This window comes from Callionymus lyra, chromosome 8 (genome assembly GCF_982586985.1).
Source record: "Callionymus lyra chromosome 8, fCalLyr1.hap1.1, whole genome shotgun sequence".
NCBI classification, from domain to species: domain Eukaryota; kingdom Metazoa; phylum Chordata; class Actinopteri; order Syngnathiformes; family Callionymidae; genus Callionymus; species Callionymus lyra.
The window spans coordinates 17914704-17975651 of NC_141825.1; the positions used below are offsets into that span (position 1 = coordinate 17914704).

The window sequence follows — 60948 nt, forward strand, 5'->3', positions numbered from 1 at the left end:
TTATTATGGATATCAACATTAAAAGTCAAACTGGAATTGGTTCGGTGAAGGAAAAAAATCGCAAAGATAATTAAGATTAATTGAGCCTCAATGAATGAAAAGACAATTTTCTCGCCTTCAGTTAATAGAAAACTCTGCAGCGAGAATTCTGACCTGCTCTATTAGGAGAACTCACATTTCCCCGATCCTTAAAACTCTTCACTGGCTGCCAGTTTCTTTTAGGATCAATTTAAAAATTCTGGTTCTTACTTTCAGATCTATTCATGGTCAGACTCCTCCTTACATCAGTGATCTGATCCAGCCTTACACCCCAGTCTGTACCAGATGTACCAACTAATCAGTTGCTTACCTCAGAATGAAGATACTTTTTTCTTGATCAACAATTTAAGTAGAACTGTTATGTATTTTTCCTGAATCATTATTCTAAATATATTTCTCTACATTCAAAAATGTTCATCATAATCAATATGATTTTCGTCTTGAAACTATTTTTCTATCCTAATATTTCTCACTGCAGCTTTACTGGATAAATGTCTACAAGCTGTGTGTTCCAGAGAGTCCTTGACTGATTTGAAAGGATTCTGTGGGTGATGATGATGCTCCGCATGAATATTGAATGCGACTGTCGGAGACATGAAAGGAATTTATTTACTATGCTGCGAAAGCAGTAATAGCATCTGTATAATGTATCGCGTCCAAACCTTCACCGGGCGCTGACTCGGAGCTCTGCGCCGCTTTTAAATATTATAGATACAGTAGATAATGGGACGTTTCCTATCTTTAATAGATGAGCTAGACTGTGCTGCACCTGTTGGTCCTCGCTCTCCTGGTCTGCAGCTCCATTAATAAATAAATCCACTACAATATGATGTCATTGTTCCTCGACAATTTGACCGACGGGCAGCTCCGCTCCATTCACTTGATGAAGCAAACAATGTAACGTGGCCGGTGATATATCTGGTGGGGTTCAGCCCAACTATTGACCGCTCTGTCCCCTCGGCCATCTGTCTGTGGATCGTCCAGCATCTCGGAGTGAGGCATTAAAGATGGATGAGCTGAGCTAAAACAGTCCAGCCATGGCCTAGGACACACTGCACTGTCGTCCTGTTCCATTTATTAATGATGGGATGCATGTCATGCTGATGTTGGGAGATGGACATGGGAATGCTAAAAGTGGGCGACGGGGGGAAAAATGTTGTGAACATTGCAAGACATGGTCTAATCGAGCGTAGTGTGTTATACCAATGGAACTTCAAATATGTATCTGCCCCTTGTTTTATCATTTAAACTACTCTTTTTAAGCATTTTTGTCACTGATTTTCCACTGTTATTTTTTTTTTGGTGGGATATCTGCTGGTAGCGCCATCTGGAACAGTTTGTCGATGAATAGTGATGTGTCGATGAAGCTTCATGAAGCGTTTTGATTTTGTAGAGACGATGGAAAATAGATTATAATATTTGTTCTACAGTATAATCGTATCTTTTCTGATTAAATGTAGGGCGCCATCTTCTGATCTCAAATCAAATTAGGACATAAATTAGGACAATTCGTGAAGCTTTATCAGCCCAATACTGCTAAACACCCCCTAAAACATAGTTGAAAAACTTTAAAATAAAGTTTGTTGCAACTGCATTGAAAACAAAAGGACTTTTATAAAGGAATGAAATCCCTGCTAGCTGAGCTAGTCATTGACAGTTATGGCTATCTGCCTTACTGCCAACCTGACGGGAAATCTATCACCCCGTAAACTTCAAAAATGTTTTCCTATTGAGTAACAAACCTACTATTTCTTATACCTAACTGAAGACATTTTTACGACATTATATATATATTTATTTTCTTAAAATAAATGAGTATCTTGTCCGTTACGAGGGGGTCAAGATAAATTCATCAGAAAAAATTCTGAGATGAAAAAATCTCTATTTATAATGAATGATATTAAGAAAAGCCATCATCTATACCTAATTATATTGGGTCGGAAGTGTTTCACACATGTGTATTTCGACATCTCACAAATAACATAATGGTGATAATATCTAATGATACTGCACTGAAAGGATTACAGCAAGTCCCTGTTTTTTCCCCTTTTATGTCAGAGCCAGATGGCATCATAATCATCACCCGAAGGCGTATTCAGTTGAGCAGTAAATGACCAGACTCGCAGGCAAAACAGTGATCACAATAATAATGTTGACATTATGGAAATAAAATGCATTAAGGAAATGGCAGAGCCAGGTGTTAGCGGGATGAGGCCGTAGTCTCTTTGCCCGGGACAGTTGGACCCCGAGGCATGCGATGACAGCCTTCAGGCCTCAGGGACCAGATCAAACCGTGGATGAGCTTTTCTTCAGGGTCTGTATCAGCAGGAGGAAGAAAAGGATCAACCACATGATTTAACGCCAGCATGGTCTTTATGGACTGTTTTCAAAAGAAAGTTGTTGCAAAACCCATATTCTTTAAACTTTCCCGATCATTGGAAAAAAAATGTCAGTTCTCGGTAAAGCTCAACGGAGTTAACAGATCAAGTCAGTGCAGAAAACTTCACACCTTCTACCAAGAGAGTTGGGATTTTCTCTGCAGCTCGCAACATCGATTTGTTTTCATTTTTGTCTTCTCATCACTCCTGGAAAACTTTTCACTCGATGCACTTTCTTCTCTGGTTCTACTGGATCAACAAGAATCTGGTGAAGAGTTTTCCTACAAGAGAATAAACAAGATGCTTTTTAACACATTATGTCTTTAGCAAAGGGTGGTAGAGAATATCTGCATGGTGCCAGGCGTTCTGGCCTGTGGGCCAAACCTGGCCCGCAGAGTCACAATGTGCGGCCTACAAGCAATTGTTTTATACTGAATAGTTGAATCCGCTACTCCACACTATTCAGAAAAAACGTAAAGGAATAATAAGCTCGTTTTTATAATATAACGAACAAATGATCACTTCAAGTCTTTCTCTATGAGACTCACAGATGTTCTTGTGAAACAACATGATGTCAGTTTGATCAAAGGGAAGTATGAATGTTGCACAGCTGCTCCACACATTCATGTGAAGCACAGAAGATCAGACCATCTTCACAACATCATAAATACTCAGCGCTTTAAGTTATTGTTTTACAGTTTTATTTTTGTTAAACTCCATTTCAAAAAAGAGCTGATCGTCTCTGTATATAAAGTATTCACGTTAATAATCATGTATGTAAATTTACACCGGAGCTCGTCTGCACATTTAAATTTAACTATGTGATCCATGTCGGAAATGTTTTAAATGAACGGATATAAAATGTAAATCCAGTTTAAATTCATGTTTTCATTTGTTTTTTCACAGAGTCAGAATCCAGATCCAGTGGAGGCGCTACTCACGGCTCGTCCCAAACCACTGACGTTCCTCTCTCCTTGCTGGCGTTTTATTCCATAGCTCAGAGGATGACACACTTGAATACAAACAGTTTGTTCATTTGTTGCTGGACATAGCCAGAAAATACCTGTAAGAGTCAGTGAGCGCGGCATAACAGCCTGCACGGGCAGACCAACTCGCTTATCTTGGTGATGTCACTGTTTTTAATGCACAAACTGTCATTTCTCGAGAAACAAAACTCTAACTGGACACGTTCCTTCAAGCTCATTGTGAGCCGCAGCAAGCATGACTACATGTTTATTGTGATAAGACTATAAAAGCAACATAAATTCTTCAACAAAATATGAATTATATATATTTTTTTTGTGAACCAAGATCATTTAGATTAACCGTAGAACCTGAGAAAAAGTCGGTCCAAATTTATATTTATTTAATCAGGTCGCGGCGCATTTGAAAAAATTAACCACTAGAAGTAAAAGGGTTAACTGGAAAATGGCCATACATTCCTGGTAGGTCATTCAGATGTTTGTAGGGTTCCTCTTGTGTTTTGTATCTTAAATTGCATGTGTTCATGTTGTCATGTGTTACCTTGTAAGCAGGAGGCAGGTGTGCACAGCTGAGATGACTTTTGGCGGTTTCTTCCATTCTTAAGACAGTCCCAAACAGGAAAGAAATCAGCAGTTAATCAAGTCTCCCGAGTACCATGCTTCCTGGATAGTTTCCCGACATTGTCTGCGCTTTTTCACGTGAGTTTTTGTGTGTGTAAATTGCCGGTGTGTGTGTCCAGTCTCCAGCTCTGCTGCTATATACATTAAATGAGAATTTACTGTACTTGGAAAAAAAACACTACAACACGATTCTAACTACATAATGTAAATGAACTTGGTAGAAGGAATAAAACACCTGAAGAGTCGTTCTGAAGGTTATAGCAATAGTTCGAGGCGTCAGTGTCTGTGAGTCATTCTGCCGACGCGGCCCTGCTGCAGTACATGTCGGGTTCATCCGAGGCTCAGAGCCGCCGTCGAGGCACATTTCTTTCTCCCTGGCGGATAAACAAACGGAGCAACAGCAACCACTCTCCTGAGTGGAACATGTTCTCATTTGCTTTCTCTGTCCATCCTCCACTTGAGTCCACAGATGGCCTCCCAAATTGTTTGGCACATCCAAGAGCGTCATTCTTTTTTTTTTCAAGGTCTCTTAAAGTGGCGTGCTAATCGAGGTCCTCGCGTTAGCGTGTCCGCGACGGATCGCGCACCTGCCCATCGTGTTATCTTGAGCATAAGTTGGATATTATTTGTTGCTGTCGAATAAGGGCGGCGAAGCGCTGCTGGTGAAGTAACTCGCACTGACAAGCACTCGCCTGCAGGAGGAACAAGACGTCCAATTATGTCCAACACATCTTATTTGTTTTGTGTGCGGTGACAAAATGACAACAACAATATTAATACTCCTCCGGGTGTTTTGCAGGTAATGCCATGTGAGCCTGAACTGAAATACACACATTTGAGTTTATGTCACTGTCAGTTAAACCAGAGTAACTTATAAACCGTCATTAATATTCTTGAATGAAGCCATTAGCTTGATGATGCTATCACAATCGGGGAGGGGTTAGCTCTGGACATATATATACTGTATATTAAGGCCCCTTGAACTCGCCCACTCTGCTGTGATTAATCAACCATCAGGGTTTGTCACCGCGCGTCATCAATCCTGGAAGTCTCCAAGGGATTTGTTGTATAAATAAAATGAAACCATCATTACGTCATGATATACTGCTCTCGTAACCTGTTGTTCGCTGAGATTTCAGACGGGTCAGAACTTTATGAAGTAATACGTTCAAAACATGGTCATGATGAGAGACTTACTGCATCTTGGAGAGGAATACTTTTTGAAAACATTTGAAATATGGGAGGGAATTAGGAGAGTTGGGTTTTCACATTAGTTGCCCTTCAAATGATCCTAGGATCCAGATGGTAATTAAAAAACAACAACATCTTTGAGTCATTTATTGTGTTGTTAACATTTCCTAAAACTTGTCATTGAAACCTTCTTATTCGTTTTAACTTACACACAGAACATGCTAACAAGAGCGAAATGTCCTCGCTTTTGTCGAATTCCCACATTTGTATATTGTAGTTTCTCAATCTTAGATGGTTATAGAGCAGAAAATAAAATGAAATAACCGTCTGTATGTGTTTTCTTCTTTTTGACCTTGCATACCAGCGATAAATAATTACATAAGGGCAACGAAAGCAGCTTCTCAGGCAATCATGATGCAAAAGGGCTACTGAGTGTAACCAAATATACACACTCACTCACACACTCACCAGCTGTTTCCTCTGCAGTGAGACAAAGTGCTGCAGATCGTGCAGTTGACAGAGAAGCTTTATTAAAAAATCCCAGTTGCACATTTAACACGAACCATTGGTGGGGGTTTGGGGTTAGATTCTGCGTCTCTCTCACAGATAACCACACTTTTTTCCACACCAATTAACTTGATAAAAGATTAACTAAATCATTTCTCCCACTCCTTTCTCTTTGAAATTGTCTCTTATCTAGTGGTTGAAAAATGTGCATCTCATGTGATTCTGAGAGCAGAAGCCATTTTCTGTTCTCAGGTGAGGCCATTATGGAGTCGTTTTATACGATGTCAACTATACGACACAACGGGGACCATTAAAGCAAGGACACGTAAAAAATAGGCTGGTGATTGACGCTCGGAAACGTGGACTGACAGTGATGGAGGCGACGACACGGGTCATAACCCTCATCATCGTCGGCAGTATTAAAGGGATTTCTCCCTCTGTTAGCTCGAGCGTCGCAGTGAATTCACAGTCCAGCGGCTTTAAACACCTTTACGCTCTGTTGCTGATGGGTATTACACGCCGCCTCATTTGCATCTCATTGTGTTTCCCTGGTCGGCTCGCCAGGCGAAGGGCGTTTGACCAGCAACTGTCAAAGATGGTTCTGTCCCGGCTCCCTCTCAAGTTTCCTCCCACCGTCCAGAAACACACAGAAGTTAATTAATGACTCGAGTGACTCTATTTGTGAGCGGTTGTTTATCTTTATGTGTCCTCTATAAACTGGCAATCTGTCCAGGGTGTCCCCTATCTGTTTCCCAATGACACTGTGATGATAATTTTGAACCTGGTACAATGGCGGTAATAGAAATTGAATGAATGCTGGTATTACTACTAGAAGTAGTAGCTACTAAATGGATAATTTATTTAAAAAACTGCGTCATTAATTATTAAAATAACATTTCAAGTTTTGCTCAAATTTTTTCTGCTTTTTTGTAGTATTTTATGCGAGTGCAACATTTAAAAAGAAAAGAATGTTATGTCCATGGAAACATTTTTATCTTGTAATTAAATACATGTTCTTTTTGTCCTAACACTCATCACTACAGTAACACGACAAGAAAAAAACTGCCTTCCAAGCTCTGACCGTCTGCTTTTAAACTCTCTAAAAGCTTTTGACATATTCTATTCTTTACGCTGCCGTCTCCAACGTCTCAGCATTAATTGATCTTGTTAAACAGATCATGGCATCCCTTTTTTGGTGCAACCTGTTGTTACAGAAAATTGTGTTCTTCACCTGTTACATCATCACTTCTATTTCATTTTTGCTCTTCTTTCTAGAGCACCCCCTGGTGGCTGTTACCCCATAATGATCTATGGATCAGCCTCATCATTCTATAAGCTGCATGGTTCAAAGTGTGTGAAAAAAGTAGCCCCTTATAGTACACTGTTTACAAAAGTATACAGCCACAGGACGTATTTGTAACCCATCTATAAATACTTGAAATTAAGAGTTTTCTACGAGAAGAAAATACAAATATATACATTTAACACGTGTTATCAAATAATTTAAAGCTTGTTTTTAACTTTTTTTTTCAAAATTCAAAGTAAAACACAAAGTTATATTAATCAACTTTCTTTTATTTATTTTCTTTAATAATTTTCTTTTCTTTTTACCACTTTTGTAATCAGCGTGGTTTGCAATGAGGCATGAAATCCACACTGGGAGCACAAAGTGAGCAGCAGATGGAGGAAAACTCACACTGCGATCCTTTAAACAATATTAAGAAAGAAGAAGATCACAGCATCTGCTGCGTGTGATCGTTACATAATAAACTGATTTTCTTTTCCACCAAACTTAAACTGATGTCAAACATTCTTTTAGCAATCAGATTAGATTGACATTGAACGACAGCTAACAAATGTTTTTTGTTACTCTTTTATTTGATCCATTTATTTACTCTAAGAACAATTGTTTAAGTTGTTTTTAATCAGGATGTTAGTGAAGCCCCACTGATGTGTGACTGAATGAGGGGCGCATAATCCATATTTCCCAATAAACTTAAATACAAATTTTGATTCTTGGTTCTAGGACAGGGGTCACCAACACAGTGCCCGCAGGCACCAGGTTGCCCACAAGGACGATATGAGGCGCCCACAGGCCTGTTCTTAAAATAGCACAACTCACCACCAGTGAGCTGTGTCTAAAAAAGAAAAAAAAAATGTATATGTATATAAAAATGACAAGATCTTTAAAATAAAATAATTGAAAATATTTGTATAATACATGAAAGTTTAGATAATTTAGTAAAACTCTGACCTATTCTAGTTCAAAGGTGAGCGTGGGAACAGCAATGATGGGGATCAGAAGTATGGAGTGAGATTACTGCCACCGGTCAGAGCTGTGTCTTGGTTGTTGTACACTCAAAACGTTTTTTTTTTGTCCCAAATTACTCTGCTGCGCGCTCAACCAGTCATACTAACGCGCTCAACCAGTCATACACGTGCCTTCAACTAGTCATACACGCATCTTAAGCTAGTTTATTAAAATAAATTAAAATGTTTTTAAAAATAGTTTATTAAAATAGTGCAAGAAAACAACAAAGGAATACACCTCAAGTAAGTTATATTGCTTAAAGTTTTGTTCATATAGTGAGGTGTCTCCAAAACATTAAACTATGTTGAGATGTTTAAATATTAAATATAAATATAAATATAGCGCAAATGGCTGCACGCGGTCCGTTAAAATGTTTATATATGCTATAATGTAAGTCTAATCAATGACAGTTCACTGGAAATAATATTGTTTTTTTTCTGGACATTGTTTTAATCACTTAATGAAATGTAACGGATATAATTTTGTAAAAATGCACCAGACTTGGTCATTAGTTCAAAATGTGATTAGATGTATTTGAAAATATGTAAGTTGATTTTTCTTAAACATTACATAATTGATAACTTTTTCAAACAAGGTGCAATACATAGTTAATGATTTGTTTGTCACTGGCTAGTAAAGTTTTTTTTTTTTTTTAATGATCAGTGTCTTCACATAGATGATTATCATTTATAATTTATAAAAATATACAACTAAAGGCAAACTGAGCAAATTTGTTATTTAGAAGAGTGTATCAAACTGGGTGCCCTTCATATGACTCAGTACCCATGAAGTAGCCCTCAGGTTCAAAAAGGTTGGTGTTCTAGGACTAGTTTTCTGACCATTATTAATGTTTATTGCATTGATGTCTGGTCTGTTTATACGCTTTTAAAACAAGCCTTTTAACAATTTAGATTATTTTATTTTTTTCATTTTAAAGATCATTCTGCAGCACAGAGAATGATTGATCTTCAAATGATATCTGGGTCCAGATGGTAATTTAGGTAAACAAACGAAATACACTTTTTTTTTTTACTTGTTCTATTAATGACATTCCCTGGAATATTCATTTGATTTTGCGTTAGCATTCCGTCAGGATGACCCAGAGATAAGAGCTGGTTTACCATAAAACCTATTTGTTTTGGGCCTCCGGGTCACCTTGACCCTGATCTCCACTCAGATTTGTGATAATATGTGAATTCTCCGCATCAGAAGTGAAGATTAGAATGATTAAAGAAAATTGCCACTTTCAGTTACTGCACTACTACACTGGTACCAAACTTACAACCCTTGCAGGTCATAATGTCCATTATAAACTGTAGTTCTCGACCATAAAATCTCAATAACACAGTATATAATGGTAAAAGAAAAATAAAATAAAAAAAGCTTCTCATCTCTAAACACTAAAAAAGTTTTTCCCGATTTTGTATTTGTTCGCAGATATAGGTGCATACAACTTTTAGCAGGATACCGCAGATCACATTCTGTCCCTGACATGACCGTCAAAAGTGTAAAACTCAATTCAAAATGTTTTTTTTTATATTTCTATCTCATACAAAAACCTCAGAGACGTTTAGAGAAACTCCTGCGGCAAATTTACCTCGGTCTCACTTCGTACATCGTCGCTCTCGAAGGACAAGCACAGATGTCTGGCGCCGCTGTGAGATCCGAAGAAGTCCTCCCCCCTCCGTCCCCCGCCTCCGGGGTGATAACTGATGGCTGTGAGGGGAGAGGACATACAAGGTGCTGATGCGAAAGGATAAAGATGGGGGGACGTGGCAGAGACTGAAATGGTGGAGGGATGTTTGCAACAACAACAGAAATGTGTTGTTGAAGAAATAGTTTGCCGAGGCTCACTGAAAATTTCATGAAGATCTGTCTCCGGTGTAGTTTATTTATCCGGAGGATAGAATAACAAATTCTTCGTGAGCTGGCAACTGTTTTCGCACCTTCGTCTCCCTCAACCCGTGGTCAGTGGCGGCGAGGAGATGGCGTGTCTCCTCGGCAGCGCAGTGTTTTATCTTCGACACCAGACGTTCGTGTGAAAGTGCTTTTAAGGAGATGTTTCTGTTGACGGTATTCAACATCCGACCTTGAAACTGTCGCAGGAGGTCGACCCAACACGAGCGAGGAAATAAACTCAGTCAGAAATAATGAAGTACAACTCAAGGCTCATAATTATCACCAAATAAAAGTTGTTTTATATTAATGTGAAGGTTTAAAAACAACTATTCATAAACCTTTATGCTTTCTGTTAGCCTTCAATAAATACCATTCATTCATTAAAAAAAAATGTTTTATGTTACTTGATTTCCTAGATACATTCCTCCTTGAAAATCAAAGAGTTAAGAAAGCAGCTAAAGAAAAAGTATGGTCACTGTACGGACCTTTCACGGTGTCTGTGTGGCCCTCACGAGGTCAAAGATCATGTAGAAACTAACAAATGTATTTCTGACATTCATTTCAAGTCTCTCTATATAATGAATATAGTGTTTTTGTTTAAGTACTTTTGCCATTTGTGCGAGAATTTATCCTCTCTCGCCAATATTTAGTTTAATATGACAATAAATATTTGGAAAAAAAGGTTGTATGTGAGATTTAACATTTAAAAATGTATGTATGATCATTACTAGGATTTTTTGCATATTTAGCGAGATTATATTACTTCATTTTATACTTTTCCCCATTTTCGTTTTTTTGCTTGATGGCCCTTCACAAAAGCCACTGAATCAAATGTTGGCCCCTAAGGGAATTGTTTTGCCCACCACTAAGCTTAATTTATTTATTTTTTTACTGCCTGTTTAGATGTTAATATATTTCCTGCATTTATTTCCTTATATTTGCGGATATTTACAAAATATTATCATATTTTATTTTGAAAAATGAATGATTAACTTTTTAAATGTATTTATTTTATTATAAAAAAAAAATCATAATTAAAATCTTATAGCTCTACTATTTTAAATATATGTTTTTATCTTGCTCTTGTATAAAACCCTTCAATCTTTTTTTCAAGCATTTTTCTTCTTATTTTTCTAACAAAAACACAGAAACTTTCTGGCGTTTCATTTTGATCTAATTGCTCGCACGGCTCCTCACAACAGTCCCAGCAGAAACTGTAATTGCTCGACGGAGCTGCAGTGAGATTCAACTCTTACACAATAGCCTGAAACACCCAGAAGCATCTTTGTGCTGTTTGAGAGCAGTTTCCTAAATGTATTTACACCTGACAAAATCTGATGACATCCTTCTGCCGTGTTGCAGTCGGAAAGTGTAACTGAGGATATTTCTGCCGCAGGAGAGCTTCGACAAGATGAATCGGCAGCGAAATCTATCGTAATTCTGTAAATAAAGGCAGTGTGTTGTTGGAAATGAGGTATTAAGTGAAAATGTACATTTTACCCTGAGTGAAAAAGTTGCCGTAGGTGGAATAGAAATATATTTTTACTGGATTTCAAGTCTGAGGTGAACTTTATGCTGAGCTGTAACACTTTCCAGTAAATTGCATCAGATTTGTGAGATCTTTAGAGCTCGGACAGACTTGTCAGAGAACCAGCTCAAAACCAACCAAAGAACCAAAAGAAAAAGAATATGCCAAAAATAAACCTGGATTACAACCAAAGAAGGATAACCTCACAATACAACACAGAGTGTGACGGTTTCATCCCAACAACTCAAGCGCAAGAAGAAAAAAACAATAAAACTTTGATTCAAGTTTGGGATTAAAAAAGAAAGATATAAAATGGACGAAAAAAACAACACATTTTACTTTGATTAATTACTCGCAATGAATGTCAGAATTTGACAACCTAGTTAAAATAATTGAATTAAATAGAAAAAAAACTCCACTGTGATTAATTATTCACATGATCTGACAAACTAGTTAAATCTTGTGTAATGTGTTGCCCCTTGGCCACCTTGAAGGGTTAAGATAAATATTATAATACTATATATATATATAACTATAATAGAAAGAAAATGTAATAAATCCATCAAAATTAATCACATGATTTGACAACCAAGTAAACTTAATATAATAGAAACTATAATTAACAATTTTTAATTAAAAAAAAGTTACATTGTCAATAATTAATCAGGCAATTATAGAAGTTAGTTGAAATACATTTTATAACGATAAGATAAACTTTTTTTAATTGGAAAAAAATATTTTACTGCCGTTAATAAACCACATAATTTTAGTACCTAGTTCAAATAAAGACTTCTTTCATTGAATAGGAAAAATATTAAAGTATAAATAATTAATCTAAAATGTAATTGTAAATCTAAATACGGGTGGAAATGACCAGCGAGTTCATTTATTAATAATTTCAATTATGCTTCTTAATAGAGAAACGAGACAATAAGCGCTTTTAAACTTTACAAACTTATCAATATTTATTCAAATATAAATGCTCTTGAAACATGATAAATATTGATGAATATCAATTTCTCTGGTAGTTTTCATCTTCCTATATTCTAAATTAACAACAAAAAAAAGGAGCTATTTTAAGATTGTATTATACATTTAATTGTAAATCGAACTATGGGTTGAAATGATTAGCGAAGGAGTTCATTCATAAATTTCACTTGTGCTGCTAAATACAGAAACAAGACAAAATAACCACTTTAGACCCGAACAAACCATTGTAACCTTTTCCTGAAATTAATCATTTTATTTTGCACAGCAGGAACTAACTCTAGCAGCTTCAAAATACAGCAGGTCACAATCAAATATTCATACATTTGGTCTTTTGAATTCTGGAAGTTACCAATTTCTAGAAGGTTAATTCCTAACATGCACCTCGAAAAATACACTTTTTTTGTAAGTGACACCACATGATCCGAGTAATATATCTGCTCCAACTTTGCTCTGAGTAACATTTTCAACAAGTTCAGGAAGTTTATTTCAGAGTCGGCCAAAATGTCATTTGACCTGGAGGCAAAGCCAAGTCTGTGTTTGACCAGCGACGGCTCTTGTATCTCTTCCGGGACCTCTGGGAACTGTATCATGTTGCTGCATGTGCGTGGACACGCGTACACACACGCTCACACACACACACAGAAAATGAGAGTGTGTGTGTGAGCCTGAGCGCGTCAAGTCTTTTCCACCCACTCACAATGGGCTCCTCTTCTCGCCCCTGCCGTATCATCGCAGGCCTTTATGGACCTCTTGTTTCCAGCATGAATTATTAACTATCGCTTTACAAGTGCTCACAGGAGTTTGGAGAGAGGCAGCGTTTCTCGCTTCGCTTAAAAGAACTTTCCTTTTGTTCCCGTCCGCATTTCCGTTTCCATTCATCCACTTGAAAATCTTGTGGGGAAGAGGGGGGGAGGGGGAGGAGGGGGAGGCAAAGTGCTTCCATTTCTTTTTTAACATTATTTTTTGGCATTATTTTTCATTTATATTCCAATTACTCTCTAATGTAATTAAACATTTTTGTCACTTTTAGAAAACAAAATAAAATTGGCAAATTTTGTTTTTCATCTGTAAACAAGGAAATATAATCATACAGGAAATTAAATATTTATTAACATGTTTTTATTCTGTAGCCTGTTGTGATTTAAAGATGAAATTATTACTGTTATAATTGTATTATTTTATTATTATTTCAAATGAAACATTTACCATGAAACGGTGCTTAAAGGAAGATGTGGTTGTTGGGAAACTCACTGGTTAAGTCGGCTATATTGTTGGATGGATGAATGCGTGGACATGTGTATGGATGGATTTACAGTTAGATGGGTGGATGTGTGGATGGATGGATGGATGGATGGATGGATGGATGGATGGATGGATGGATGGATGGATGGATGGATGGATGGATGGATGGATGGATGGATGGGTTGATGGATGGATGGATGGATGGATGGATGATCAGACAAAAAGAAGGAATGTTGACAGATAGATGGATAAAAGGACTAGAGGATGGATGGATGGATGGATGGATACTATAGTTAGATGCATTAATGGATGGATTGATTGATAGATACTAGATGCATGGAAGGATGAATGGATGGATAGCTACTATAGTTAGATGCATTAATGGATGGTTGAATGGATTGATGGATATATACTTTAGTTAGATGCATTAACGGATGGATGGATGGATAGATACTATAGTTAGATCCATTAATTGATGATTGAATGGATTGATGGATATATACTTTAGTTAGATGCATTAATGGATGGATGGATGGATGGATAGATACTATAGTTAGATGCATTAATGGACAGATGGATGGATAGATACTATAGTTAGATCCATTAATTGATGGTTGAATGGATTGATGGATATATACTTTAGTTAGATGCATTAACGGATGGATGGATGGATGGATAGATACTATAGTTAGATGCATTAATGGATGGATGGATGGATGGATAGATACTATAGTTAGAAGCCTCGCCTCTCTGGTCGTGGAGGAGGTCTTGCTACTGTTTTTAGGGAGAGTTTTTCTTGCAAAGTGATTCAGACACAGGAATTCACTTCTTTTGAGTCTCAGATGATCTTGGTTGGTTCTACAAGACCTTTCTATTGTGTGTCAATCTACCGTCCGCCTGGTCCTGCGGCGATGTTCTTGAAAGACTTTAGTGACTTCTTATCTTCCATTATTCAGATGGAATCTGTTCTTATTCTTGGAGACTTTAATCTTCATGTTGATGACGTCACATCTTGTTCTGCTAAATAACTTTTAACTTTAACTGAAGCCTTTAATTTTGAGCAACATGTTTCTGAACCCACTCATCAAAAAGGCCACATTTTAGACTTAGTTTTTACTCTTGGCCTGAACATTTCTAATGTATCTGTACATGATGTCCATCTGAGTGATCATTCTCTTGTCTTGTTCAACCTGGACTTCATCCCTGAACCTAAGGATTTGAAAGTTAGGTCTCAGAGGCGTGTCATCTCAGCCGATACTACAGACAGTTTTTCTGCTATGTTTGACCGTCTTTCCTTTGATGACTGTCCAGATGTGGACAGTTTGATTCACTGTTTTACTGATCATTGTGTTGAAATACTAGATCAAGTGGCACCTGTTAAATCGAACTTGAAAATTCAGAAAAAACGGTGCCCTTGGACAAATGAAGATCTCCTGAGTCTGAAGAGACTTTGTCGAAAGACTGAGCGTCTCTGGAAGTCTACTAAACTTGAGGTGCACAGACTTCACCTCAGGGATCTGTTGACTTCTTACAATGAGATGGTAGAAACTGCTAGATCTGATTACATCAGAAAACTGGTAGCAGCAAATAGGAAAAACCCCAAAGTTTTGTTTGACACGATTAATTCTCTCGTGTCTCCTGCTCCTCAAATCACGCCGGTCTTCTGTGAAGCTGACAGCAATGCATTGTTGAGATTTTTCATTGACAAAATTAAATTGATCAAAGAGAAAATCTCTCCCCCTTTGTTGGGAACCCCTACTGTCTCTGAGCCCATCTCCTCCTCTTGGTCATCCTTCTCTGCTGTATCTTTGGGTGATATTTCAGCACTAGTGAACAAGATGAAACCCTCCTCTTGCTCAAATGACGTCCTTCCTTGTAGGCTTTTTATCAAAGTATTTGATGTAATTGGCCCCTGGGTTACCAATATGGTGAACCTCTCCCTTTCCTCAGGGGTTTTTCCCAATGCATTTAAACATGCCATTGTGGAGCCTCTGCTCAAAAAACCAGGCTTAGACCCAACTGACCTCAGTAATTTCAGGCCTATTTCTAAGCTCCCTTTCTTGTCCAAGATCTTGGAGAAGGTGGTGTCCGAGCAGCTGTCTTTGTTCTTGGATCAGAGCGACATCCATGAGAAGTTTCAGTCTGGCTTCCGTAAACATCACTCTACGGAGACAGCTTTACTGAAAGTGTCCAGTGACATCATGATGTCGGCTGACTCTGGTAAATTCACTGTTCTGGTTCTCTTGGATCTGTCGTCAGCCTTTGACACAGTTGATCACCAGATCCTGCTGAGAAGACTAAGGGATGAAGTGGGACTGTCTGGGTCTGTGTTAGAATGGTTCTCATCTTACCTTTCTGGACGCAGTTTTAGTGTATCTGCCAATCAAATGAGGTCTGAATCGGCAGATCTGTTGTGTGGAGTCCCTCAAGGTTCTGTTCTGGGTCCTTTATTGTTTTTGCTGTACTTGATTCCCCTTGGTAAAATCATTCAGAGATTTCCAGATGTTTCTTATCACATTTTTGCTGATGACATCCAGCTCTACTGCTCTTTTGACCCAACTGAGCCCCAAAGGCTGAACAGCTTAGTCAATTGTTTGCTAGAAATCAAACAATGGCTGAGTGAAAACACTTTACAGCTTAATGTGGACAAAACTGAAACTCTGGTGATTGCTCCTGATGATACGATTCCAGGGTTGAGTCAGTACTTGGGTGACTTAGGTCAGTCTGTCAAACTGAGCCTGAGAAACCTGGGTGTTGTATTTGATAAAGACATGTCTCTTGTTCAACACTGTAGAAAACTGACCAGAAACTGTTTCCTTCAACTGAGAAAAATCTCTAAACTTAGGAAAATGCTGTCACAACATGATCTGGAGCTTGTAATCCATGCGTTTGTTTCTTCTCGTCTGGACTATTGTAACAGTTTGTTTTCATGTCTTAACAAGAAGGAGCTGTCTCGCCTGCAGTTGATTCAGAACTCTGCAGCGAGAATTCTGACCCGCTCTAGTAGAAGAACTCACATTTCTCCGGTCCTTAAAACTCTTCACTGGCTTCCAGTTTCTTTCAGGATCAACTTTAAAATTCTGGTTCTTACTTTCAGATCTATTCATGGTCAGGCTCCTCCTTACATCACTGATCTGATCCAGCCTTACACCCCAGCTCGGGCTCTGAGGTCTGTGGATCAGAATCTACTTATGGTTCCACGCACACGGCTCAGGACCAGAGGAGAGAAATCTTTTCAGGCTGTTGCTCCTAAGCTTTGGAACAATCTTCCTCTCTCTTTGCGCTTGATGGAGTCTACTGATTCCTTTAAGAAACATCTTAAGACGTTTCTATTTGTGCAGGCTTTTCCTTGAATTTCTCGAACTCCTGTGTTGTTCTCGGTGTTGTCTTGATCTTTGAAGTATGTACTGTTTTGAGTATTGTTTTGATTGTTAAAGCGCTTTGTGACCCTGGTCTCGAAAAGCGCTATATAAATATATATTACTTACTTACTTACTTACTATAGTTAGATGCATTAATGGATGGATGGATGGATAGATACTATAGTTAGATGCATTAATGGATGGATGGATAGATAGATACTATAGTTAGATGCATTAATGGATGGATGGATGGATAGATACTATAGTTAGATGCATTAATTGATGGTTGAATGGATGGATGGATAGATACTATAGTTAGATGCATTAATGGATGGATGGATGGATTGATGGAAGTATTTCCAACTTGTGTCACAGCTGCAGGGATGTCATTGTTGGTTCAAGTGTTGCATCAACCATGGATTAAAGCTTGTTTTTTCTTTTCTTCTCTCCAGTAAAAGAAACTCTCGAGGGATTCATTACAACATTTATTGCTTTTGTTCCCAAAAACGAGTCATTTCCAGCCAATATTTCAAGCCCAGCAGGAGTGAGATGTTTAAACACTGCACTTTCTCTCCTGCGTTCACATCAGCCGTCAGCTGCAGGACGGATTATCTCTTCGCTGCTCTAATGCACCAGCCTGTAATTTCATTAAACCGTCCACGGGTTGAAGGAACTTCTCTCTCTCATCCTTCTCGACCTCTGACTACTCGCTCCGTCCGAAGACGGTTCATGCAAGTATCGGACGTTTTTTCTTTTTTTCCTGCCGAGTCGGTCACGGGTGTCCTGGTGCGAGGGTAAGAGGAGAAGACGCTCTTATCGGTCTCTCACGGTCTTTACTGTAAGTCTTGGTTCTCAAAGTGCAAACGCGGCACTTACTGAGATTCTCGGCCGACTCCGGACGCAGGGAGCGGAAATCATTCGATCATCCCGTTATATAAACGTCGTCCAACGTTCTCCGGCTCGTTCAAGGCGTGTGATGAACGAGGGAGGATGATGGTGAAAGTGAGGATCCTGTTTTTATATCTTTCAGAAAAAGCAAGAAAAATCATAGATTGTTTATTTTAAAAAAAATATATATATATTGTCATTATTATTATAAGTTCTTGTCATTTTTTTTACTTTGTACATAATGTTTAAAGAAAATTATTTGTTTACTAAAACATAAATCATTTTAATCTTATACAAAAGTTTTGAGGTGGCCCTAAAGGACAAAATATATTTTTTAAACCAAAACTAAAGTTTATTTTATGGCCCTGAAGGACAAAATATATTTTTTCAAACTTAAACTAAAGTTTATATGGTGGCTCTGAAGGACAAAATATATTGTTTAACTGTGAAAAAGGTTTGTACGGTTGCCATGAAGGAAAAAACTTCATTTTAAAACTGTGAATAAAATTCTGTTTGAAGGCGCTCAAGGACAAAACCAGATTTTTAAATTTAAATAAAAGTTTATATGGTGGCCCCGAGGGACAAAACCCGATTTTTAACTTGAACAAGGGTTTAAATGGTGGACCTGAAGGACAAAAACTAATTTTAAACCTGTGAAAAAAGTTTATACGGTGGCCCTGAAGGGAAAAAACTGATTTTAAAAATGTGAATAAAATTCTGTTTGAAGGCTCTTAAGGGAAAAAACAGATTTTTAAACAATGAACAGATGTCAATAGAGTCGAGTTAAGGACAGACCACAATAGTTTATATGGTATATTATTATTATATGGTGAATGGCCCTGAAGGAAAAAAAAGAAAAAATTAAACTGTGAAAGAAATTCATACGGTGGCACTGAAGGGCAAAAGATGATTTTATACTGTGAACACAAGTGTATTCTGTAGCTCTAAAGGGCAAAATTGTATATTTTTATGGTGACCCTGAAGACAAAACTGTATTATGAAACTGAGAATTAGGATTTATAAGGTGTCTTTGAAGGACAAAACCCAACTTGTAAATGTCTTTCCAGTCAATTCTGATTTTGTTCTGTTAACTATAAATGTGTTTTACCCTTGAAGGCCACCGTAGGCTTGACTTCTCATGGAAAGTTTGTTGCTTTAAATGTCTTCCTAACTTGTTCAAAACTTGATCACCTTAAGTTATCTTTCAATTGTTCTCAGCTCCAGCTTCAAACATGTTTGGGTTATTTTTGGAAAAGTCGTGGTGATTCACAAAATGGTGCAAAAGCCATGAAACAGTCATCGTGGTCTAGCATGACTCACAAAGTGTTGTTTTTTTTTCCCTTTTCTTTCTCAACTGTCTTTTGTTGTTGTTGTGCTGGCTTCATGCGCCTGAGGCGAGATGTGTGTTCAAAGCTTCAGCCGCCTGATAAGTGACAACGTCGGGTCAGAAATGTGTGTGAGGGGGAGAAGAGCTGCTTTAAATAAACAAGAGTGCAAATTGAGACCTGGATGTTCATCAACAACACATTTCTTCGGCAGATTCTCCCTCTTTTGTTTCCAACTAAGAATGCATTTATGAAGACAAATAACTTAAAAAATGTATAATCTTAATATGTATTTGACAATAAAGATCATTTTAAACTCAAATTCTCAAGTTCAATACAGAGAAAACATAGTTATGGCTTCAATATTGCCACATACTTTCTAACATTGTTTTCATTTAATGTTTTTTCATATCAAGATAAATGTTCCTTTCATAAGTTTTGTTTCTTTAAATGTATCCATTCGATTTTTATTGCCAAATAAACTTGTTTGACAAAATGTTGTGCATCAGAACTAATAAACCAAAAGGTTTTCTCATGGATGTTTTTCTCAGTAGTTTATATTATGTTTTTAAAAAGTTTTTCGCTATTCCATTATTTGTGTGTGTGTGTAAATAATCATTTTTTCTGGTTCCAATACCAAATAAATAGTATTAAACTACAAAGTCCAAAAATTATATTTGTTTTATTTTCCCAATCTTATGTTGCTGCTTTATTTATTTCAATACCTTATGCACCTCAGCTTTGGAACGATCTTCCTCTCTCTTTGCGCTTGATGGATCTACTGACTCCTTTAAGAAACACCTTAAGACGTTTCTATTTGTTCAGGCTTTTCCTTGAATTTCTCGAACTCCTGTGTTGTTCTCAGTATTATCTTGACCTTTAAAGTATGTACTTTTTTGAGTATTGTTTTGATTGTCTAAGCGCTTTGTGACCCTGGTCTCGAAAAGCACTATATAAATAAATATTACTTACTTACTTACTTACTTACCTAATGTTTGATCATTTGTTGCTCTTCTTTTAACACGTTTTTTCTAACAATCTTAACATACGATCATAGTTGTACCACAACCAGTGTATGTTCACACCATCCCCAAGAACTTTTACAGTCAAAATAAAAATCATACAAAAAATCTCAATTCACAGTATATGAGTCATTCAACTAGTTTTAAGTGTGTCATCACAAGTTATTTTAGTACAAAAATATTAAGGTACCCAAAACTACCCAGAGCTGCTAATCTGTTTTCAAACTATTATTTTCTGTAATCAAACAACAGAAAAAAAATGTTCAATTTTTTTTTTAGCTGAACAGACGTCATTTTGAGGGTGAAACAATCAGTAGTTCTCAATATTTCTGCTCCTTTTTCCACAATCTTGAGTTTTCCTGAACAGCTCTTTGACTTCCAATTTGATTTTATCTTCTGTGTTTATTCATTCATTATTTTCAATAAAACATGTATTCTTCTTTTTCTTCCTTACATCTGTAGACATAAACACAAACCTCACAGCAGATTGGATCAAAAACATAAATAACTAAGTTACAGCCTCGAGACCTTCATCGTTTCAAGTTTACTTCACGATGAGGAATGAAATCTGTCAGCAGAAACTGCTGCCTTCACTGTTTATAAAGCGTTTTAATAAAAAGGAGAAGGAAAAAAAGAAATCATGATTCTGAGCATGTTTTTTTTCTTCAGTTGTTTGTAACAACAAATTAAAGTAGTTTGTTGTTTTTTTGTTGACACAAACCTTGAGTGCGTTGTCCGTCTGTGAACGATAATTATTATCATTAGTTTTTTAATTAGCTTTCTTTGTGTAGTGCAATAACACTGAAATACACAACTAAGTAAACAGACACACGTGCACAGGAAATAAAGGAGGTTCTGGTGGATCATTTTTATTTCATTATCATTCGACAGGTAAGACCAGCAAAGCAGTTTTCCAAATGTGAACAAACATTTGAGGCTGTTTGTTGAAGACAAACTTTAATCAGGTTTCAATAGAAATGTTTTTATCCTGAGAGGACTGGGACTCTACTTTCTCTTGATATTAAGGCTAGAATTCCATCTGGAAATGCTCGGGAGGTTTTTGCACCGGGGACAATTGTAAAACCATTTAGCAATGTGACATTTCAGCAGTGCTGACATTCAGGTGGCAGAGCTGGAGCCTCGAGTGACTTCCAATTATTCATAGAAACGGAAGAAGAATCATGAAATTTAAATGTTGGGTTAACGTTTGTTACATCTTAAATCTTTCTCCACCTGTTTTACTACAGATTCCTCAGCCAGAGTGTTCCGATTAAAGATTTTTTATTAACAAGAGTCATCTTTAATCTCTGTGGTCTCGGTCTCTTTTGCTTTGAACGTTTTGTTCTTTCGGTCTTTTCGTTTCAGGAGCCTGAGGTCTGAGAGTCCACTTCTAACAGGAATAATGATCACGTCCTCAAACCGCAGAGATGCCGATAAACAATTGTTCCAGGAGTCTGACCACCTTTCAACAAACAAGCAATTAACGTCGATTTCTGCGGTAAGAAACAAAAAAATGTATGTTTCCTTTTGTTCAGTTGAAAGTGCTCACAGAGGAGGTTTTTAAAATGTAATCTTTTGTACATTTCATCCTTTTTTCTCATCTGCGTTCTGTATGGAAATGACAATTTTACTGTAATCAATCATCTAGATTTAACAGTCGTTTCAAATAATCACTTGATTAACTGGTTATGTTTCATATTTCATTTAAAATTTAATAATCATTGCCTTACATTAAAATCCACTCAGCTGTTCTTCAGGTCAAGCGTACACTCACACTGAGAGAGACAAAACAATCTGAAGATGTGCAGGGTCGTCTCTGCACAAGGACAGACATCTGCGTAAGTCAACTGATGAACAGATTCTCTCTAAAAGAAATCCACTGCGGTAAATTTCCACAAACACCACATGGCGCGACCATCTTAGAAGAGTCTTTTACCTGAATATTTATACTCTAAAAGTACTGCTATTTCATGAAAACTTTGCCTTTGGCATTGATCATGTAAGTGGTATCTTTGACTTTTGCATTTCACTAAATTAGCATTTTCTCATCAACTCATTCCTGTGTCCTTCTTTACCACCATCACGCATCGAGACTGGGGAGGGGTTGGTTCATCGTAACTAAAACTCTCACAGTTCTAAGACGAAGCGTACTGTCACTAAATATGACGGATGATTTTGATTGGATAATAGAAAGTTGACCAATCCGAATGATCCTTTTCAAGTCAAGTCAAAGTGGAGTTTTCTGTTTTTTGGAGATTGAGGGCAAATTTGACCAATGTCTATGTAAGCAGGGACCATCTCGGCAGAGTGATTAGAGGGGGAGATTTAAATGAGGGCGAGGTTGATGCAAGCTGGGTAACCTTTCGTGGTTAATCTGGAAATGAACAATAGACCAACTCAAGAATTAGAGACAAGACAAAAGTAATTTCAGGAGCACCAAAATTAACCACCTTATCTGTAGATGATAAGGTAACTAATAGACTGTGCAATTGGAGTTGTTTGCATTTCACCACTGACTAGGCATGCACAAGGGTCAGCGGTGGATTCATCAGGCCAAAATAAACCCCAAAAATGACCCACCACCGTCAGGGTTCTGTAGCACGTCTGCAAGTGATGCTCATTTTGATGATAGGAGACTATAGTTATTCCGAATCAGCTTTGTAGCCTAAATATGTTTTGCAGAGTAAAAATTGACTATCTAGTTGCGGAAAGTTTTATCGACGTTTGTTTTAGGCAGAGATGGGTAAAGGGCCGGCTCAGTTGTGGAGGTCACGGTTCACTTCTGAAAAAAGTAAATGTATGTGATGTCATATTATGTCCACATGCGGTTTTTAATGTCAAATATATTGTTGAGTTTTTGAGCAGAATCAAGGTAGCTGGCGTACGTGCGTAAATGGAGAAAATTGTTGCAGCCAGTCAGCTCTCGATTCAGTAATGAGGGGGGGAGCTAGAGGGGCTTTAAACGATACAGGATGTTTCTAAATATACAGCATGGTTGGAGAAGGAGAACCAATTGATTTGGTTGTGAATGTAGAAGAAAAATACAGTTTCATCTAAAGCACACAGATAAACTGTACAACCGAGACATTGAGGTCTTCTTGAGTTATGAGAAAATGTATTTATCTTCAAGTCAGCAGGCCAATTGTGTCATCAACCAATGATAACAAAATAAAATTCCAAAAATGCTACAAATTAAAAAGTAAACTCTGATCCATAGCACTTTATAATGTAAATAACGTGTTGCACACAACTACACGTTTGATTGTTTTGCTGTTGCATTTTCACCAAAACTAGTGCAAATAACATGTTTCAATGTTTGATTTACTTTTATAATTTTTGATTCATTTTTGATCTCGTTATCACCTTGTTGTCTTACATGAAATGGTGTTCATTTATCGGACAAACTTGTCGAAGCTCACATATACTTTTGGTGGAGTTGTTAAATCCTTGTTGACCAATTTTTTAAAATCAGCTTTTATGTTTTAGGATTCAGCAGATTTTTCCGTGATCTTACTTTCCTTTTCACTCAGCGAGAATTCTCAGCCACTCTAGTAGGAGAACTCACATTTCCCCGATCCTTCAAACTCATCACTAGCTGCAAGTTTCTTTAAGGATTAATCTTATCATGGTCTGATGGTTCCTGAAAATGCTTCCAGACCAGAGGAGAGAAATCCTTCCAGTGTTGCTCCTAAGCTTTGGAATGATCTTCTTCTCTCTTTGCGCTTGATGGATCTACTGACTCCTTCAAGAATTTTAAAATATCTTTTTTTGTGGCATTTGCAAACATTGGGTTGGTTCTGATCCGATTTCCAGTGTGTTTTCTTTTGTCTTTTGTTACCGAATCCTGAACCATCTGTCCTTCTGGAAGTGTAGGTGAAACTTTCAGAATTTTCAGAGACATTAGACAACAATAATATGTCTGGTGAAACAATAAGGAAGTACTAGCCTTAAGTTGCATGATCTATTTGACCACATTAGCACCAGTTTAAATCAAAAAGATGAGATTTATCTATGGAATCCGTTTATAGATGAAGCTGTCAGAACTATCATGTAACTGAATACAGTACATCCAGAACATGCGGACAACCTTGAGAGTAAATGTTGCTGCTTTGCACTATTCTCTCCGGATCTTTTGTCTGCTCCATTAATCTGAATCAATAGAGAAATAGAGCCATAAAAGTAAGGTATGGTGCATTATTTATTCATGGCTGGGTCATGTTGAGCCTTGTAATCGTATTCACTGTCAAAACCGGCCACAATAGTTCATCTCCGGGTTCCGGATTAAGACTTAAAGAAATGAGGAAGATCATGTACAGATTCTGCTCAGCTGGGCACATGCACGCACTTTTCTATACTTTGGTTTTTCCACCACTTATTATTCCGCTTGCGGCTGACAAGGCTCGGCTCGCTCCCTCGCTCTCGTGGCATGTTCTGGGCTGGGAATTAATTAGTGCTCCGGTTCTGAGCCCGGGACTGGAGCAGGAGGCTTGGCTGCAGAGAAGGATTTGAGGAGAATGTATGTATAGACCACAACACACATAGCGCCCCGGGGCAAACATTGTTATCGGTCAAATGAAATGCAAACAGTGTTTTCTTCCCATGCCTGCATCGTATGTAAAACTCTTTTTCTGTCAGATTAAAAGGGCGACATTTGGTTGTCGTTGAATCACTGCAGAAACCCTGTGATGATTCACTACAAAGGAATAATAAGTTTTGTAAGGTTGTTTATGTTTCACGAAACTTGAAAACAATGAATCGCGCTGAGTCGCCTTTTTTTTCTTCTCACATCCACACAAATATCTCCGAGCCAGACTTCCAACTGTTTCTGTTGTCATCCAAAACCTCATCTCTCTGATGGCACAGGCGCAGAAGAAAACAAACCCAGGAGAAAGACTGCAGCTGCGAGGATGCAAATGTTAAAAGATGAGGGTTTATCGTGGCTTTCATGTGTCATTACGGAAATGTAGAGTTCTTTTTTACTGGACGTCTTGTTTATCAACTCTCTGTTGCTTATTCCTGGTATATGTCAGAGTCGCAAGTGGATTGAGCTACATGGGGTGAGATTTGAGGAAGTATTTCCAAGATAATATATATACAGACACAAAATTAACTAAAAAAGAAAGAGAAAAAAATGATGCCATGACATTTGAGTATATAGAATTTCATTATATCTACATTTTAATAGATGATTCTCTTTTCAAATAGAAAACATAATGATATGCAAGTTATACTATTTTAAAGTGTGTAGGGCCATTCCAGCCAGGTGTAAAAAGAAGTGTGATTTATTATTAATAATAGATAGATAGATCGATTTTTTGAACCATTTTGTTTTATTACCAAAGTTGTTGTTTTTAACCATTTATTTTACCAATACCAATTCTATTCAACCTGTACTATTTATTTTCTTTACCCATTTTTGTTCACCTGGTGGGAATATGCTCCCTTAAAATAGTCATTATATAGATAATAGCAAAATTATGACAGGAAGATACTTTGGCTATTTACTATTTTAATTTTAAAAATTCAATTGCAAAAATGCATTCCTTACTACCTATTAGAAATAAGACAAATAAGGGGAGAATTAAGTAGGAAAGTTGCAAATCAGCAATGACTAGTAAAGAAATACAGTCTGCATTAATACAGTCAAAGGGCCTCATGTGGCCCCTGGGATAATTTAAAGCTAACAATTCTATACTTCAGGAAGAAACTGGATTCTCATAGGAACTTTATACAACATAGGTCTAACTGCGACCTCCGACCTGAGGGGAAAAAGTGTTATTTATTTTTATTTATCTAATTATCAACCCTGACATCAAAATGATAAATAGATAGCTAGTGAATAAAACTAAGTCAGTGTGTTTTTTATTTCCATGTTCATATTTTTACACACTGATAAAAATAGATCTAAGAAAATATGTGCCCCAGTATTTTTTCAAACTACTCGTTTTATTTAAGGAATTAAAAAAAAAAAAAAATCTGTTTTCCCAACAGGTACGTAAGAAGCCAACAGAAAATAATGAATACTATTTGCTTTGAATCTATGCCGTAACGTAAAACATGTTTTAAAATTAAGTAAAAACATTAATTAAAAAAATACATATATATGTATATAATGTGATGGTGTGGTTCATGTTGGAAGAAGAGGCAAATAGTAAGAAAAAAAACAGCAGGCGCTACAGGACACAATTATCAACATTGTTTTCACAGTGAGCTGACTAAATGGCCACTAATCTGTTTAACTGAAGAATTATATACGCGAGAGCTCATTTGTGACGCTCGCCATCACAGGCAGCCGTGGGCTGCAGACCCCAGAACAGTGATGGAGGTATTCAATAACCCCTTGCTATCTCCGTCCTCACCTCCTCTTAGCACTCTCTTCCTCTCTCTTCTATTTCTCCCTCTGTCATGGAGAGTGATTGCTGGCACTGATAGCATGAACGCATTTGCTCCGACAAAAACCCAGGGGCGCCGGAACGAAATAAATAAATAAATAAGTGAGCGCTGGACATGCGTTTTGCCATCCCCACATGTTTGGAGGGGACGCTCTGATTAACAATAAGGGCAGCTGGCCCTATCACACCAGGCTGCCCACATTATAAGGCAGCAGAGGAAGCTGTGACACGCACTGCAGCAAACGTCTTTGACTCATCAGTCAAGAAAACTTCCTGGAGCTCATGATACTAAAAGCAAAACTTCTTTTTTTTTTAACGGCCTTGAAGAGTCTTGTTCTTTTCCACTTTCGTCAGACAAAATATCATGCGCAATAAAATATTCTGAGCAGTGACTGGTTTACTAATCTCTTTATATTTTGGGGAAAAAAAGATCCAATCCTGATGTGTATTGTAATAAATGTCTTTATTACATACATGCAGATAGATGATGAACTCCAACTATTCTTAGTCCTGGTCAGCTGCCCCAGTGTAAAAGCCCCTGATATGAAAACCCTGTTTTGGAGCTTAGTGTCAAATACCCGCTGCCGAAACCACCCTATAAAGTCTTGTTTTGAAGTCATACGTTTGAAATCCGGTTTTGAAGGCCTGGGTTCAAAGTCCTGTTTGGATGGCATAGGTTCGAAGTACCGTATTGAAGACATAGGCTCGAAGTCCTGTTTTAAAGGCAAACAATCGAAGTCCTGTTTTGAAGTCATAGGTTTGAAGTCCTGTTTTAAAGGCCTAGGCTCGAAGTCCTGTTTTGAAGACATAGGCTTGAAGTCCTGTTTTAAAGGCAAACGATCAAAGTCCTGTTTGGAAGGCATAGGTTCGAAGTCCCGTATTTAAGACATAGGATTAAAGTCCTGTTTTAAAGGCATACAATTGAAGTCCTGTTTGAATTGCCGTTTTGAAGGCATGGATTTGAAGGCATAGGTTCAAAGTCCTCGTGAAAGTGTTAAATTCGAGAGCACAGGTGTCAAACTGGTCCAGAAAGGGGCAAAGATGGTGCAGGTTTCGGGTCCATCAAGTCAAGTACATATATTTGAACCAATCAGGTGTGTGAAGACAGTAACCAGTTGATAGTTAGTCAGGTGCTGCATGCCTATTGTCAAAGATCCGTTTTGAGGACCTGTCTCAAAGCCCAGTGTAAAAGCTCTGGTGCTGCCCAGGGTTCTAAGTCCAGACTTTTAATAGATCGATAATTTTTCACAGAACAGACCTAGTTAGCCTTAGCATTCACACCAATATCACCAAAGTTAAAAGCAAGTGATTATCCAACACAGTTAATGAATCAATTTCCTGTCTTCCTCTCTGCAACCAAGAGTTTCTGGCACATCTCAAATGTTCCCACAAGTGTCGTTTTGGCAAACTCGGCTTCTTACCATCCAAAATAAAATCATTCTTTTAAGTTTGTTGAGCTATTTTTTTTTCTTTCTCTAGGAAGGTAAAACTTTTACCAAATGTGTTTTTTCTCCACCGATCTGGCTCTCATGCTGCTCACTTCATTTTTAGAAGTCCCTGTAACTCTTTGTGCTGACGGGAAATAATAGTCTTTTATCTTATAGCTTTGGTTGTCATTAGTGGTGCGTCTTAGTTACAATACCATTGATCTGCTCCTGTCGCACACTTCGTATTAAGAGAGACATCCGTTCAATGAGCCGCAGTGAAGACGCGTGAATTAATTACAGCTTTCCCCAGAAGAGAATCATTCTCTGTTCAATGAATGTTGATTAATCAGCCACATCATTTGATCACCTAGTGAGATTAGTTCCCCCTCTTCTCGACAACAATGTTATCGGTCAATCATGGGCTCTATTTGGATCTGAGGACATGATACTGCAGGTTCTGTTTTGGATAATGAGATACTTGAGTGAGAACTTGAGAGTGTAATGAGTCTGTGCAGGAATCAGGTTTCCAGCTGCCAAGTTAATGTTTCTCTTGATGCCTTCCTGGACCGAGGCAGAGCTGAAGAGGGGAAACACCTCAGGTGACCTTGGAAGGCGAGATCCAGTGAGGATATTAATAGATTGAACGATGATATTACAGAGATTTATTTTAAACGCTACTATCGATTACCGTTGGTAATAGTGTGAAACTAAATTGGAATACCTTTATAATACAAATAATTCTGAGCAGTGTCAAAGCCATATGTCAAAACTAGAGGTTCGAGTCCCGATGTCTAAGACTAGTGTCAAAGTGCTAGTGTACTCGCCTCGGTGTCAAGTACCTGTTATTGAAGCCTAGTGTTGAATCCTGTTTTTCCAAGTCAAGTGTCCAAGCCCCCATGTCGAAGCCTAGTCTCAAAGTATTCGTATCGAAGTGTAATGTTTTCGTAACGGTGTCAAATACCCGGTATCGTAGCATCGGATCCATGTATCGTAGCCTAAGTCCCATGTCGAAGCCAAGGAGTCATGGAACCGTGTCAAATCCTAGTGTTCTCGCCTTAGTGTCGAAGACCCAGTATCATAGCTAAGTCACGGTTTCAAAACCCAGTTTCCAACTGCCCATGTCGAATACCTAGTGTCAAGGTATTGGTATTGAAGCCACCAGTCTCTAAGCCTAGTAGCCATAGAACTACCCTTTGAAGCCTAGTGTTCATGCCTCGATGTTGAATAGTGTCAAAGTATTGGTATTGAAGCCCCAGTGTTGAAGTCACCAAAGCCTCAGTGACAAATATTCTGTATTGAAGTACTATTATCAAAGCCCTGGTGTCTTAGCCATGTGTTTTAGTGTCAAAGCTCTAATGTCTACAGTTATAAAGTAGGAAATTCTAGCACATTAACCAATGTTGATGCAAAAAAGGCATATATTGTTAGCAAGTGCTTCAAGTGAAATGGAAACACTTTATCAACAGATATACTATAAAGTGTGTTGAGTAGGTAGTTATCATGAGATGAGTTAATGACCCCTTTAAATACATGCATCATCGGTTGAATTTTCTTCTGTTTTAAACTCTCCAGGGAACCAACATGGGCGTCATTATAATGCTACCAACCTCCATGACTCCTGTAGATACTCATACTGGATGAGAGTTTTTATTTAATATATTTACTTATCATACCATTTCAAAATGGCTTATTCTCTTTTAAATGTATAACACTGTGTATTTTCAATGTTTTTATTATTTATTGTGCTGCTTTTTTCCTTCGTAAGGCACCCTTGGGTTATTATTTATTATTTTATTCACATTACATTTAGAATATCCACAATGCATGATAAAGACACGTTTTTTTTGTTGTTGTTTTTTTTGGTCAACAAATTGTATTGATAATACAACAGTCATATCAATGTGGCTATATTTTTCTTTTCCTTCGAATAAAAAGAAAAAAATCAACCCCCTTCCACGCTTTTTTATTAATATGTTTTGATTATATTTTCAAGTCAGTGTTTTAAATGTTAATAAACAAATTCCAGGGTAACTATTGTTGACACACAACTCGGTCAATCTGAGACACAAGGTCGCGTGATTAAAGCGTGAACCGAATGTAAACTAGTCAAACAGATCAAAATCCCGACGATAACAAAGTGAATATTGCAAGAAAAACAACATCACAGAGTCTCATGAATAATCTGTTTAAAATAAATTCCAAAAGAAGGACGCGGCGAGAAGACTGAGGCGGCACTTGGTGATTTAAAAGACTCTCTGCTGTATAGGTTCCCCTTTCATGCTGCATGAGATTTTTTTTGAAGTCAGTCGGGAAGCGAGTGATAAGCTGGAACCTGTGTTGAATAAGAATGATTTCACTCGTCGTTGCTGCTTCATTTGGAGCGAGTTAGTCCAATCAAGTGCGTGCAGTTTGGAACATTCTTACATTATTCTTCCAAATGTGGATCCTGTCAATCATCCCTTTAAGTGTCATTTTGAAATTCAAATATTGATTCATGTTAGTGTGTTATTTTGTATTCTGTTTTTAAATGTATTAAAGATTTAGCTGAATTTATTTGACTTTGAATCCAGCTTTTTGGACTGAATCTTTTTTCCTTTCATGTTTTTTTATGTTTGCATGCTTAAAGTTGTCTGTAGATATGAGTGTAAAATACTTGATCTATAGTATGTGTCCCCTGCTTGTCATCCTAGGTAGCTGGGAAAATCTTGAATCACAGTACATCTGTCAAACTTGTGGCACGGGGGCTAAATTTGTGCGAGTTCCTTCTTTTTACTGCTCACCAAATGGTTGACTTTAATTGAGAGCGGTTAATATTCATCCTTATATCCTGACCCTAAAGATGCCACTGTTTTAAGGGAAACTATTGATTTAAGTGTGTCTTAAATAGATGTTGGACCTCTTATTTATTTTTACAAAAATATATTTTCATTTAAATATTTACATTAGAAAATGTCCTTAAGCCCCGCCCACTGAAAACACTGGAGCTAAAATCTTGTTTACCATAACCACACCAGCTGTGATTGGTCGTCAATCCCGGAAGTCTCAACCTCTAAGGTACTTTGTATAAACAAACCGGGGCGTGATGACAGCTGGCTGGAGGAGGAGTGAAGACCATTATTACATCATAATGGGCTCTCCTCTCATAACCTCTCATTGGCCCAGATTTTAGACGGGGGAGAACTTTATAAAGTAATAAGTTCAAAACATGGTCCTGATGAAGGACTTACCTCATCTTGGAGAAGAAGACTTCAACATTTAAAAGATGTGAGTGAGTCAAGAAAGATGGAAGTTGCTCTTTAAGATAAGATAAGGAACATCTATTATCGATGTCAACAATTATTGAGATTTCAAAAACAATTGAAACTGCATCAAAGAAAGGAATTTCATTTTTTGGTGAGTATTTGATCGTTGACAAATTAATACATATCGAGTCTCCAAGAATAAAAAAAAACAATATTGCAATCATACTTCTTGTCACTGACAGTTGGGTAAATATACATTTTGTTCAGCCTGTGACTTAGATGAATGAAAGTTATTGGCCCATTGTGTGATCGAGTTTGACACCCTGGGATTAGAGAATAAGCAGAAAATAATTACTAATTACAAGTGAATCCATTTTGCACGTCTGCTCCTTTTTTGAGGGTTAATGGCTTTTCTTTCTAAGTCGCCTGTTTTCTCTCTCTGAATCTCAAAACTGGTTTTATTATCTAAAAAGAGCAGCTGCTGGGAGTTTCTTCAAGTTAAAAAGGGCTCGAAGTAAGAAAAGAAGAAGGACTTCAGGTAGTATTAGCGCATTCAGACGTTCAATGAAGAGCCGAACGACTCGTTGTTGGAGCTTCAAATAGCTGGCTGTAGACATCTCAGCCACTCTCGCCGGTGAAGGATTAAACTCTTAATCCCCCAGACTGTGGCCTGCTATTAGTACCAGCAGGGCTGCGGCTCCATTTGTGATTTTCGGCTACAGTTTGCGCGACAATAAAAGAAAACAATCAGGCGATGAAACAAAGGGCTGCTCGTACATTTTCCGGTTTCATGTTTTTAAACCGCCTCCTCCAAAATGTCCTGCTGTGACTGCTGAAATATTGGAATCAGAAGGAATTTCTTTAGCTTTCTAATGAAGGTCACCGACATGCAGGATGCACAACATGGATCGTGTTTCAGGGGGAAAAAAAGCTGACTTTCAACTAATGGCCCAGCATGTGTGATCAGTCTCAGGTTGCATACACTAACCAGCCGCGGGCATCTGCTGCACCTCAGGTTAATGAATTGTGATGGAGGGATTCAATAAGAACCAACATGTCTTTTCCCAGAAAAACACAGACCTCGACCAGCGATCTCTTAAGTTTCCATCTCTCCCCTCGCTAATGTGTTGCCTTCCCCTTCCGCAGCACCAAGCCCGGACAAAGTATTTGCTTGTTTTAGATGTTCCCTCGGGCGAACTCAACCTAATGAGCTGACTCTCAAGGACAAAGTGTGTGGCCAGTGACGCAGATAAATCTTTACTCAGGAAAGTTGCCCTTGCTTGAGTTGTTGAACCATCAAGATTGGGAATCCCTCCTATCCTTGTCAGGTGCATCTTTATTTTAATTTTTAAAAATCTAACCTTATCCATCAAATTTTAATTTAGATCATTCTCACCATGATTCAAATGTTTTTGTTATTCTTTTAAAGTCATAACTTGGCCATCCTACCTGTGACACCCTTTCAATTAAACAAATGCAATTACAGGTAAAGATAACTATGAGGTAGATTTTTTTTTTTACCCTTTTATTACCATATAATGTGTTTATACTGTACTATTTTTCCTATCTGAAGATAAACAGAGGTCCAGCGAAACAAAAAGAATATGAGCTCTCGTTTATTTCCCTGCCAACTATCATTTTCAAAATCAATTGGTGGCCGACATGTATTATAATACCTTCTCTGTCCATCAGTGAGCCACACACCAAATGTTGAGACAACAAAATGAAAGACAAGCCAAAAAAAGTACATCTTTTTCAAGATGAATCAAAATAAAACATTCCACTTCTGCATCCGGATAGAAAAATATATTTAAAAAAAGTTCAATACAGGTATTATGTATTGAAGCAAGATGCAATAATTCAATAGAGGTTCAGACTTGACTTTATATAAAAGTACATTGATCTCTATAAATAACAAATTGTGTTTTGTTTTAGTTTTTACATTACTTTATTTCAAAACCGCCTTTTTCCATTTTTATATCTTGGCTCAGTACCTAATAACTGTGACCTTTCTGTAACAATGTGACATATTCACATTCAATTCGAAACACATGCACACATTTGTTTGATCCACACACATAATTTATTACAGTTTCTTAACCTCATACATCTCTACCGACATTAAGATTTAAAGCCATCATTAATGTGTTTTCTTTCAGCAAAAAAAAATCAATTCCGAGAGTATGCAGCTCAAAATATGTCAGTAAATATTATTCGAGCTCTTTCACTGTATGTCCGTGAAGACACGTCAAATATTAAAAACACAGTGAGAATCGATCACAACAAGAGCACCATAATAATTCAACTCACGTCTATTATTATGGGTCTTCATTCCTTTGCAGAACAATCTATTCTTCTCCCGTGTTTTGAAATTTGGAATTCAGGTTCTGCGGGGATTAACTCCTTCAACAGAACATCATGATTGATTTTCGAAAGCACAAGCATGAGGTCACGGCCAGATATATCTGGAAGTCGAACAAATTGGACCAAATGTATCTTCTGTTAAGAGTGTGTATCTAAAGGAAACTTTGTTTTTGCAATTGTTACATTTTTTGGTGTTTCTTCTACACAATATGCTTGTGAAAATGCCATATCTTGTCATCAGAAAATCATTTCCCGAGAAAAATCCAGTTCTCCCTAAAACAGCGGCCCCAGGACAGATACCAAGAAACAGTGAAAGCATATATAGTATATTTAATTTAGTTTTATTGATTTTAATTGCCTGAAAGGTGAAACTCTTGCTGAAGTGGCTTTTGACAGTTTGTTCTGGTCAAGTTTACTCTTTACAAGATAAAAATAAGCTTGTAAACTAGTCGCCCTATTTTATTTTTGCTGTTTCTACGTGAAGGTGAACATAATACAGACATTGAATGTTTTAGTATTATTTTAAAGTGCAAATGATTTCATGGTTATCACCCCTTAACGGTCAAGACGCACTCAATAGATATACTTCTAAATAGTGTTTTTAAAAAAAACAAAAATTTGATTCAATTCGATGCTATGCTTAAAGACTTTGCTTTACTTCATATTGCTATTAAAAAATATATTTTATTAGTAACTGGTTTTCATTTTTAAGCTTTGAAAGGCTTTTTGCAACTACTGACAAGTACAAATATAACAAATTGTATAGGAGCAAGCGTGCATGAGCCAAGGTCTCAGTAACTTGATGTAACTGGGGGATAGGCATTAATTGTTTTTAGAAATCATCCATATTTTATTAATGAGCTTAACGAAAATTAAACAGAACTCATTGTATTGAGACGTTTCTATTTGTTCAGGCTTTTCCTTGATTTTCTGGAACTCCTGTGTTTTCAGTTTTATCTTGACCTTTAAAGTATATACTTTATTGAGTATTGTTTTGATTGTTTAAGCGCTTTGTGACCCTGGTCTGGCAAAGCGCTATATAAATAAAAATGACTTACTTACTTAACATTATGTAATTGTGTTAATATAAATAGAACATTGAACACCACAACCTAATAAAAACAATAAATAAATGTTAAAAGAAAAGCTTAAAAAAGCATTTATTTAATAGACCGGGCACATGAACAATTCTAAAAGGCAATATATAGATTCTTTAATGAACATTATTTTATACTTTTTGTTTAAAATGTTGAGTCCTTGAGGGATTCGGTCTGACACCCCTGACATCATCATCAAATACAACCCCTTGAATAATTGAAGTTGTTTTGGATTTATCTTTCGTTTTTACTATAGTCCTGAACAAAAACAAACTGTGAACTCTCGTTCCTGCAGATTCTATCCATCCATCATGCGATTTGGGGGAGAACCGCGCCCCCTGTTGCGCATCCAGCGACCGGGCAACACCAGAAAGATCCGTCCTTGGAGTGGTGAAGGGAAAGAGAGAAGGAAAAAAAAAACTGAATGGGAACACTCTCCTCCCACATGACTGCGAAGGGACTCTCTGCTCTCCCAGCGCACTCCTGTCACCTTTACGCAAACTTGAACTTGGACGCAGACGGAGTCTCCTCTGTTGCGGCTCCATCCCTCCTCCTCCTCCTCCTCCTTCTCCTCCTCCTCCTCCTCCTCCACCTCCTCCTCCTCGCTCCCCCTCCCCTGCTGCTCCTGCAGCAGCAACACTAACTGAGCTGTAACGGGACACTTTCAACACCACTGGCGCACCACGACCCGTCCGTCTCTGGTGTTGGTGCGCACTTGGATCATGCTCACCGCCGGCGCTGCCACACGTGGCGGCCGAGGATGGATAACGACACTCTTTTAGTGCCGAACCGGTCCAGAGGGGGTGGATGATGAACCGGACAGGATGGACAGATCTGCGGATGAGTTTGAGGCTCAGAAGGGTGAGCAGCTCGTTATAAGTTACACGGGTGTCTGACTGCATTGTGTGCATCTTAACTTCTCATGTCTTCAACGTTGTTTTTTTTTATTTAAAAAAAAAAAGATGTATAACATGCATGTACTGAAGTTCTTCTCAACTATCACTATCTATGAAAGGTGATGCATGCATTCTAGACACGTTTGATTTATCTTATTCTTTTTTTTCTTTAGACCTGAGTCTGCAGGGAAATAATTCGTAGGGATATGTGATGAGTGCTCACCATATGTAGGCAACATGATCCATGTGAACTGCAGGTCCCTCCATCAGCTCCTGCCCACATGTCCATGAATATAACATTAGCCCAGCAAATGAACATGGCAGGAAGACACAAGACAAGAAGCTAAAAAAATACAGCTTTATTTGAAAAAGACAATTTAAATTTAAATGTGAAAAAAATCAACTGGATTTTCCCCAATTATGTTGAAGGGATACAAACGCATTTTCTAATCCCCCTCATGTCGAATAAGGGTTGGGATTATTTCATATTAATCTGTTCCTTTTTAGAGTTATAGCCAAAATGTATGTTCATTTTATGAAGTTATCTTCATCTTTGCCCAAAAAGACACTTAAAAACATCCAAATACCTCCATACTGCTCGTCTGTAACGTTCCTCTTGTACTGAAGCCTCGACAAGATCATTTTTTCCCCTGAAAAAACTTAAGTAAGTCTATATTTTGAGGTAGTTTGTGAGCTTCCTCATTGAAACACATCCCCAGTGTCCGTGCACATGTGCAAGATTAACGCTGATAGACTGGAATCGTGGAAGAAAAAAGGTTTAAATATAGACTTGTTTTTGGGTTTTTTTCCGAACCATTTCTCATGTCGATGCTTCAATACAAGACGGACCTTACAGACGAGCGGAATAGAGGTATTTGGATGTGTCTTTTTGGACAAAGTGGAAGACGAAGACAACTTAGCTTCAGTTGCTACATTAGCATTTTTTCCTAAAAATGATCGGATTGATAATCCCAACTCTAAATCGACATGAGGGTCACTAGAAATTGAGAGAAATCTGAATTTGTGGTGAACTATCACTTTAGGCCAAATATTGACCACAATATTTTATTTTCCGTTATCTATAACAGAATATTGTGGTAATCAGGTGCTCAGATATGGATAAATGTTTAATAATCCTAATTACAAACAAAAATAGTTTCAATCCAAAACACTTTTATCAAACCTTAAACCCATGGTCAACAACAATGCTATGTTATACAGTATGTTGTGGGCTACAGTTGACCACTGACCATAGCTCCTAATGATCCCAGTTTTAGTCAGGAAAACACAACTACGCAGTCATGGTATGATCAAATAATCATACTTTTTTCAAGTATATTGATCACGCAGAGCGGATTATTTGCGAATAAGAATTATTGTACATCTGTTATTATTGGTTTTCTGTTCTAAATTTGGACGATAATAATCTCTGACTTAAACAGTATAGGGTATATAGTGGTACAAATAATAAGGGTATCCAAATAAAGGAGTGGCTGGACCCGAAAATGAGGGAAAATAGAAACAGCAGCAGAACTAAAAAGACGAAAAATTTAAACCTTAGAAGAGAACAATGAACAAGGTTTGTGAACTAGCTAAACCAGGTCGAAAAATAATCCAACAACAACAGGATCAACAAGTTATTAGTGGACAGAGAAGAGCCGTACTGGCATCTGTTAAAATCTACGTTCCGGCACCTTTTTTGAGTTTCTGACACTGAGTTATAGACGTATTTCAGGTTTTAAAAGAAACATGATCCGCTTTGTGTGCACTTTGACACTCACTAGAGAGAGAAAAGATACATAAAACAAGAGGCCTGCTGACAAAATAAAGCAGATAGAAGACACAAGAATCATTAACTAAGTCTTCAGCCTGGTCACGTTGCCAACTTTTTGATAAATATAGCCTGAGAATAGTTTGACACAAGTTAACTGAAGTGATCCATGAAAAGAATTGATTATGCCTATTCGCTCCTTCGCCCTGACGCTGATTCATTCATTTGTCTGAACTGCCGGCCCTACACAGCATTTCAAATGAAAATCCCACTCTCAGAAATCAATCAATAAAACCGCAATTTACCCGAATCTAAATCTCTTCAGTTTCCAGAATGTGTCGATGGTAATTCTCAGCTCCTTGTGTCCGAGGAACATGCTCTGAACTTTCTTTCGGAGGGAAAAAAAAAATCTCTTCCCTTGAGAAAACAAATCGATGGCTAAATAGTTTATCATGGTCTACTCTCCCAGTGAGGTGAAAATGAAACACCATCATGGTGACACAGGTGATTTATTACTTCCTCCAATGCAAGACCTTTTTTCCTGGATCTAAATTACTGCCCAGTGCTGATGCAGACCAGTACTTTAGATGGTCCAATCACACATTCCATGAATTTGTCACGGCCGGAGTGAAGCCCTCTTAAACATATTGATCCTTGAATCCATATACTGATGGCTTATCAACTGCAGGTAAACATTTGCCTTATATTTATTCAAGTGTGAAGTAATGTTGAAAAAATAAATTAGCTTCATCCTATTCACAAGCATAGTTGCAACAGTTCTGTATTTCTCAATGCGTTTCTTATTATTATTAATATTATATTCTCACAAAATAATGTTTTGTATAAAAGTTGCTTGGCAACGTGTTTAATGGATGATTTGACATTTTCATTTGGTAATTTAACTCTAATGAGAAACTAAGTTATTTCCTAGCAAGGCCCAATATCTAACAGAAAGATCAATTAAATTCCGGTGTGCATTTGGTTTTGACATACTGCCAGGAAAGCCAGCTAAAAGATGCTGTTTGAACCTTTTTAAAACCTGTTCACCATCCTATGATGACCCAAATGTGTTTTAAAGAATTATCATGACCGAGCGCTATGCTAAATAACAGCTATTCTGGGCAACTCAAATCTCAACCAATGCCAAAGAGTTTCGGCGTATTGCCAAAATGATTCTGGACCTAATTTGCTGCTATTTCTGCCAGTGAACTGTTCCGTCTCATCGCCAATGTAATAGAATTGTATTCTTTGTTATTAAAGTTATTTGTCGACATGACACCGACAGCTTCCTGCCCTCGTTATCCTTCCTGACCTTCATCTCTCTGTTCATCTTTTGCAGTCTTAGTGCCTTCATGATGCCACCATGTGTTGAAACCCACTCTAATCCTGTCGAGGATACAGAAAGGATCAACCTCCGTCCCTGGACATCTCTGTACAGCATATTTTCTTATTTGACATGTCCAGCTGCGATCAACGCTGAGCCCCCCCACTTGTATCCCGGTTTTTCCATTTCCACTGACTTATATCAAACCAGGATTTCCCACAGAGCCGCTGGGAGTGTGAACACATCACCTCTGTCTATTCTGGACATCTGACAAATCCAAAACAACTCAACCACAAACAAATGCTGGAGCTGGTTTCCTAACATCCATCATCCTCCGATAGTTAGGAGCCAAAGGCCGGAGTCATGTGTCTCAGAGGAGAGATTGATGGTTATGAGGGGCGGTGAGACCAAAAAGACGGAAAGCTCCAGCTGGCTCAGGCAGGACGGCTTTTGCTCTGAAGGCAGCAGTTCGGGCACCCCGAAGCTGGAATTCTCAACCAGAGAATAATTTAGCGGTAATCGTCTGATCAGAGCTGCCAAATCCAGAGCAGCACGCTTTCCAGATGCCGCCATGCCCATCATCAGTAATGCCAACCATGACTTCAGTAATCTATCAGTCAGTGACGACAGCAGTCTTGATCGCATCTTCACCGAGATCCCTGAAACTGAGACCATCAAGGTAAAACTTGCTTTACTTTGAGGTGTCTTATTATTTGTTTTCTCATTCATGTTTGTCGTTCAAGATGAATTATTACATATATAAAAGCCTCTCCATTTCTTGGTGAAATGTATTGCTTGGACCACATTTCATAATATTAACAGTGTGAACCAATAACCAAGTTGATGCTCATATAAAAAACGCAACTGCCGTCACATCCTTACAAAAGCAGTAATAATTCAAGGAGACACATGTCATCAAAATGAAGACACTGTATCATAATACATAATATGCCTTGGTCTAGCCCCGTAGCTGGTGAGTAGTTCCCAGAGGGTTTTCCATATGGCATCAAGAATAGAATCTTCATCTGACTCCCTTAAAGAATCTAGCAAGACTGTATTTTCCATTGGGAAATTGTTGAAAAGCCGATAATAAAAAAAATAATAGGATGTGATGTTTGATGCATTAGAAGATTCTCTCCAAGTTGTAGTGAAAATAGGATACGGTGCTTAAAGTCAGTATCATGATACAGTGTCTTCACTTTCCATTACAAAGCTGTTTCATGAGGCTTCATTAACTACTTGTCTGCTAAGCTTTTGTCATGGTCTCGCCCTAACTAGCTGCCATGGTGTCAACAGTGGAATCATCATCTTATAGGACTGACATTCCATTGGGAAATCATAGACGTCTTCAATAACAAATGATAGGATGTGTTACATGACGCTGTATATGATTCTCCCCAAGGCGATGTAGGATACTTTGCTCAAGTTGCAGATATCATCACCATTTGTGAACTGATGAATGGTATTTTCTCCTTACAGGGTGTACACTACCAGAGGGCTCAGTTCATACGGCGCCCAGAGGACCTCATCTCAGTCGATCACCGTTTGTTGGCGGTGATCAATGTTGGAGGGAACCGTTACACCTTTCCTTGGACTACCTTAGAGCAGTTTCCTCTTACAAGGCTTGGCCGACTGTGTGACTGCAGGTCGCCTGAGGACATCGCCAGTATCTGTGATGACTACGACGAAGCCAGAAAGGAATTCTTCTTCGATCGATCACCTTCTGCCTTTAGGGTCATCCTTAATTTTCTGGCTGCCGGAAAGCTCCGGCTGCTGAGAGAGATGTGTGTCCTGTCCCTACATGACGAGCTCACCTACTGGGGGGTAGAGATAGCTTACATGGAGCGCTGCTGTAAAAGGAAAATGTTCACTCGTATCGAGGAGGTGAACGAGCAGGAGCGGCGGGAGGAGGAGCGCCGGCAGAGGAACGCCATGCAGCGGGTGCCGGTGGAGGAGACGAGGTACCGCAAAGTCATGAACTGGCTGAGAGACATGGTGGAGAACCCTCAGTCCGGGATACCTGGGAAGATCTTTGCATGTCTGTCGGTGATAATGGTGGCGGTGACAGTTATCAGCTTGTGTATCAGCACCATGCCAGACCTCAGAGAGGAAGAAGACAGGGTAAGTGATGACAAGCTTAGTACCACTTACTTTTATCCTTCCACATCAGGTTTTGTCATACCGGTGTCTTAGAGGGAAGACTCCATTATTACTATGCAGTAGGCACACATGTGTGCACCCGAGGGTACTAACAGGAATGTTTGATGTGATACATTGCCTTCTTAAACATTCCACGGTAACTATACGTTGCCATAAAAGAGACAAAATCCCTATATTTATAGACAGATAGGGCAATCCCTCGCGCCTGTCCGCTGACTCATTATACTCTTGTCAAGTCAGCGAAACTGTTTCAGAATTAGAATAAGAAGTGTGTGCAGCTGAATCTCAATCTAGTGTGCGGTTCTTTGCGTGTTGTGCGGCTGTGTCTGCCAGCAGTGCGTGTCCTCCGATCTGTGTCTACCCATGGCGGTATAGGATAATGAAGCCAGAGCTGCTCACCGAGGCCTGTCCACTGTCTGTCAGTAAACACTGGGGAATAATCAAAATGGAGTTACTGTGTGTGAAAGAAAATGACATTTGTGCATAAATTGTGCCGAGGAGCAGACACGCGTTTCCCAAACTAATATGTATAATGTGATGAAGTCGGCTTGTGGAACTGCTTTGTTTACCAACTGTGAGGCCTTTGATTCTGTCCATGTAGGTTTCTGAGTATTTGCTTGACAGCTTAGAACTATATCCTTGCACAGGGTAGTTCAAAATAACAGGGGACTTTTTACATTTTACTTCCAACCAAAATACATCAAACATTTGGTTCCAACAGAGTCACAAGTCCACAACCCTTATTTGTAGTCTCCGCCTTCTCACTTAACCTGGCATCTCCACCTCCCTCATTCTCCCCCATACTTGTCCACTGTCTCCCCTTTGGACCAGGATGACTGTCCCACATTTCTTCAGACGTCCACTGTGATAATAATATCCTCTTTCCTTGTCATAAACCTCAGTAGTTTTAACTCTTCCGCTTAAAATCTGCTTCCTGTTTTTGTGTCAACATAGAGCACATGTGTCGTACTTAAGTCCTAGGGCAAAATCTGGCCCGCATAGTCAGTTGATGTGGCTCCGCCAGATGGTTCTAAGTAAATAATGCGAAACAAAAATACATTTGTTTGGTAACGGGTAACAAACCCAAAGCCAATAGTTGAAGTCCTCAAAAATGAAAGAACAATATCAGCAGAATCCTACTTTCTGTTGGGTAAAGTTAGTTAACTGTGTATTTTGTTCAGCCTTAGGCTAATATTGTGAAAAGCTGTTAGAACCTTGTGATTGAGTTCGACAGGTCCCACTACTGTCCCATTTCTATTTCACACTTTCTCCTTCTGACTCTGTTCTATCATGTCCACTCATTCCACCCTATCTGCACTCTCTTCTTCACCTCCCTTCTCTCTAGAAACTGACCCAAAGTACTCAAATCTAACTGTCACCATATCGACTCCCTTCATCTTGACTATTCTTTCAATTTCTTCTTCTAATTTTAGCGTCTCTTTCGGCCATTTTCTTGTGTCAAGAGTATTTGAAGGCAGTGTGCTCTTTGAAGTAGATCTGTAAGGCTTGAAATAACAAATGTCACTGCAGAACGAGAGACTAGAAGATTTTTGTCTTTCAGAGGAGCATTGAAAACAGTAATTTACAACTAAATATTTGTAGTTTTTTTATGTAATTAAAGGTTAAATGGAGTCAAAATAACACAATAAGAAATGTTAATTGAAACAACTGAATTATCTTTATTCTAAACGTGGCACGATTCATGAGGATGAGAGAGAGACTGTGTCTGTTCTTAGAATCGCACTTCCTACTTAAATATTATGGCAAAGTTAGATCGTAAACACCAATGTTTTGACTGCACATCTCACTGCAGTGGAGTCTCGTGGGAGGCTCCTGCCCAAAACAACCCTCATGAAAAGACATTAAAACAGTTTTTACATTTTAGAAATATTACTTTAAGAATCGCAAAACCTTGATTGAAACCCAGCCGGTGGAAAAAATGAGTCACTCTTTTGTTCCGAGTTATGCATGTAGGAGCCAAAAGTAAAGTGTGAGTCACCTTCAACTTTTAATATTTTTTAATAACTTGTGAAATTTGGTAGGAAGTGTTGCAGTTCGACACCTGGACTTTATTTGTCTTATGATGAATAAGTAAAACAAATTAAAAAGGACAAAGATGAAGACAGTCATGAGATGAAGCAGAAGCCTTGTTTATTATTAATCATACTTTTGTTGTTGTTATAAATGTGTCTTGTTTTCTACAAGTATGTATTTTCAAATCGTTTTTCAAAAGCTGTGTACAGACTTCCAACCACTGCTGCTAATAATATGATGGGTTGTTGACAAAAAGGCTTCGGCGGAGAATATCCGTCTGTTTCCGTCAAGAGAATTATAGACCAGAATGTGCTCATGGAAATGTTTTCAGAGGAAGAGCAACAGCACGAAAAGCCTCACAACAAAATGACTGTTGTGAACAAGCAGGTGGATAGTGAGACAACAAGAAGCAGCGACACGGGAACAGACCTTCCTGAATATGAAGAGAGATCGCCTTATCTAACGTGTACTTTATGATATCATGACAGATACTTTGGTTTCTATGTTTATCATCATTATCTCTTAGTTTATCCAAGAAAATTCCTTTTCCTTCATAATGAGATTTTTTTTTACTGGAATCGGACTTCTCTATAATTATTGACATCAATGACTTCAGTTACTTATCTTATCTTAAACAGTAGCATCTTTATAGGTCACCGTGTCAACATGAACATTACTCTACTTGATATGAGCCAAAAAATGACTTTGGCTGGCCATTTGACCCTAAGACCATAAGTTTGACACATGTGTTGTAGATGATATTAGATTGAAAAGAGCGATTGAAAATGGTAGAAGAATAACAAGCTTTATGGGTCACTACAGGATGGGCACATTAATTATTAGCATAACACTAAACTAAAGGTAACAGCTGCTCAGGCTTAAAGGGCAACTCATTTGAAAACCTAACTCTCCTGACTCGCTCCCATGTTTCAAAGTCTCCAAGATGCTGTAAGTCCCTCATAATGACCATGTTTTGAATTTACCTTATAAAGTTCTCCCCCCCCCCCCTCTGAAATCTTGGCAAACGAGAGGTTACAAGAGCAGAGACCATTATGATGTAATAATGGCTTCACTCCTCCGCTTAAGCAAGTTTTCCCAATGTAAATATTTCAATAATAATAGTGTTTTGTACAAACAGACACATACTGATGAATACAATTCAAGATCTATTTAAGACACACTTTAATCAACACATCAGTTTCCCTTAAGAGATTAAACTGTGGTCAGCTATATTGGCCTGTTTTTTTTTCAACCTATGCTATAATTAACCATGAGAGTTCCATTGTGATTGATGTCTTTTTTAAAAGGTAGCCCTGGACAAGAAGGCAGATAATAATAATAACGTAACCACAGTACACAATACTGAATGGAATGAAATACATAAGATGATAAGATAAGATACAACAGGCCGAGGAGTTGTTTCAGATTGGAAGAGACATGGTTAAAACAATGCTTGTTTCTGAAGTAAATCTCAGTTCAACCCTGAGGTTTTTTTGACAAGATATCCACATAATGGGAAAAAAGTAAGTTTGGAATCAAGCCATAATTTTAGATATTATTAAGAAGCCACTAGTCCCAAGTAATCTCCATCCGTGGTGGAAATGAGAGGAGCAGGAGACGGGAATGAGCTCTAGAGAAGAGATTGACTTTAGTTTGAAACCATTTTCTTTTTCAATCAGCCTAAATGGGGCTGAAAGGTTTCTGGAATTGATCAAGGGTGCAAGAAAGAAAATGGGATTGATGATTGTCTGCCAGCTTTTGTTCAACCAAGAAGGTGGTCACAAAGTTTGTCATAAGTGTAGACTTGTCATTTAGAAATCATCCTTTATTACAACTGAATCATTTCAGCTATGATTAAGTCTATTACAGTTTTTAGATAGAATTGCATCAAAGGAACCTTTCTTCTGACTACCGTATTTTCCGCACTATAAGGCGCACTTAAAAGCCTTTAATTTTCTCAAAAAACGACTTATTATCTGGAGCGCCTTATATATGAACATAACCTGGTGGTGGACTTGTTTAAAAACACTTTCATGACTGAGCCGACTCGCCGTGGGCGGGATTCAGTCATTGCATCATCACAGGGGGGATTTACGACGCACGTCACATCATGGCGGATATCTATCGAGTGATATTACTGCCACTGCTTGTCTGTGAATAATGTGTGTATAATCTGGTATGCCTAATAGTGCGGAAAATATGGTACATTGAGTTTGCTGACATATCATAACCGATCTGCTAAGCTAGTTTTATGTAACTATGGAGTAATAATTAGATAATTAAAGAAAAGTTAGGGGGAGAACAAGCCTGTCAAAATCCAGATGACTTTCTTGATTTCTTTGTTGTATTAAATAATTTTTGAAGTTGACCAATCTGATTCGAAGTCAATTGTACCATCAGTAAAAGCAGTTGTTCCACATCCAGCCTTGAGAGAAAGTCCTTGCACTTCCAGGAAAGTAGCTGATCTATGCAGACATGTTCAATCTTTTTTTTAATCTTGTTCTGTCTAAATGTCAAAGCAGAAACTTTCTGGGAATTACAACTTCACTTCCTGCAGACATCACATTTTTTTGCTGAATGTCAAGTGGATTTATGGCTTCGATATCCAAGTTTTTTTTGAAAGGCTTCATCAGAGGTTTTTTTGTAATACACTCATCCTCTGTCCCGCAGAGTAATGAAAGCTGCCATTTTCTGTCCTTTAATGTCATAAATTAGAGCGGGATTTGCTGTTCGATAATTACTCCGGACATCCATCACACTGATGGAAGGAGGCGATGAAGTGGCTGAACTCCAGAGTTAAGCTGTGCAAAGTGAGTCCCAACACGTTTTCAGATCGACTCAACGCTTGTTCTCCACTGAGATGTGGCATTTATCTTATTGCGAAAGGACACATCCTGGGTGAGCAAACACAATAGACGCAGGTGTATGATTGACGCTCTTCCATTGAGACTTTGTGATGTTTGCTGCGCCTTCCTGTTCCAACTATTACCCTTTACATTTTCAGAGTTATGGCAAAAGTCTTATTATAAGCATATACTGTATATCACTCAATATTTGTTATCATATCTATACAATTGGATACATCATTTTATTATTTTAAATTACTTTAATACGATAGTCTAATTCAAAGGAGTCTAATCAGACAGCAGGTGGCAGAAGGGTATGACCCTCACCACACATATTCATGGTCTTGTTTTGTGTATCCATGTAGTATTCCAGATCCACCACCAAAATGTCGCCATTTATACACTGGTTATTCACAGAGCCATTTACCTACTGGGTCAATATCATGAAATCAAAAGGTCCAAGTTAAAGTCGAACAGTACAGAAGTCTGAAGCAAAGTGGAAATTTCGTTGACTTTTTGATTTCAAATTTCTTTTTTTAACTGATATTCCTCGACGATCAAAAATCTGGGGAAAAGTTTAGGTTCCTCAAAATATAATTACAAGGGCTCCATTAAATCTTTTTAAATGTTCCATTTTATGAGAGAGATTCCCGATCCCCGTCCAGGTGGATTAACCTCCTTAACCTGTCTTTGAATGGAAATTGAGCGACAATTCTTCAATCTTCTTTTGGTCCCAAGTCAGAGTTGACGTCTACAGTAGGAACAATAGTTGAAATAGAGAGTCAACAAAATGTTTGAGCTTTCTTAATCAACATAAGGTGCCAAAATATTCCATCAGTCCGATACATTAATTTAATAGGCAGTAGAAGTAAGTAAGTTTTGTAAAGCGCCTTTCACAGACCACAAGGCGCTTAAACAACAAAACACAGTTAAAATACATACAAATTAGAAAACTTTAAAAGGCCATGACAACAACACAGTGACAAACATAGCAGCAATTCTGTATTTAATTTATTTTTATTTTGTTATTATATGTCATTCAGTTCTTTCAGCTCAAATGATCCTTATTATCTTTGTGTTTGTCTGCCTAAATCGAACAAACTCCTTCCTCCTCCAATAGCATCTTCATGGGTGCAAATGACAATGTAAACATTAATATCTACGTTTATTTTGAGCCAACCATCCAGACGGGCCACGTAAAATGACTTAAAGGACCAGATTTGGCCCCAGGACCATAAAGCCCAACTGATTTATGTGGTAAGGGCTGTTGGAGCCGAACAATCCAAGTTATTAATATAAGGTTATTTCGTTTAATTAATGTTATAGTTGAATTAGTTATAAATAATACTTTTTGGCGAAAGTACAAAATAATCGTATTTGTTAACTTTTTACTTTAAGGATCTCTTCCTGCCGCAACCAATGTCCCCTAAACTGATCATTGTGTGAGTGTGTGGATAATGTAGAACATCCAAATGTAGTCGAACCAACACTGACCTTCAGTGTCGTCCGTTAATTAGTCTCATCACCGTGTTCTTGATCCGCATCTTTCTCACCTCATCATTACGAGACCGGACACTATAATAGATGTGTGTTCAGTGGTGGGAAAGAGACGCCGTCACCTCGGCCATAAATCAAAGAAGGTAAACAGACGTTGCGAACAGGTGCAGAGGAGGAGCGCGAGGAGAACGAGCCGCTGCCAAAAATCCAACTGAACGTGTGTTTATCACTGCTATTACAACTGCCGATCGTGTACATCGCCACGATCACATGACCTTTCTGCTGCGGCACAATGTTCCAGGGGCGAGCGTGGATGAGGAAATATAGAGGTCCATAAAAAATGCGTACATCATCAGAGACCCTCGAACGGCTGCGTAATTGAGCTGTGTTCAATTATCAGACGTCATTGGAGGACTGAGAGTTACAGTGACGGTGCTTCCACCAGCCTCATCTCCATAAGTCTCGGCATCACCTTGTTTGACTGTATCAGTGTGGAACAGATTTCAAGCCTATTATGGTCTATCTGAAAATGAGCCGTTATGCACCGCGCGGCTGCCAGGTTGGATTACGGCGGAGAACAGGGAAGTATGAGGTGTTTATGTGGTAGAAGCGAGGGCCGAACGTGAGACATAATACTGTGGAATTAGGAATCCGAGAGTCGTGTAAATGAAGTCGCTGAGAACACGACTGGTGTCTATTGTTAGAACGAGTATCTGTCTGAGCTTGTGGACAATATCCTTTTCTTTTAATACTGACTGGGAACAAAAAAACTTTATCCGGAACAACTTTGACCTCGTAGAATTCTTGTCCATAGCTCTAAACGCAGAGTTGCCTTGAGCCGGCCGGAGTCGAACCCTCTTGCTGTGTGGCTGCAGCGAGAACCTGGCATTCTGCCTTCTGGCAAACATTGATATTTAATCTAGCGTTTGCTAAATCATCAAAAGAAGCGACAGATCAAAGTTTAAAGAGTGTCTTTTCCTCTCTCACGCTTCTTAAAAATACACTTTAGTACCTCACAGATTCAACCGACACCGCTGCTGTATATTCTCTCATAAGTGACAACTTGAAGTGTTGGAACTTTTAAGACATATTTAGCCTAAATGTAATTTTCTACATTTTTTTTAATGTGTAGGTAATCACTGAGGAAATCCAAAAATATTTTTCCAATCTAGTGCTATCAGAGATGTACACATGAGGGACGGTTTCAAATCTATAAGCATTTGTTTAACTTTTCTGATGCAAAATAACATCAAAATGTTGACATTAAACAAATAATTCGATTTTTTTTTTTACCGTCTCAAATACAACCTACACCAAGGAATCTTAAATGACTTGTTTGGCTGCTTTCATTCATTTTAATTTCACAACTTTTCTGATTGATATAAAGTCTATTTTCCGTGGGTGTAGACAGTGCACGCATACAGCAAATACATCCGATTTTCACCTATTTATTTATTTATTTATTTTTTACAAATTGCTATCAGATCACTGTCACTTTGTGCTTCTATCCCTTTAAACCTGTCCATCTTTAAACAATTAAATCAAATCTGGTTAAAAGGTCAACTAACGTCTTGATTTAAGTGTGTCTTAAATAAATCTTAGACCTCTATTGTACTCATCAGTATGTGTCTGTTTGTACAAAACTCTCTTTTCATTGAAATATTTACATTAGAAAATGAACTTAAGCCCCGTCCACTGAAACATTTAGTTTTTCTAGAGATCTTGTTCACCATAACCATACAATTATTAAGTTATAATTGACTCTGCTCTCATAACCTCTCCTTCGCCGAGATCCAGAAGGGAGAACTTAATAACCTAATTAGTAAGTACTTTAAACATAATGAGGGACTTACTGCCACTTGGTGAGGAAGACATCAACATTTAAAACAGACAACAACAATTCATGATTATTTATTTGCACACTCAAGCTTAGTAAATCTTCCACAATCTGTGCTCCAACATGTATTACAGAATCTGACATTACCTGGAAAAATTAGAACCCATGGACTTCGCAAATCTTTCTCATGATGCGTAAACATCTTTGGCACTGCGACACTATCTTCTGTTTTACCTATCCTTATTTATCACCGTATTTGTTTTCTTGTCCTTCATGAGGAAGATGCTTTTAAAAGTGAGTGCAAGGTCAGTGCAGCACATTAGAGAAGCAGTTTTCAGTAAAGTATGTTCAAGGTCTGCTGCAAGGTAAAGCTGATTGATGGCTTATGTCGGTTGTTCCCACCTTCTGCCCAAATCTATTCAGGTGGGATAACACCAACAATGATCTCTGAGAACGTATTTCAGACACTTATGTAACTGCCTGTGAAGAGAGAGACATAGAGAGGGACATAATGTACAATTGAAACGTTTTTTAAAATCCTCTAATGGAGGCACATGTGCAGAACTATTCTTCTGACTAGACATACGATACTATATGTACGAGACTCATAAATAATTTGAAAAAGTAGAAGCTTCCTCTTGTCTGACAACTTAAAGGCATGTCACACATGGTCAGCGATGGTATATAAAAGGTTGGTAGCGTGTCTGACTTACTAAGGATGTCTCCCTTTCATCCTTATTCCCGCAATAGTTCTAAGAGGAATATGTGGCGTAGTTGTGGAAGAATTGATCCAAAATATCGATAGTATTGATACTGAGTGGTTATGGGTATCGGATGAACAATAGTATGGTCTTACATATTTTTTAAATTGTATATATTTTCAATCTCTCAAGACTCTGCCTCAAATTTATTTTATATTTAATTCAATTTATAATTTGTTTATTTAAGAAGCATGCACTCAGTATTTTACACATTATCGTTGTCACCAATAAACTTCACATAGAAAGTAATTCATGACAAAAGTTTGGTGATGAATATTAAAGTGTATCAATATCTGTGTCGCCAATATTTTGCCCGTAAAAACCTGAAAGATGAATACCCAAATATTAGGTGTGTTACCCACCTATACCTTTACATGGTTTATTTACGATTCTCGTTCGTGTGTTGGTACCAAGTGGCCTGATACCACTTTTTCCTGTCCAAAAAACAGTAGCTGTTCTACGTTGAACTGACTTGCAAACATTGTTCTCAAATATGTTTGATATGATACAAAATGATAAAACCAGTAAGAACACTGGGAAGAGACTCTCTTTGTTTTGGTTTCTAGACAGGTTCATCTACATCAATAAAACGAACATCTTAAGACAACAAAAAAATCTCAAGTCAGTAGTTGCTTTAAAAGAAAATGGTAAAAAAAGAAGTGAAAAAAAGACAAAAGTTGACCCCAGTGACTCTAATGGTGTCAGTTACTTTTCTTTACTTTCATCTGATCCACACTGTGACGTTGTTCCGGGTCACTTAATCTACCCACAGACAGACGCATAAACACCTGCCAAAGTAAGCGACACCGCCTACGCGTCGCCCGGCGCTACAGGATTTTTCCATGATCAAGCAAACACATGCTCACTAGTCGAGAATAATATCCGATGCATCAAGTCCCAAAATAGGACATCAGTCGATGATGTTATTGATGCATTAATCAATGTTCCATGTATTCATTTCATGAAAATAGTCTGACTGTCTTGTCAAACACGGTTCAGGTCTGGAGACAGATCCTTTTATACTCTGAACAAAATATGACATTATTCTCTCTTTTTAACTCTTGAAGTCTAATTTTAGCATTTCTCTGGTGAGTTTCAAGATCCATAAGGTGTCACAAAGTGTTGACATTTATGATGCAAAAATAAACCTTCCAAAGGTCACACTTTAATCTTCATATGTCATGATATCGACAATAGAAGTGAGCGACATATATGATTTCACATATACCTAAACTTAACGCGTCCATCAGTGTAGACTACTGACCTCTCAGTGAAGGTTTTTAGGGTGGAGGGCAACTCAGGAAAGGGGCAAAAACAGGGAAAAGGACTCTACTGAACAGTGAAATACATCAAACCCCAATTGAATTCAAACCATAGATATGACATAAAACATCCATCTGTCCATCCATCCATGCATCCATCCATGCATCTATCCATGTATCCACCAGAATGTTCATCCATCACTATAGCTGACTATTGTCCCTTTATTCATCCATCCATGCATCCATCCATCCATCCATCCATGCATCCCCTCTCCATCCATCCATCCATCCATCCATCCATCCATCCATCCATCCATCCATCCATCCATCCATCCATCCAAGCATCCATCCATCCATCCATCCATCCATCCATCCATCCATCCATCCATCCATCCATCCATCCATCCATCCATCCATCCATCCATCCATCCATCCATCCATCCATCCATGCATCCCCCCTCCATCCATCCATCCATCCATCCATCCATCCATCCATCCATCCATCCATCCATCCATCCATCCATCCATCCATCCATCCATCCATCCATCCATCCATTCATGCATCCCCCCTCCATCCATCCATCCATCCATCCATCCATCCATCCATCCATCCATCCATCCATCCATCCATCCATCCATCCATCCATCCATCCATCCATCCATCCATCCATCCATCCATCCATCTATCCATCCATCCATCCATCCATCCATCCATCCTTTGGACCCCTAAGAGTCTCGTGAATTAAATAATGTTAAATGTATTTTTTGTACCTGGGAAACAGCGGGTAGATCATGGTAAATGTAAAGGCATATTATATTATAAGTTGTGGGTAAGTTTAAAAAAAACTGTGTCCCCTCAAGGATCTTACCCAACTATTCTTTCCTCATCAGGATCTTAATACGCTTCAAAGGTCTTTTGATAGTGCTGTAATGTGAAAGCCCTGCGAGCGGATACTTTGTTGAACACTATTTGGGAAGAAGTTATCTGTCACCAACATTAGCTCCAGCCGGAGTCGCACAGAGGAGAATGACCGAGGGTGATACTGTGCGTGTGTGTCCATGCGTGTGTGACTTTCAAATTCGAAAGACAAGTGAAAAGGGTCCGTCTCGAACAAATGGCCTGCGATGCCGGAGGTGAGAAGAGAGTTGTATCGTCCTCATGGGTCACGATGTCGGCGCAGTTGAGGGCCGGAGCAGTGAGGGAAAGAATAAATATAAGAGCAGCAGCGTGCTCATGAGAAAGAGAATGTTAGCTGTGGGACTGAGGAAATGATGCAGCAAATATTGTGAGGCTGAAGGAGAAAATGGTCAAGGAGTTGAAAGTTCTACAGTTGAAGTTTAATCAATGTAACTTAACTTTAAAATGTTTCATCAGTTTGGTAAATGTCTGTTGGCTGAGGGACAAATATCCCCCAGGCGGTTGTTCACGCCTCTGGAGAAATCATGGTCAGAGAAAGTCTATTTCTTTTTGAGAGCAGTCGAAGCCCCAGTTAATAAATCTCACCACAAACAAGCTGTGGCCAACAAAATATAGATACGTTTCACGGGGGTCCTACTTTTTTATTCATGGGTTTACTTACACATTCTTTCTGCTGGAGTGTCAAAAACGTATGTGGAAATACACATTTTATACCTATGAGGTTATTATTTATTAACAAATTAAGAATTTGTGTTTTTCATGATTTATTTGTTTATGCTTTTGTTTACCTAATCACATCCATTACATCCATATATTTTCTATTTATTTACGTATTACTTTTTCTTTCCCTCCGCCAAGGAGATTATGTCATTGGCGTTACTCTGTCTGTCTGCTGCCACCTGCTGTCTCATTCAGCTCATTGAAATTGGTGCCATGTATCAAATGCAATAAAAATATGCTCAGTACATGTACAGCCTTACTGTTGGGTATGACAAATAGAGATGGTTAGATGGTTAGATGGATAGAAGGATGGATGGATGGATGGATGGATGGATGGATGGATGGATGGATGGATGGATGGATGGATGGATGGATGGATGGATGGATGGATGGATGGATGGATGGATGGATGGATGGATGGATGGATGGATGGATGGATGGATGGATGGATGGATGGATGGATGGATGGATGGATGGATGGATGGATGGATGGACGGACGGACGGACGGACGGACGGACGGACGGACGGACGGACGGATGGATGGATGGATGGAGGGCCAATAGACAACTAGATGGATGGAACAATTAATGAAAGGACATTTGGATGGAACTATGGATGACTGAATGGATAAATGGGTGGATTGATGGATAATAGAAAGTGTGTATGGATTGATGGATGAATGGATGGACATGTGGATGTAAGGATGGATGGGTGGATTGACGGATAATTGAAAGTGTGGATGGATGGATGAATGGATGGATATGTGGATGTAAGGATGGATGAATGGGTGGATTGACGGATAATTGACAGATTGGATGGATGGATGAATGGATGGATATGTGGATGGAAGGATGGATGATTGGGTGGATTGATGTATAATTGAAAGTGTGAATGAATGAATGGATGGACATGTGGATGGAAGGGTGGATGATTGGGTGGATTGATGTATAATTGAAAGTGTGAATGGATGAATGGATGGACATGTGGATGGAAGGATGGATGAATGGATGGATATGTGGATGGAAGGATGAATGATTGGGTGGATTGATGGATAATTGAAAGTGTGAATGGATGAATGGATGGACATGTGGATGGAAGGATGGATGATTGGGTGGATTGATGGATAATTGAAAGTGTGAATGGATGAATGGACAGAAATGTGGACGGAAGGATGGATGACTGGATGACTGGATGGATGGCTGGGTGGATAGATGGATAGTTATCAGTGAAAATGGATGCAAGGATGATTGGATGGAGGGAACTAGCACAAACTAGCTCCGGACATAGATGCCAGACTATGAGGTGCCAACAACACTAGCATTAACGCAGACATCCATCAGTCTGCAAGAGTCACATTAGAGCTGAGAGTCAGAGACAGAGAAGATCCAAGTGATAAATGATCCTGACAGCAGACGTACACGCGTGTGAATGATGGATCATGAATAGAGACACAGTTGAGGGAGTTATGTTTCACTTGAGGGAACAGTGAATGAACGGATGAAGGATATAAGGGAGAAAGAGCGAGGAGAGTGAGGGACAGACACTAGATAAAGGATGGAAGGGAGTGTCCGGTGAGGGCTGTGGAAGGAAAAAAGAGATGAGTAATGGGAAGGTGGAAGGAGAGGCAGGTGAACAGAGGTAAGAATGATGAGGAGGAATGAAAATAGATGAGTCACACAGTGCGAGGAGAGAGGAGGAGGTCGCTTGAGTGATAAAAGGAACATCTCAAGAAGAAGTCTAGACATTGTACATTTTGCTTTAGCTTATATCCTGCTGTTGGGGATGAGAGGAGAAAGTAACATTTATAATTGATGTTGTCCCATCAGGAAAGTACTCTGAGAGTGCAGACCTCCTTTAAGACATGGATTTAAACTCATACACATTTATTTTATCTGTATTATACATTATATCAACATTTGAGGTACTATTGATAGCAATGTTGCAGTGGTATTGGGGTTTGCTTGAACAACACACAGAATAAGTAGCTTGCGCTTCGTTCATTGATTCTAGGTTAAAGTTAGTTTTCAGTTGCATTTTTTATCTGATCCTGTCAGTTTAAGTAATATACTTTAAATAACATTTAGATTAATGAGGTTGAATAGCAGAAGTGACGTTCTTGTTAATCTGCCCTTTTTAAAGACTTTTCTTTTAACATAAAATTCCCTCGTTGATTTTGTTGTGGATGATTCTGTCTTTATCGAAGTCAATGTTGTTAATTATGTTGTTTGTGTTTTTGTCTGCAGTGTTGTATGTTGTTGGAAATGTTCCTATAATTGTCAGTTTTGATAAAAATGTAATTTAAAGTAGCATATAATTACAGTTCCTTCATTTTACAGTTAAAATAAGAGTTTATTGGAGAAAAGAAAATCAGATCATGTTGCTTTGTTAAATGTGTTATAATTTGAAAAATGAACTTAAATCATCTGTACATTATATATCCTGAAGTTTTATTTTAATCTGTAAATCCGTTTTTGAGTTATTTGGCTAGCATACAGTACACACATAGTATAGAGATAACAACGATGGTAACACAACCTTCATGGTGGAACTAATTCTAAAATAACTATTCAGTTTATTTGAATTTTGATTCAACACATGTACTTGTTTTGTGGTCATGATGGCAGCACTGTGAAGAAATGATCCAGGGACCAGAAAGTGTGTTGTATCACCCCCCGTCAGCTAGTGCCAGAGGCTCAGTTTTTCAACCCGTCCTTAAAAGAGCATTGGTGATTCCCAACGATGAGAGTGTGATCTTGTCTATGTGGCCCGGAGGCTCTGGACGCTCATATTCCCACAAAAATATCCTGTTTTTCAATTGTCTGACCATCGATGAATGAATCATTTGGTTGTGTGGAGAAGTGAATAATCATGACCAATAATAAGTGTGATTACTCAAAAGCAATTTTGATGAAAGGAAAAAGCATCAGGGAAATTTAGTTTCCAAAGATAAGGAAATGATATTCTACCAACAAATGAAAATAATGTCAACACACTGAAGAGTTGTTAGAAAAATAAATAGTGTTTAATGGGGTTGATTAAACTACTTAAATGTACAAGCAAATTGTTTGGTATTGGTACGAAATAACTCATATTAAAGTGATTAAAACTTGGAAAATTCATATATTTTCTACTCACATTATCTACTAACCCACATGTCGACTAAGGGTTAGGATTATATTCAGATGAATCTGTTATAGAGTTATAGGCAAAAATGTTTGTTCATTTAAATGTATCGACTGGGGCTCAGTTGTCTTCTAAGGTAGATGGATAGATCGATAGATACATGTTTGCCTATAACTATAACAGATTACTGTGAAAATAATCCCAACACTTAGTCGACATGTTGGTTAGTAGATAATGAGTGAATTTATGGGTAAACTATCACTTTAACAATAAAGGTTAGGCAGGTTATCAGCAGGTAATGGAAGTTGTGTTTTGTTTTAAGAGCAGTTGTTTAGTTGGTTTTACAAAGAAAATAACACTGGAATAAACTTAGTTAAACCATTCACACGTTTTCTTAACTTGATAATGAAGTTAGTGAATCAAAAGGTGGAAACTAATTAGCGGTGCTTGACTCGACTCTCTCCCTCGATTGATTCTATTCCTGTCTTATCTCTCGCGCTGCCTCGATACTGTTTGAATCTGACTGGCAAAGGCTAATGATTCATGAATCATTAGTGAGGGTGATTTTCTGACCTCGGGGGGGTTTTTCGTCTTCTCATCTCCCCTTTACTTCCTTTCTCTGGCTCATCCGTCTTGCTCATGAGCCCAAACTCCTCCCGTCCCTACTCTCAATCTCTGTCTCTCCTTCCACAGGGCGAGTGTTCCGCCAAGTGCCAGAACATGTTCATCATCGAGACGGTGTGTGTGGCCTGGTTCTCCCTGGAGTTCATCCTGCGCTTCATCCAGGCTCGCAGCAAGCTGGAGTTCCTGCGCGGGCCTCTCAACATCATCGACGCCATGGCTATCCTGCCTTACTACGTGTCGCTGGTGGTGAACGATGAAGAACCGTCCGAGGACGGCGAGCGGCCAGGAGGTAAGGGCTACTTGGACAAGTTGGGTTTGGTGCTGAGGATCCTGCGCGCCCTGAGGATTCTCTACGTCATGCGTCTGGCCCGTCACTCCCTCGGGCTTCAGACGTTGGGGCTGACGGTGAGAAGGAGCACTCGGGAGTTCGGCCTCCTCCTGCTTTTCCTCTGCGTGGCCGTCACGCTTTTCTCGCCGCTGGTCCACCTCGCCGAGAGCGAGCTGACCGGAACCCACGACTTCAGCAGCATACCCGCTTCCTACTGGTGGGCCATCATCTCCATGACGACGGTGGGCTACGGGGACATGGTGCCCAGATCCATCCCAGGGCAGGTGGTCGCCCTCAGCAGCATCCTCAGTGGGATCCTCATCATGGCCTTCCCCGCGACCTCCATTTTCCACATGTTCTCCCGATCCTACCACGAGCTGAAGATGGAGCACGACAGGTTGTTTAAGGAGGAGTGTGCGGAGGCGGCCGAGGCCGCCGCTGCCGCCGCCGCCACCAGCGAGCTCGCGGAGGCGGGAGCCGATTTAAAGGTGGAGAACTCGGGCCCGCCGAGACTCGATAAGAACAGTTTTCACTCCCTGGAGTCGCTCGCTCTGTTGGGCCAAGGTGGAGACACGGCTGCGAACAACAACTTCAGTCTCCCGGCGGCAGCTTACTGATCCAGCGCCCCTGTACAGGGTCACCCCGAATTAACACCTGACAGCAGAAGTTTGTTTTTCTGATCTGACCGCTATTATATCGATCTCATCGTAGAATGTGACCCATGCATCACTTTATATCTTGTAATTCTGTGCAAACGTTAAAGCTCATCAGAGATGAGATGAGCCACAACTAACGATAACTATAAAAGCACTTTGGGAGTGCATGCCTCGCCAATTACCTAATTTCGTATGGCTTTATGAAACAAAGCATAACCAGAGTCATTCAATCTTCACCAGGTTCCCATAGCAACCTTAAAACAACATGGAATTGAAAACAAAAAGACGTTTTCCCGTTCCACTGTCAGTGAAAAGCACACAAGTTAAAACTATGGCAACTGAAACCGAATACTCCTTGCAGCAGACGGTTAATATCTAACCAGATTCATGTTTGGTTGCTGGATGAATTGTTGGCGCCGAGTTTAAAAGCTTTTTTATAATTGAGTTGAAGTTTTATGCTACTTCTTAATGATCAGCATATAGAAGCCATGAATAACTATTTACTCAAAAAACCTCCCTAAATCCAGCTCTAATCGAATCATCTGTTCTATTAACTTTCATATATTTGTTCACATCCCTTTAAAATATTTTTATATATATTGTTAACCGACTGACAAATGCAGAAAAGAATGTATCTTCCTCAGTGAAAGAAAATTAGATTTCTTAAAGAATAAAAAATTCAACTTCTTTGGCTTTTAAGAGGCAAGGATTTTGACAAGTTATATCTAGAAACAGCTGCTTATCTTTAAAATGTAAAGCCAAGCAAAAACATTTGATAAGACAATTATTTTGTCTTACTATTTCACTACTCACTTATGCTGATAAAATCATCTGTATGTTGAGTTGAGGGAACATAGATGATGGATTTTGACACATATCTTGATATGTTGTAGATAAATGTTTTCATAACGGATCACAAAAATAATACTTTAACGTCAGGTGTTAATTACAAACAAAATCCAAAACTTCCAAGCAGATGCAGGCCCTCTCGTGTCACGTACTGCAGAGCGACCATGTTCCACAAACGTGTAACTTCCTGTGGATCCTTTTTCAAAGACGAAAAGAAGATTTGTCTTGCTCTTCTTAAACGCAGCACGTCTTTGCACATGAACCATTGTGTACGTTCAAGACTTGCCATCCATATGTTACGAAACCCTTTAAATTTCAAACGTTCCGAGTTGGAAACTGAACAGAACATCGCAGCAATATTATTCACACTGCTTCCATTACATGCAATATTCAATCCAAAGCCGCTTCTCCTCCACTGTGAAAGAAAAAAACTCTGAGGTTTGTAACTTCAATATGTTGCCTACAAACTGAAAGTACTGTTCTGCCATGAACTGAAATAAGTGCTCCTCTTTGTTTCAAAGATGTTTTAAGCCATGTTTTAAGACTTGTCTGATCTGAAAGGAAAAGTTGTTGCTCTTTGAACGATCAAGGGTTTAAAGAAGATGGTTGGAATTCTCAGTCTCTTTGTTTTGTCTCGCAAAGAAATTTAGAATCATCTCAACTGAAATGTGTATGCTGCATTTTTCTCTAGTACTAGTTATAATAATTAGAAAGGGTAAAAAGGGGAACTGCAACAAACCTGGTTCTTTATATACAGAATATATATATATATATATATATATATATATATATTAACCAGGGGCATTACTGTGGTCGTGTTTATCCTGTCACAAGGTCAAGTATGGACACTAGTGACCTGAAATTTAGAAAGAAATCAGTCAATGTCTTATAGGCAAGTCCTACATTTCCCACCTGGCATCACTGTGTGTGCATTTTCCCAACGATTGCAGTACTCTACACTTCTAATACAGTCTTCATGAGTAAGTTTAGATCCGGATATACCTACACATACATCACGAAACATAAGAGCAGACTCCTTACTCCTGGTTTTCACCAAAAAGTGGAAGAATTAATGAGTTAATGAAGTTTTGAGGCATTGTGGCGCTTCTTCTTTAATGCCGAGGTCGAAGAGAGTGTTTCGACAATGCAAGCAGTTGCAAGTCTATGGCACTTCAATAGGAATTTGATGGATTTTTTAAATCTTTCATGGAAAAGCTTTTGTTTGGCATGAAACAAGAACTCCATTGTGAACTATATTGTATCTCTTGATACGTGACCTTGTCTACGTAAGTTAGAAAGACAACCATGTGGGAATTGGAACAAATCATGTCCCGGATTCTTGTCACCTTTTAACTGGGGTGTGATGTTTTATTTCTCTGATTAGGTAAGAACTGAAGAATCCACACCAAACTTCCATGTCTGGTAAGGACAGCAAGTCTTACGGTGGTTTACATTTTTTTAAGTTTCTCGTTAGTTTTCTTTATCCATGTCCTTGGGTTGGTCTGACCTAGTCTGCCTAAATCTTTATCATTCTTATCATCATGAGATTTAGAAAGTGAACATATTTCGTGTCTTTCAAAGACTTGAGAAATACAGTCATCTTTTTTAAACCCTGAGACAATATGTATAGCCATGTATCTTTTTTTTTAATGCCGAAACGAAACCATTTTCTATCATTAACTTCAGGTAAAGATTTTGAAAAAAATCACACAACAAAACAAAAGGAATAAAGAACTCCTGAGCTGCTTGTGGAGCACAGAGAGGAGGCGTGAATGAGAGAGAACAAGCACTAACATCCATAAAATGTACTTTGCAACGCTCCAAATAAAATCTATCCTCCTAATCTGAGAGAAATCCATTATTTGTGCTGTAATGTTTTGGTGTGTGCTGGGCGTGACCGTCACCTTGGGAAGAGTCGGCCTTAATCCTGTGAAAAACAGAGGAGAAACCGACGATATTTTTTTGCAGAGGTTCACTGACAATCACTCTTTTGTTTCCGTGCGTGCAATCTCACCGCTGATGAAAGGCTGCCGCGTCCCTCTGTGCATCTCCTCGACTGGGACAGAAGCTTTTGTAACAGTCATTTTATTTGACCCGTGTGACCTACAAAACGAGATGAGCTTGTTTTTGTAATCTGTGTGGTCTCAAATACAGGGTCAGAACATCCGCACAAAGATTACGCAAACTCACGGAATTGAATTTAGATCGAAAGCATTTCATATGAAAGTCAGATTTTAAGATGCACGAAGTGATGACGTATGTACTTTTTCTATTTATACATCGACAAAACATTTAAAATAAATACACATTTGGATGGTGGAGAAATACAATACTTTTAACCAACGTAACTAATTTAAGTTAATGAACAATTTCACAAGGGTTTTCCCAAACAAGTAGTTTATCACTTGCTTGATTTCTTCTTGGCCCTGCGTAGGAAACAACTAAAACCAATAAAGTGCTTGGTTTGTTGCCAAAAGTATATTTTCGTCTCAAAGAATAACAAAGAATTCGGTATATGTCGGAATCCATCTT

The 60948-nt window shown here is 38.5% G+C and overlaps 2 protein-coding genes across 3 annotated transcripts in view; both read left to right on the top strand.

Moving 5' to 3' along the window:
• Positions 1 to 5534, top strand: part of LOC148073873 (solute carrier family 66 member 2) — a 70345-nt gene extending 64811 nt beyond the window's left edge. For both annotated transcript variants that reach the window (XM_087796843.1, XM_087796844.1), the window contains exon 6: positions 3324 to 5534. In XM_087796843.1, coding sequence (XP_087652969.1) covers positions 3324 to 3413 — 90 coding nt within the window. In that variant the 3' untranslated portion in view covers positions 3414 to 5534. The remainder of the gene's footprint in view (positions 1 to 3323) is intronic.
• A 29569-nt stretch (positions 5535 to 35103) lies between these two features.
• kcng4a (potassium voltage-gated channel, subfamily G, member 4a) lies at positions 35104 to 60259 on the top strand. The gene is made up of 4 exons (XM_087797538.1): positions 35104 to 35669; positions 38815 to 39478; positions 40279 to 40920; positions 56653 to 60259. The coding sequence occupies exons 2-4, from the start codon at positions 39371 to 39373 to the stop codon at positions 57526 to 57528; spliced, it is 1626 nt and encodes a 541-aa protein (XP_087653664.1). The 5' UTR covers positions 35104 to 35669; positions 38815 to 39370; the 3' UTR covers positions 57529 to 60259.
• Positions 60260 to 60948: the final 689 nt, after the last annotated feature.

Bases quoted from the DNA above. Each gene is read 5' to 3' on its own strand.
- kcng4a (XM_087797538.1), top strand. From the start codon at position 39,371: ATGCCCATCATCAGTAATGCCAACCATGACTTCAGTAATCTATCAGTC. The intron at 39,479-40,278 runs GTAAAACTTGCT...TTCTCCTTACAG, and splicing joins CTGAAACTGAGACCATCAAG to GGTGTACACTACCAGAGGGC. The intron at 40,921-56,652 runs GTAAGTGATGAC...CTCCTTCCACAG, and splicing joins TCAGAGAGGAAGAAGACAGG to GGCGAGTGTTCCGCCAAGTG.